This window comes from Megascapheus bottae, chromosome 8, assembly GCF_031878675.1.
Source record: "Megascapheus bottae isolate mThoBot1 chromosome 8, mThoBot2.hap1, whole genome shotgun sequence".
NCBI lineage: Eukaryota > Metazoa > Chordata > Mammalia > Rodentia > Geomyidae > Megascapheus > Megascapheus bottae.
In genome coordinates this window covers 31,566,386-31,638,474 of record NC_143516.1, presented here as the reverse complement: position 1 = coordinate 31,638,474, position 72,089 = coordinate 31,566,386, and positions in this window count along the sequence as shown.

Genomic DNA, 72,089 nt, shown 5'->3' with positions numbered 1-72,089 from the left:
TAATATTTTTAAAATATATTTTTATTGTAATTAATCGAAGGATTACATTATAATCACCAAATAGAAGGTGCATTACTTCACATGCATTGATACCCTTTCTCATGTTTTTGTCCCCATTTCCCTCCTCCCACCCCCACCCCTCATCTTGTTTTCCCCCTTCCCTATCATATTTCAAATAAACAAATAAACATATACACAATATATCAGATAACAAGGTAAGATACTGTCCTTGTTATTATTTTCAAGATGATCTTTCAGATGCCATTAAATACTTTTACTAAGGCAAATAAAATGCACTATTAAAAATAGATGATGGCTTCCTAGTTTCTTCAATGTTTTTATCATGAAGGGTGTTGGATTTTGTCAAATGCTTTTTCTGCAATTATTTAGATGATCATGTGATTTTTTTTTGCTTCTGTTGATATGTTCAGTTACATTAATTAACTTGCCTATATTGAACCAGCTTTGCATTGCAACCCTGGAATGAATCCTGTTTGATCATAATGTATGGTTTTTGGTTAGTTGTTGAATTCTGTTGGTCAGAATTTTGCATCAACAGTCATCAAAGAGATGGATATATAGTTCCTTTTCTTTGATGGTTCCCTATCCAGTTTGGTGATGAGTGTTATAATGGCTTCATAGAATCAGTTTGGTAGTGATCTTTCCTTTTAAGCATTTGAAAAGGATGAGAGTGAATTCTGCTTTGAAGAATTTATAGAACTCAGCTGTGAATCCATCTTGTCCTGGGCTTTTCTTGGATAGGCAGTCCTTTTTTGCCATTTCAATTTCATCAATAAATTGGCTAAAGACCTAAAGAGAGAAAGAATTGTTTAAAACAGATACAGCAGGTTCATTTGGAAGTGAAAGTACAGCACCAAAACAGACTCATTGTGCAGGATGAGGTCCCAGAACTGGGCGACCTGCAGTTTCCTCTCTCAGGAGAGCTAATTTTCCCTAGATATAGCTCCTCCTGTTCCCCTTCCCCTAGTTGAGCTCATGGTCAGATTGGCCAGAGGGCAGTCATGCATTATGGGAGTCCTGGGATTTGTTGTTCTGCCCTGGAGCTTGAACAGTAAGTTTCCAGGGATTATATCCTTGGTCTTTGGCAATGGGCAATACTGAAAGGATTTTCTTAATTGGGTGGAGGCCAGGGACACACGCCCACAAAATGTGCATGCATTTGTAACCTGAATCCTATGGGGCTGAGGGAAACAAGAAGAATATATTTGCTTTGACATCTCCCAACACCATCCTGTCATATTAGAGCTGGTTTTGGCTGCCATTTTCTGTCCCTAACTACCGAGTTGAGGATGCCTAACTCCCCTTTCTCTCTTCCTGCCCTCCAACCCCAGTAACACAAGGAAACTGTGATTTCAAGGACATTCCCTGAGAGTAGTTGAATAGAAGAAATGGCTGCTATAGCAATTCCTTTTCTGCTACTTTCTTTAAAGACAGCCCTTGAGATTTCATTTCAGTTATAGTCTTGGGCTGTTTGAAAGACTCTCTCAGGACAGTAAACTACTTAAAACAGTAAGTACTTATTAAGTGCCCTGGGTGTTCAGACAACCATGCAAAGTGCTGTGTGCTGTGTGGGTTAAGAGAAAGCTCAACAAAGAATCTGCCTTAGGCAAAAGTAATATGTCCTTTGTGTGTATGTGTGTGAGACTTCAACTGAGCTAAAATAATATGTTTTAAGCTTGGCCTGGCAAGAAGTCTACGCTGTGAAAAAAACTGTATATGATATTGGGGAAAAATTCAACAAAAACTAGAAAATCAATTAAGGTTTAGAAGTTTGAGTAAGTGAGGTGATTTTTTTCCCTCTTGTGCTTTACACATTTTTCTTTTACCCATCAAGATACTAGTTTTTACCATATTATAAATAGTATCAAACTCATTTGGGAAACTAGTCTTTCAATCCATTCAGTGAAATAAGCATTTTCAAATGCCTTCCGCATATTCCATGTTGTGCCAAATTTTATAAGGAGGATAAAAGAGACTTGGCATCATCTTGCTTTCCAGAGTTTATTGGAGAGGAACAAATAAAAGAGTATGAAAAAATAATAAGGGTTACAGCAGAGATCTTGTTGCATTTAGCAAAATGCCTTAAGAGCACTGACATATATAACTACCTCTTGCTTTCTCAGGCTTTAGCAGTCATGGAGATAGTCAAGGGCTTACATGACAGTGCAATAGCTTTTGATTCTATGCCTCTTGTGGCTTTGTTCCTGTTCTTAAGATTCTTTTATTTCTCTAGGTTTCCTGGGAACTCTTGGGTAAATGGATATCATTGCCATGGCTTTCATGCTGGTGCTTTGATTGTGACAGAGTTGGGGACTCTGGGCACTGTTAGAGCTGGGCTTCCTGTCCTTCAAGTCATAAGAAGACAGGAAGAGATCAATGCATAAGCACTGACAGCATTCAGAACAACTAAAATGCCACAGGAAAGAAGCAAAGGAACAACACTTTTTCTACTGACTTTCCTTTGGGGATAAGAGAAGGCATTTTTATTTCTAACCTAATAATAGCTTGGTGGCTTCTTGCTAGATGATTTTAGGTGAGCCCAACCATAGGCTTTCTGTTTCACAATAAAAGCTATCAAATATATTAGAATACTTTCTTCAGGGATAGTATACTGAACCTTTGACTCCATGGAACAAACTTTAGCTCAGTAAAAGCATATATAATATAATAAATATGGAAACAAGCTGAGCCTTGTCAGAATGAAGTTGGGAGCTGGAAATCTGATAAGAATGGTGAGAGCAACATTTGATATCGTCTACTCTATTCTTCTGTTTCTCTGCAACTTAGCTTTCTCTTAAACTAATGCTTACAATAATCAGAATTGTTTATTATTGGTTCACCCCTGACTGGCCTCTAGTGGGAACTTGTGTTATCTGACTTTAGCTCCGTAAATCTCAGGAAGGATGCTGCCCTGGAGGCTGGTGCCCAGTGCCCATGTATAATGTATAGTGTCATGAGGTTGTAGCCATATGTATACACACTTTCATCAAGTCCACAGAAAGTGATATGCAATATCAGGTGAGATGACATCAGTGTACAGGGATCCTCAAAGCCACCTAAAGAAATGCTATGAGCGACAGCCCAGCCGTGAAGTGATCTTCTTGCCAGTGTCAAATCATTTTCCTGTCTTTCTGAAACAGGATGACTCATTGTGTTTCCAGAGTACAGAGTTAGAGCTTTCTCTTTGCTCAAGGACCTTGGGGTTCTGACTGCAAAATTCTGAAGTCCCATTTTAAATTTGCTTGAAGAAGTTTTATGGAAGTGAATCCTCATGTAATAGGAATCCTGGTGGCTGGCCTGGTTGGCCCAGGATTCTGGAATGTATGCATGCCAATATTATCACCATTGTCACTATGGTCACACATGTGTGGATGAATAAGTTGCATGTTCTTACAAAGAAAGAGAAGAGAATAATGTGACAAAGTTGATGATACGAGTTGATATCATTCTTTGATCTACATTTTCACTCCCCTCTGCTCTGGAAAACAATGCCTTAAAGAAAGTCAACTAGTTTGAGCAGACAAAAATCTGTCTTGGAAATTAAGAAATATGCTTCTTTTATTCACTCAAGAATATGTTTTTGTTTGTGTATCTATGGATAGTCCTGTGACAATGGAAGTGATGTCCTGTAATTTGTAACTGCTTTCATGGTATGCAAGACTGAGTACAGGCAGGGGCCAGTATAAGATAAAGATATAAGGCCCAGTGGGATGTAGATTAGTTTATGTCCATTAGTTTTTCCTTTTTAAATTTAAATTTTATTTTGTTGTAAGGTGATGTATGAGGGGTTGCAATTATGTAAGTGAGGTAACAAGTACGTTTCTCCATTATTTCATGAGGAAGATCAGAGATCCCTGGGTTTTCTTCCTAGGTATCAGAAACACCATGGATACTGAGGATTTTGTTCTTTTACATTGTATTGTGCCATGAGTAAGACATCTCGTAAACTGTAATAGTTTAAAGAATAAGACTCAGTACTTTTAGTCATGTCACAACTTAGTTACAACATTGGGTAGTCTGCAGTAATTAAGTCACTAATATGTAAAACGAATCTCTATAACAGTTTCCACATTAAATCTTTCCATTTCTTGTGTTTTCTCATCACAATTTCAAACCTTTATAGCCTCCTATGTAATAGATTTTTCATTCAGTTAATTTTGGTTGAATTTGCATCCTGGGCTAATTTTCTTAAAGTATGGAGAATGATAGTCTACAAAATAACAACTTAATACATTTTTAACTGATGAAGACAATTGACTCACAGGGCTTCAAAGAGATATAGTGATTTATAATGGCTGAATTTGCAAATTGTATGTGGTTTATCTGGAGGGAAAAATGGCAGTTTTCTACAAGCTGCATAATGTACCTTAAAATAATTTAAATAATAAGTTTCATCTCAGGATTTTCATTAACTCAAACTGCATGTATTATAAAATTCATTAGGCTAACACAAAAATTCTGGATTTTTTTTGCCAGTCCTGGGCTTAAACTCAGGGCCAGAGGACTGTCCTTGGGTTTTTCTCAAGGCTAGAACTCTACCACTTGAGCCTCAGCACCACTTCTGGTTTTTTCTAAGTATGTGCCAAGGAATCAAACCCGGGTCTTGGTGCATGCTAGGCAAGCACTCTACCACTAGGCCAAACTCCAGGCCCTTGGATTTTTTTTTTCAAGAAGAAAGGAATTCCAGTAAATATTTATATAAGAGAGTTTCTAGCTGGGAGCTGGGAGCCCATGCCTATAATCCTAGTTACTCTGGAGGCTGACAGCTAAGGATCACAGTTCAAAGCCAGCTGTGGAAGCAAAGTTTCTCATCTCTAACCACCAGACAACCTGAAGAGATGGAAGAGACACTGTGGCTTAAAGTGATAGAGTTCTAGCTTTGAATGAAAAGGCTCAGAGACAGTGCCCAAGCTCTGAATTCAAGCCACATTCCTAACGAGAAAAAAAAAATTTCTAAAGACAGGAAAGATTTCTGGGAATTTGTCATAATGATGATATATTCTCCTCTTTTAGCATCAGTATTTGGACTGAAACTTAGTATGTGATTATACAGTAAGGTCATTTTCCTTCTTAAGGCTGCGCTTTTGACCTGGTTTATTTTATGTGCTCTTTTTCCCACTGTGTTGTTACTATGGGTCTGAACTGTGCTGTCTTGGGACTGTCTCACATTCTCCCCTTTGCAAGTGACACTATATTAGCAACAGGAAGGGCTCTGTGCTAGGTGCAGGCAGGAACTACAGCTCTGGGTATTCAGGCATGCCATCCACAGGCTTGATGAACCTGGTTTCAAGAACTGGTAGAAATATGATTGGCAGTATCCTGAAGGTCCCTTTCCTGTCAGTGGAAACCATCTGTAAACAGTCTGCTGCTGTCCACTCATTGTTTGGTATATGATAGCAATCCAGTGTCTGAGGAAGTGAAGGTCTACCTCTTCACACCATGCTAAGTGTGGCTAGTCTGCTGTACAAAGCTCCTACAGAAGGGAGTTCTGACATCTAGCATTATATGGGAATTTGATAGTCGGATACAGAGAAGCCACACTTTGAGAGGTTGAAGTGGGAATGTTTATTAGACAGTTGGCAACTGTGAGGAGACACATGACCCCCAAAATGTACATCCCTGAATGTACTTAATGCTCTAAGGAAACTGAATCATGGGGGTAGTAAACAAAGACCAGAACCACAATCTCAATGAACCAGATCAACTTTAATGGAGAGTTAAAGAGGGACGCCATTGTGTCCCTAAGCAAGTCAGGAGGCATGATACAATGGCATCTGAGCTCATTTGGGCCTAAATAGTCCGTGGTCAGAGAGCAGGGTCACAGGAGAATTCTGCCTTGTCAGTTTGTGGTAAAGGTCTGGCAGGTCCAATAACCTATGGTCCAAGTCCCTGCCCCTGACTCTAGGGATTCAGGCACACCTGACACCTGGGTGGCAGGGTTCATCTCTAAGAGGTTTTGGAAGGACCCCAGCCACCAAGATGCCAACATGGAGCCAGTTAGATCCACTATCTATATTTCACTAGTTCCCACCCTAGTTTTTTTCTTGAGAGTAGATCCTAGGTCATGGAGTAGGCTGAGACTAAATGTTATATCTAAATTCCTGCCAAGATTTTTCTCTGTCAGAGAGACTTGAATACCAAGCCTAATCTAAGTTTGCCTTCTCCTTGACTGGACAGCTCTTCCTTGACTGAACATTTTTTTAAAAATTGTAATTTTATTATCAGGATGATGAGGGGGTTACAGTTATATTTGTCAGGCAGTGAGTACATTATTTTTTGAATGTCTGGACATTCTTATGTGTACTCACTTTACCCTCCCTCTTAGAATGAGATCTTCACAATATTGCAATATTTCCAGACATTTAAGTTCATTGTGATTCAAGGGAGATTACAAGCTTCTCTCTATAGTGGCGGCCCAACCTTATTTTTTTTTTATGTCATGGAAACCCTGTTGTGTGCTTGCCTGAAGGCCACAGAATATCAACAGGACTTGGCCAGCTATGAGATATAGGAAATTGATTGAGATCAATGGTTAGTTTCAGTGCTTTGGTTGTGATCTAAGATGAGTGATTGTAACTGAGTTGGTGTCCTCTATTGACAAAAGGTGAAACATATTTTATCAATTGGAGGAAAAAAATCCTACGAATTTATGAAAAATGAAAAGTAATATTATATGAGCATTAGTCACCTTGCCTCTTACACTCTATGGGGCTAAAACGAAAATGTGGTTGTTTTTCTCCTAATCACAGTAAGGCTGACCCAAGAGGCTTTGTAGTTTAGTGGCTTCTAGGAGCACAGAAGTCTTGGAGCTGGCAGCAGGGTGGCTGTTCTTTCTGTGTTTGGAGTGGACTGCAGACATTGCCGCAGCACAGTAACCTGTGACTTTCAGGTTTTGCTTAACAATCACATGACTACTAAGGACTTCCTCTTCCTCATCACTTGCTTTGCCACTTGAAACTGCCCAGACCCAGGGTTCTGATAAAATTGACTAGACTATTTTTTTTTTAAATATGAAAAGAGGGCCTGGACCAGGAACATAGCCTTAATGGTAGAATGCTTTCCTAGCATACAAGAAGCCCTGGATTTGATTCCTTGGTATCATATACATAGAAAAAGCTGGAAGTGGTTTTGAGCTGTGGCTCAAATGGTAGAGCACTAGCCTTGACAAAGCCCAAGGATAGTGCCCAGACCCTGAGTTCAAGACCCAGGACTGGTGAAAAAAAAAAAAAAAGAAAACAGAGGGGTGCTTTCAACATCCACCACATTACCACTGGGTACTGACTCTTGTTCCCAGCTGCCCCAGCCTTTTCCTCCACAACAAAACCCATTCACATATTTCCACTTAACAAACATATACACATGCATCAAATATTTCATTTGCTGTTTTTATTTTATCTTTGCCAATTCTAGAGCTTGAACTCAGAGCCTGGGCATGGTCCTTGGGCTTTCTCAAGGCTAGCACGCTATCACTTGAGCCACAGTACACTTCTGGCTTTTTCTGTGTATGTGGTATTGAGGAATAGAACCCAGGGCTTTGTGCATGGTAGGCAAGCACTGTACCACTAGGCCGCACTCCTGACCCCTCATTTGCTGTTTAGATGCATTGTAGTTAAAAATTAAAAAAATATACTTTTGACATTAGATGCTTAAGCAAAACAGTTATTAGAGTTAGACTGAAATAAATTGACCTACATTATGAAATGACAAAATCTGAAGATGCCAAGAAAAATTTGACCAAAACAGGTTAAGAACATTAGGAAGGAGGGATGTGGGAGGGAAACTGGGAGAAAAACATGAGAAGAGGTATCAGTGTTCAAAAAGTAATATACCTACTACCTGATGAATATAACTGTAATCCCTATACATTACCCTGACAATACTATACAATTGAAAAAAAATTAGGCATGGAATTAATTTTCTCCTTGAACTTTCTGGCATCCAGAAAATGATATGCTCAGGTTCAGAGATCTTCTTTTGTCTTTATCAAAGGAATTGCACAATTTTACCAGAGGGGTAAGATAATATATATATAATATACATATAATATCTATAGTCTGAGAACTTTTTTCAAAAAATCTTGTTTTATAGGATATAATGAATACATATATAGGTAGATATTACATTTTATGTGTTTCTGTTTGTGGAATGTATTTACAAAATCTTTCTCAGATGAAGCTATGGGAACTTGTGTGTGTGTGTGTGAGAGAGAGAGAGAGAGAGAGAGAGAGAGAGAGAGAGAGAGAGAGAGAGAGAGAGAGAGAGAGAGAGAGAGAGAGAGAGGGAGGGAGGGAGGGAGGGAGGAGAGAGAGAGAGAGAGAGAGAGAGAGAGAGAGAGAGAGAGAGAGAGAGAGAGAGAGAGAGAGAGAGAGAGAGAGATTGGTACCTTTGGGGTCATCTTCCATCTTCATTTAGTTTAGTGTCTTGTGGTTGGACCAAATTGGTAGACATATTGGCTGGTGCCCTGAAGTTGGAAGGATATAGTTTCACAAAGTCTACAAACAAAGGACTCCCCAGTAGGGTATTTACATCTTGTAAGAAAGCAAGCAGAAAGAAATTTCAAAGTTGCTGAGATTAACTTGTCATCCAAAGTTGCTTTGTGAACCCAGCGAAAGTCTAGTTGGTTAGTTCACTAACCCTGATTACAAAATAAATCCTTATAGCTTCATGGCACCAAGCAATATGCGTGCCAGTCTGGTCCAACCACACACACACACACACACACACACACACACACACACACACACACACACACACACACAAACTGTGCCACAGAATGGCACTGTGGGGATGTGCTTCTGGCTTATGAAGAAGAAAGATGGAAAGAGCAAATAAGTCAGGGAAAAATATATGCAGTAGAAAAATGTATCCTGAAGTACAAATAGCTGATAATCTGGTCATGTGATTGACAATGACAATTAGTGGAAGTGGAAGGAGAGACAAAGACAGAGAGAGAGAGAGAGAGAGAGAGAGAGAGAGAGAGAGAGAGAGAGAGAGAGAGAGAGAGAGAGAGAGACAGAGAGAGACAGAGAGAGACACAGAGAGAGAGAGAGATTTTTTTTTCCCTGTCCTGGGCACTGTCCTTGGACTTTCTCAAGGCTAGAACACTACCATTTGAGCCTCAGTACCACTTCTGGGTCTTCATGCATGTTAGGCAAGCACTCTACCACTAGGCAAAACTCCAGGCCCTGAGGGAGAACTTTTTTTCCACATATATTTTTTATTGCAATTAATAGAAGGGTTACATTATTTTCACCAGATAGAAGATGCATTACTTAATAAAAATTGATACCCTTTCTCATGTCTTGGTCCCCATTTCCCTCCCCCCACCCCCACCCCTCATCTTGTTTTCCTCCCTTCCAAACAAATATGCATATATCCAATATATCAGATAACAAGGTGAAATACTGTAACAATATGAGATAACCAAGGGACAGCAAAAGAGATGAGAGCTAACATAGTACATTAAGGACAACAATCACTCATTATAGGGCTTTTGTTTCTATATCCTGGAGATCCTTTCATTTAGTGTCATTCTATATGGCCTTACGTATCTAGGTTTTGTTCTATTGTAAATCTCGGCTAGGAGAGCAGAAAAGTTAAAAGAAAGTTGAGAATAATATGGAGAAGGAAATTTGGGATGAAGTTGGGAATAGGCAAAACTGGAAACTGGGAAACTTTTTAAGTTTTACCTACCTCAAAGTAGTTACTGGAATCAGGTCTGTGTAATTACTTCCCTTCCTTGTCTGACATTATTGTACAAGCTGATTGTACATGCAAATTCTGGAGGAAAACACAGAGGATAAAGTATATAATAGCTAATCCAATAATTACTCTGCAGTATAGTGTAGACACTCACTGACTCTTGATTCCCTTTTGAATTTCAGCCATGACCTGCTTTCCCCTAGTTTTCCTTATAACAATATACAGTGTCTTTATTTATTCTAAGTATCATGACAAATACTTGTGATCTATGGTTCTTCTATTTTTCTCACATCCTAGGGCCAATGCAAAATGTAACAATGTTTCTGTAATTTATAGGATCTTTGGGATCAGACACCCAGATAATTTCTGACTCTTCCCACTCTTTCCTTTCTCTCCACAAACAGACACCCACATAATTTCTGACTCTTCTCACTCTTTCCTTTCTCTCCACAAACAGAATCTATTACCTCTTACTTTCTTAGAATAAATGTACATATTTCACCTCAGGGCATCATCACATGCATGTATTTTACCTAGAATTCTCTTTTCCTGTGTATAAGTATGGTTTATCTCATTCTTGTATTGATACAATGTAAGTAAATTAGAAAAAGAGGGCCTTTTCTGGCCACTGTCTAAAATAGCCCTTCACATCACCCTGTTTATCTTGATGTTTATTGTAGCATCTGACATGAGGCAATGACGTGTACTATTGCATTACATTTTGTATCAGCATTTGTCTATGAAAGGGCATTATGTTCATTTATTTCCATCTGCTACTTATTCTTCTTTTGTAATCTCCATATTTAGTGAATGAAACTAAGACTATAAACAAGAGGATGAGTTGCTTAGAAAATAGCCATGACCCAGAAGTTCACACATTCAAACAGCCTTGCTTATTTAGACAAATATAAATAGTAAACAGTTGCACCATTTGGGGGTACAAGGTATAGAATAAACTTCCTCTTGGAAACTTAAAAGAGTTATTGCCATCTGGGTCAGAGGCTGTTAATTAGCCTGGTGGCTCCAGAGAAAAACCAACACTAGTGGCAGGAAAGGGCCATTAATACAGGGAAGATATCTGAAACTTCTTGAACCACATTTTTGTTGTTATTGTTGCCACGAAAGTTTTGCTTTGATTGTAGAAAGTGCTGATTTAGATGACATGATTCTGTATTTAAAGAACCCTATACACTCCACTCCCAAACTGCTTGAGCTGATTCAAAACTTTGGCAAGGTAGCAGAGTATAAAATTAACCCTCAAAAATCAACCACCTTCCTATATGCCAACAATGAGAGGAATGAGGCAACAATCAGGAATGCAACTACTTTTGCAATAGCCTCAAAGAAAATAAAGTACCTAGGAATTAACTTAACTAAGAATGTAAAAGACCTTTTTGATGAAAACTTTAAAACCCTGAAAAAAGAAATTAAAGCAGAACTGAGGAAATGGAAAAACCTCCCATGCTCCTGGATTGGAAGAATTAACATTGTGAAAATGGCGATCTAGCCAAGGGCTATCTACAAATTCAATGCAATACACATCAATATCACCATGTCATTCTTTAAAGGAATATAAGAGGCAATCCAAAATTTCATATGAAAAAATAAAAGACCCTGTATAGCAAAAACAATTCATAGCAGAAAGAACAGCACTGGAGGAATTTTAATACCAAACTTTAGACTATTACAGAGCTATAGTGACCCAAACAGCTTGGTATTGGCACAATAACAGGCCTGAAGACCAATAAAAAGGAACTGAGATATTAACCCACAGACCTAGGGCCACCTAGGAGCCAAAAAATATAATGGAAGAAATACAGCCTCCTCAACAAGTGGTGCTGGCAGAACTGGTTAAGCACCTGCAGAAAACTAAAGTTGGATCCTTCTTTGTCACCCTGCACCAGTATTAACTCCAAATGTTTCAAAGACCTCAAGGTAAATCAAATACACTGAAAACTTTACAAGAAGGAATAAGAGATACACTAGGTCTCCTTGGCACTTTCTTAATAAGGACCAAGAAACACAACAAATCAGAGAAAGTCTGGATAAATGGGACTGCATTAAACTTCAGAGCTTCTGTGATGGTAAAGGACTAAGCCAGCAAATTAACTAGAAAGCCTACAGAGTGGAAGAAGATCTTCACTAACCATAGAGTGGACAAAGGCCTCATATCTAAAATATATCAACGGTTCAAAAATTGAATCATTTCAAAACTAATCTCCAAAGAAACAACCATCCCATTAAAAGATGGGCCAAAGACTTAAAGAGACTCTTTTCTGAAGAAGAAATAGGATAGCCTATAGACACATGAAGCAATGCTCGACATCTCTGGCCATAAAAGAAATGCAAATCAAAACAACTCTCAGATTCCACCTCACTCCAGTCAGAATGGCCATGATCAAGAAATCTATTAACAACAGATTCTGGAGGGGAGGCAGCTAGGAAGGATCACTACTACACTGTTGGTGGGAGTGTAAACTCATTCAACCACTATGGAAAGCAGTATGGCAGTTCCTCTAAAGGCTAAACATAGAGCTCCCCTATGACCCAGCAATTTCACTACTTGGCATTTACCCAATTGTCCAGAAACAAGGACATCCTAAAGCCACTAGCACAACGATGTTCATTGCAGCACTATTTACCATAGCAAAGATATGGATCCAACCTAGATGTCCCTCAGTTGATGAGTGGATCATCAAGATGTGCTATTTATACACAATGGAATTCTATGCTGCTGTCAGAAAGAATGACATTGCCCCATTTGTAAGGAAATGGAAAGACTTAGAAAAAAATCATATTAAGTGAAGTAAGCCAGACAAGGAGGAACATAGGCTCAATGGTTTCCCTCATTTGTCATAATCAGTAGAAACCTTGGGCTCTACTAGCAGAGATTTACAATAGAACCAAACCTAGATACATAAGGCCATACAGTATGAGGCTAAATGTAAGGACCTCCAGGATATAGATACAAAAGCCATATAATGAGTGATTGTTGTCTTTAATGCACTATGTTATCTCTTATCTCTTTTTCTGTCCCTTGGTTATCTCATATTTCACCTTGTTATCTGATATATTGGATATATGTGTATTTGTTTATTTGAAATTGGATTGGGAAGGGGGGAAATCAAGATGAGGGGTGGGGGTGGAGGGAGGGAAATGGGGACCAAGACATGAAAAAGAGTATCAATGTATGTGAAGTAATGCACCTTCTATCTGGTGAATATAATGTAACCCTTCTATTAATTACAATAGAAAATATATGGGAAAAAGTGCTGTTTTATAGAATGACAGTTTCACACATGTATAAATCTATTTTGATTTTATTCACTTCTCATTTTTCCCTTTCCTTTCTCTTCTCCTGTAAATAGTCTTACACTTAAGTTCATCACTTCTTTTATTTTTTACTTGTATTTGTGTATCTAGATTATGCACATGAGGGAAAGCATGCCATATTTTTTTCTAAGTTTCGGTTATCTTGCATATATAATGATCTCCATTTCCATCCATTGTCCTGCAAATGATGTAATTTCAATTTACTTTATAACTTAGTAGTATTCTATTGTATATACATGCCATCTTTTCTTTATCCAATCAATTGATGAGTCCTTATGCTGATTCTTGACTATTGTGTCACAATTAAACATGAGTATGCAGATATCTCTTATATATTGACTACTATTTCTTCAGGCATATAGGTGTTAAAGCCAGATTTACAGTATAAGTTTAGCTATTTTTTTCGCCAGTTCTGGGGCTCAGACTCAGTGCCTGGTTACTGTCCTTGAGTTTTCTCAAGGCTAGAGTTCTACCACTTGAGCCACAGCACCACTTCTAGCATTTTTGTGTTCATGTAGTACTGAGGGATTGAACCCAGGGCCTTATGCAGGCTAGGCAAGCACTATACCAGTAGACTACACACTTGGTCCCAAGTAAGTATGTTTTTTATTTTATGAGGAACATCCACATTGAGCTTTATAATGGTTTCATTCATTACATTATCAGTAACAGTGTACTTAGGGGCTCTTCCCCACTCCATCTTTGCTAATGTTTTTTCTGTGGTGATGATGGCCATTCTGACTGGAAAGAAGTGAAATCCCAGGGTTGTGTTTTGATTTGTGTTTCCTTTATGGCTGAGAAAGATGAAAATTTCTTTGTGTTTTTATGGGAGTTTTGTATTTTTTTTTAGAGATCTGTTCATTCAATTCATGTCAACAGTGGTTAGATTATTTATCCTTTAGGTATTAACTTTTGAGATCTCGATATATTTTATACATTAATCCATTTTCAGATGAATATTTAGCTCAAAATTTCATCCATTCTGTAGGCTGTCTCTTTATTCTGGTAACTATTTCTTTTGCTGTGAATAAGCAGAACTTTAATGAATTAAATGACAAGGTAGGTTCTTTCCTGAGGACGCACTCATCACTAACAATTAAAAGAACAAAGATAAACTTCCCCCAGTGACAATTCAATCCATTTCTTAGGTACTGGGAGAGGAGACAGATCTCAAACCGGAAGCTTGTAACTAAGTACCATATATTTTCATCTGATGGCACTAATTAAGTATGTTAGTGCCCTATGGCGGATAATTTAAAGTCTAGGGCAATTGGAACAGTAACATTCTTATATTACTGGTAGAAAATAGCTACTTGTGTAAGGTAAAACCGTGATACTTGCAAACAGTATAGTTTTGTCCTTTCCAAGAAGACAGAATTGAAGTGCCTCAATAGATGTTCTGTAAAATGAACTCAATAAGCTGGATGTGATGGCTCACACCTATAATCCTAGCTACTCAGGAGGCTGAGATCTGAGGATCGCAGTTCAAAGCCAGCCCTGGCATTAAAAAGTCCATGAGACTCTTATAGCAAACTAACCAATAGAAAACTGGAAGTGATATTGTGGTTCAAGAGGTAGGGCAGTAGCTTTGAGCCAAGAGCTTAAGGACAATGCTTAGACCTAAAATTCAACTCCCACAACCAACAAAAATAAATAAATAAATAAATAAATAAATACATAAATATTTAAAATGAACCCAATACATATATGAGTAAAATTTGGGTGCCATAATTGGGTAGGCCCTTAGAGAAGCATGAAAAGTTTAAATTTCAAACACAATTTAAGAGACATTGAGAAGGTTAGCCACAACCAAGTTTTAAAAAACCCCACAAATTGAAAATACAGTTCTGGAAGAAGAAGATTGAAAGTTGAATCAGTTGCTGTTTCAAATGCAGAGTCAGGAACTCTTTTCACTCTCATCTTTGAAATGCTCATCACTGTCCACCACTCTGAAACTCATAATTTAAAAAAGTGCCTTTACTGTTCAAGGCTGTCAACTCTCCTACCTAGAATGCACCCATTTCTCTTTGTTACTTGGTGAAACTTATTTCTGCTAAAGATAAGCATGTTCTGACTCTTAAGGGAGAGCAAGTACTCTGTGTTCTCTTCCATGGTTCTGTGATTCCTTTCTACCATCATTACTCCATACTGGCCATATCTTAACATTTTCCAGACTTGGAGGGTTTTTATAAAGGCAGTCATTGCCTTATTCAGTCTTGTCTTAGTTTGGCACAGAATCGATTTTTTTAAAGCAAATTTCACCTTCTGTACAAGGTTTATCCACTGCCCCAATTTTAAAGTAATTAGTGTCTCTGCTAACATTTTGTTTGTGCTTCTGTTCATTTATCTCAATCCATTTTTTCTTTGGATTACCTAGATTTGTGTAGGAGCCCCATAAGAGAGAGGCTGTCTTATGTACCTTAATGTACCTCGCACAGTGACTAGTCCTTGGTGGATCCTAAAGGTGCCCGCAAATTTTACATGGGCCTGAAACAGGTACTGACAGGTTTCAAAGCTTCATTGCCAGTGAAGGTCTGTCTGGCATAGGTTTTTTTTTGTTTGTTTGTTTGTTTTTGTTTTGTTTTTTGTTTGTGTTTTTTTTTTTGCTAGTCCTGGGCTTGAGCTCAGGGCCTGAGCACTGTCCTTGGACTTTCTCAAGGCTAGAACTCTACCACTTGAGCCTCAGTACCACTTCCGGAAAGGAAGAAAGAGAGAAAGGACTGAAGAGAGAAAGGAAGAAAGGAAGAAAGAAAAAAAAGAAAGGAAAAAAGAAAGAAGGAAAGAAAAAAGAAAGAGAAGAAGGAAGAATGGAAGGAAGAAAAAGAAAAGGAAGAAGAAAATATGCAAACAGTTAATTGATACACATGCAATAAATAAAATGCATTTGGTATCATACCAATCATCTAGTAGATGGAAATAAAAGCTATAGTATCATCAGAATGGCTACAATCAAAATGATGTAAGATTAAAAATGCTGAGGTGAATACAGAGAAAAGAGAACTCTTTTTTTTTCTGAGAGTCTGAAATAGTACAGATAGAGGACAACATGGAAATTCTTCAGTGAATTGACAATAGAACCACCATGCAATCAGCTATCTCACTGAGTATATATACAAATGAAATGAAATGTCTATCCAAGAGATATCTCTAATTCCCATATTCATTGTAGACTATTCATAAAAGCCAACAAATTAATACAATCAACTATGGGATGTGTATCTGATCAAAGAACATAATAAGTATATATGTAAATTTATAATGATGTCACATTTCATATAATTAATATATCCTAATCAAAAATAAAATACTTCCATCTTGACAGTGAGAATACAGATTAAGTGAATGTAACTGTAACCCCACTATACATCACTCTGACAATAAAATAAGATTTTTAAAAAATTTAGGAAGTTGATTGTACATAAATTGTGGGTAAAATGGTACTTAAGCAGAAAGTGAAGAAAGTGAGGGGGAATGATGAAAGAATAGGAAAAGGCTGATCAACGCATGCTAAATTATAGTTGGAGAAGAACAAGATATTCTGATGTACCATCATCACACAGCAGAGTGCTTATAACTGAAAGTAATGTATCATGTCTTTCTAACAGCTAGAAAAAATAAGTGAGCTTTCACTTTAAAATGATGCATGTTTGAGAAAATAATATTTAACCATTATGTAATGTGTTTGTGTATTGAAACAGTACATGGTGATTCATAAATATGTTCCACTTTTATATTTTTATGAATGTTAAAAATTGAAATTCAGAAAGTCACATCATGAAAACACTGTCTCATTACATATTGGAATGAAAGGGGATAAACCTACTGTGTTTTCTTTTCCTTTCATGAAGTTAAAGTCCTTTCTTGAGAAGGACTTCACATTTACTATGGAAATGTAAAACAACCAGTGTGATCTTTTCTGTGTCTGTGCTTGCTGTATTTTTCATCAACACCCAGTCAACCTTACTAGATGGCTGAATGATGGAGTCCAGTCCTTTAGATGAATTTATTTTTCATTTTTATACTATATCCTTCATTCTAAATTTAGACACAATATGGTGGCAGACTGGCCTTTTCTATCTCTGAAGCTCCTAGGAGGGAAATTCCTACCTATTCCTGATATCTCACTTGAAGTACATGAGAATTCATGGAAAATCTCTTTTTGGTTATTTGTTGTGGAAGTCTTATTGAATCGATGTGGCTAATGGTTTTCAGTTTATTTTGTGGATCACAACTTTTATCTTCCTCATCTCCTCCAAGCCCCACTTGGCACATACCTTCTATTGCCAACTGATTGAAATCAATATCCAGGATTCTCCAGGGGAGAAGCAGTATTGACTTCCCTTTGTGGCCAGGGTATGTAAATAGACACTTAAGAAATTTTAGTATCAGGAAAGTTTATCAATGGTAAACAAGAGACCCCTTAAGCTCTTTTAAGAATACTATGTGATTTTTTTTTTCTTGCCAGTCCTGGGGCTTGAACTCAGGGCCTGATCACTGTCCTTGGACTTTATCAAAGCTAGAACTCTACCACTTGAACCACAAAACCACTTCTGTCTTTTTCTATGTATGTGGTACTGAGGAATTGAACCTGGATCTTTGCACATGCTAGGCAAGCGCTCTTACCACTAGGCCAAACTCCTGGATCCACGAATAGGTTTTTTTTTCATATATTTTTTATTGTAATTAATAGAAGGATTACATATTTGTCAGATAGATGGTGCATTAATTCCCATACATTGATACCCTTTCACATGTCTTGGTCCCCATTTCCCTCCCCCCCGACTCCTACCCATCATCTTGTTTTCCCCCGTTCCCTATCCAATTTCAAATAACCAAATACAAATATATCCTATATATCAGGTAACAAAGTGAGATACTGTCACAATATGAGATAACCAAGGGACAGCAAAAGAGATGAGAGATAACATAGTACCTTAAGAACAGCAATCATTCATTAAAAAGGGGATCCAAATAGGGAAAGAGGAAGTAAAACTTTCCCTGTTTGCAGATGACATGATCCTGTATTTAAAGAATCCTATAGACTCTACTCCCAAGCTCCTTGAGCTGATTCAAAACTTTGGAAGGGTCACAGGGTATAAAATTAACCCTCAAAAATCAACTGCCTTCCTCTACGCCAACAGTGAGAGGAAAGCAACTCCTTTTGCAATAGCCTCAAAGAAAATAAAGTACCTAGGAATTACCTTAACTAAGAATGTAAAGGACCTTTTTGATGAAAACTTTTTTTAAGATAGTATATTTGAAATTATTTCATTGAAAAAGAAAAAAAATATGTACACATAAATTAATTTGGGGTTGCACTTTTATCTTTTCATTTTTTATGTGGCCTTGTTTGTCAATAAACCCAAGTTCTATCTTTTCATTTAAAAATATAACTGAGTTTCCTCAGTACTGTACTGAATTGTAACTCAGCTGATACTCCTTGATACAGCTCACAGTAAACAGAGCTTCTCTAACAAAAGCATGGTGATGCTGGTCCTTAGTTATTCTGTACCTTACAGAGAGATTCAAAGAAGTATGTGTTTCTTAACATGTGGCAGTATATGTATCTTTTCCCGCCTGGTTGTATTTTGTAGGTAGGTGAATTTCAAGTTGATGTGCTTGCCTTTACCACAAATTGCTGGATTTTGTCAAGAAGAATGAGAAGGAAAATTAGACTGCAAGCATTGTGAGGACCCAGAGCCACTGGCTGGTGTTTTTTTTTTCATTTTTTAATATACTTTTTATTGTAATTAGTAGAAGGGTTACATTATATTTACCAGATAGAATGTGCATTACTTCACAAACACTGATTTTGTTTTTGTTTTGAATCGGTATCCATTAGCTGTACAAGGAAGCTTTGCATGTAGCATATAATTACTTTCATCAGAATTGTCTTCTCTACCACTCTCCCTCATTTGCCTCCATTCTGCCTTCCAATATCCTCATGTCTCATTGTTCTGTTTTCACATGTACACAGTATTGTGTGGATACTTCCCCTCCCTCACACTTTGTATTTCCCCAACCCCATCTACTAGTACCTGTCTCCCAGAAAGGATCTCTTTGCCTTCCCCACAATCCATTTCCTTAAACACTCATGGTGATTGTTGAGATTTTTTTTTCAGAATCTCACACTTGGCATATGTAATACTTTAATCCAATTGAACCACGTATTTACTCTTGCATTCCTCAGCCTTTTTCTAGGTGTCTAGCACAGTGTAAGGCACAAGCAGGAATTTTGATTGACTGAAGAATGGAGACTTTTTCATTTAGTCTCATTTTCAGGTAGAAGATGACTTTTGTTGCTTTAGATTTCCAGTGAGAAAGAGCAGTAATGTTGGCATGAGACTGGCCTGGATTAACTATTAACTTTGGTTGACTACTGACCGGCACTCTGCCGAACTTTCACCCAGAAAGGTGATATTTAAGGTACTGGATATAATCTCCTTTGAAGTGTTTAGCACATAAAAGTTCAGGACAGGGGCTGGGAGTTTGGCCTAGTGGTAGAGTGCTTGCCTAGCATGCATGAAGACCTGGGTTTGATTCCTTGGTACCACATACGTAGAAAAAAAAAAAGCCAGTAGAAAAAAATCATATTAAGTGAAGTAAGCCAGACCCAAAGAAACATAGACTTAATGGTTTCCCTCATTTGTCATAATCAGTAGAAACTTTGGGCTCTCCTAGCAGAGATTTACAATAGAACAAAACATAGATACAAACAGCCATATAGTATGACCCTAAATGAAAAGACCTCCAGGATATAGAAACAAAAGCCATATAATGAGTGATTGTTGTCCTTAATGTACTGTGTTATCTCTCATCTCTTTTGCTGTCTCTTGGTTATCTCATTTTGTTACAGTATTTCACCTTGTTATCTGAGCTATGTGTTTGAAATCGGATAGGGAAGGGGGACAAACAAGATGAGGGCAGGAGTTGGGGGAGGGAATTGGGACCAAGACATGAGAAAGGGTATCAGTGTATGTGAAGTAATACACCCTCTATCTGGTGAATATAATGTAATCCTTTTATTAATTACAATAAAAATATATGGAAAATAAAACAAAACAAAAAAGCCAGAAGTGGTGCTGAGGCTCAAGTGATAGAATGCTAGCCTTGAGAAAGTCCAAGGACAGTGCTCAGGGCCTGAGCCCAAGCCCAGGACTGGCAAAAAAAAAGTTCAGAACAGATGGGCCTTAATTATAAGTAATGGACTTTGCAGGACATTTATTTGTCTTGATGCATTAAAAAGTCTACTTCAACTAAATACAAAGAAGTTAAGGTATTCAAAGTCATCTTTGCCTGAGCCAAAATTTATTCTTTTTTTTTCTTTCCAAATTTTATTCTTGAAATAAGATCTCTGTGTGTTCATTTGAAGAAGTAATTGTCTTGTCAAGGGATTATGTACATATATACTTACATATACACATAAATACACATGTATACATGTACATATATATATGTTGATACATATTAATACATATATATACACACATCAATTCTGTTGATTAAATTGAACAGATAAATCAGTATTTTGGGTCAAAAAGAAAACCAGTAAATCTTAGTCTTATATGAATAAACTGATCATAGTTCTTTATCTGCTTTAATTTATTATAAACCTAGCAATCATAAATCTGAATACATATATATATATTTGATTAGCATAATTCCAGATGTCTCTCTCTCTATATAAGTACAGATGGAATGATACAAATAATGAGATAGACTTTGTTATGAATATGATATAGAAATTAAAAGTGGTTAAGTACGATTTTGAAAATTAAAGATTTAATGGTTTGAATGCAAACTACAGATATTGGTTATGGTTAATAAGCATAATTTTTATTTTTTTAAGGCTTAAGTCACAGAATTGATAGATTTTGACATTTCCCCAATTATCCTCAAAGTAAAAGATTATGCTCTGTTACTTAATATTGAAAGCATAAGCATATATTCATAGTAGTTTGTTTATAAGTCAGGTGGATGATGTTCATGATCTGGGATCATAATTTGCAATGTTAATGATCTACACATGGCTTTCCTGATTATGGCTAACGCAACTCATGCAACTGTTGACCTGATGTGAGCTGGTACATCTAATGTATTTGGTGTCTGTGCTTCAACAGAGGAATCACTAGGCCATAAGTTTCTTTTGTGGGCAAACTGAAGCTTGTTCTGACTGAGTGGAAGAGAGGCCTACTTTCAAGTTGAGGATATCAGCACTTCTGCCACCATCTGTTGCCCAGATCAAGTGAAAAAAGAATGAACAGGTAAGATCAACCTATACTGAAAGAAGCTCAAAGTAAAGTTGACATAGTTGTAACTGAAGTCAATTGGGTGGTGCAGAAAGGGAAATAGGCCATTTAATTAATTTTAATCAACTGATTCCTGGATTATCAACAGCATCCATCAATTATGATATCAGGCCTGAGCACCAGAATCAGATTCACATAAGGCTCTTTATGCATTAGTTCTTTAAATCTGGAGATACATGAACTAAATGGAAAAATTAGCTGCTTTCAACCAACTTTGTGAATAGGAACAAGCAACACTCCATCCAAGAGTGGAAGGATGCAAAGCAGATCACTGGCTGCTTGTTTGGAGCAATTTAGAATCTGAGTGGGATTGCGTGGTGGTTTGTCCCATTCTGGGTATTGGGATTGCTTCTTGATGAGAACCACATTCTTCTCCCTGGGAAGTTTTCTTACTCATGTCTCCTCTACTAAGAAGTGGCCCTTTGGTGCCACCCTGGAATATCTTCTGTGGCCCACCAGTCCTTAAACTATTAGGTCTCTTCTACTTTCATCCTTTCTAAGATTTTAACCCTTTGTCTAGTCCTCGATCCCAGGCTGGGAGCACCATCGATGAGGAACAGCTGCTTCTTCCGAACTCATCAATATATGTTCTGGGACATCTTCACATCCTGCATTCAACTCCTTAGGTGATTCCTTATCTCCTCCGCCCCTGTCATATCACACACAGCTAGAACATGTTTTAGCATTTTGTCTGCATATTTATCATTCAAATTTAAAAGTTCATGAGATCCTTTTTTGACCTTCTAAGAGAGGCAGACAACTGTTTTGTCACCTGTTCCATTACACCATAATGTAGATTCCCAGATTTTCATCCTCCAGCATCATCTCATCATCTTTTTACCTTTTATGAACAGCTTGTTTTATATTTTTGTCTGAACTTCTTATCCCATCCCCAAGCTGATGGTTTGTCTTATGTTTTGTTAAAAGTAGCATCCCCCCTTTGGTTTTAATTCCTATGTTCTTCAGATATTTTTGTATAGAAAACCATCCCCAAAGGCAGTACCAAAGAAGCTTTGGCCTTTGTTATTTCTTGTGAATCTATGGATTGGCCTGGTAAGTTTGATTTGTGTGTGATGTGCACACATGTGTGAATCACTTAGTGGAACACCTGGGGGCTACCTGATATCTGTGGTAGATTGCTTTTGGTTGGTGAGTGTGACTTATTATCTTGCAAATAAATCTGGGGTCTTTCTCACAGTTCCAGACAGAATGAAAGTAGGAATATGCAAATCAGTGGATGTCTGAATACTCACCACTCTAAAGCATGTGACCAGCATAGATCAAAAACAGGAAAACAGACTTCACTTACTGCCTACAAAATAAACTCCAAGGTCACCTGGCTAAGGCATATAGAAAGGAACAAATGACATCACTCTCCCACAATTCCAAACACTGAAGTTAGTTTTCTAAGGTTGCGTATTCTTTTATTTCTTTTTGTTTGTGAATGGAATCAGTTCTGTGAGTTATGAGTTGAGTCCTGACTTGAGCAACAACCTCTTTTTTCCATATATTTTTTATTGTAATTAATAGAAGGGTTACATTATAGTCACCAGATAGAAGGTGCATTACTTCACAAACATTGATACCCTTTCTCATGTTAAAGTCCCAAATTCCCTCCCCCCTCCACCCTCCCCCCGCTCATCTTGATTTCCCCCCTTCCCTATCCTATTTCAAATAACCAATTAAGCAAATATACAATATATCGGATAACAAGGTGAAATATTGTAACCATATGAGATAACCAAGGGATAGCAAAAGAGATGAGAGATAACATAGTACATTAAGGACAACAATCACTCATTATATGGCTTTTGTTTCTATATCCTGGAGGTCCTTACATTCAGTGTCATACTATATGGCCTTATGTATCTAGATTTTGTTCTATTGTGAATCTCTGCTAGGAGAGCCCAAGGTTTCTACCGATTATGACACATGAGGGAAACCATTGAGCCTATGTTTCTTTGGGTCTGTCTTACTTCACTTAATAGATTTTTTCTAAGTTTTCCATTTCCTTACAAATAGGGCAATATTGTTCTTTCTGACAGCAGCATAGAATTCCATTGTGTATAAATAGCACATCTTGTTGATCCACTCATCAACTGAGGGACATTTGGGTTGGTTCCATATCTTTGCTATGGTAAATAGTGCTGCAATGAACATCGTTGTGCTAGTGGATTTAGTATATCCTTATTTCTGGACAATTGGGTAAATGCCAAGTAGTGAAATTGCTGGGTTATAGGGGAGCTCTATGTTTAGTCTTTAGAGGAACTGCCATACTGCTTTCCATAGTGGTTGAATGAGTTTACACTCCCACCAACAGTGTAGTAGTGATCCCTCTTGGTCACATCCCCTCCAGCACTGTTGTTAATAGATTTCTTGATCATGGCCCTTCTAACTGGAGTGAGGTGGAAACTTAGAGTTGTTTTGATTTGCATTTCTTTTATGACCAGAGATGTAGAGCATTTCTTCATGTGTCTATAGGCCATTCTTATTTCTTCTTCAGAAAAGAGTCTCTTTAAGTCTTTGGCCCATCTTTTAATGGGATGGTTGTTTCTTTGGAGATTTGTTTTGGAATGATTCAATTTTTTGAGCTGAACAAGCACTTTTTTGCTTTTGTCAAACTTTACATCTTATTAAAATTTATTTTCTTCATCCATCTAATGCAAGACATGGTTAGGCATCACACTTCAGATGCTTTGGAGGCGAGAGGCATCAGGCATTGAAAAATCACTGTTTTAGTGGTGCTGATGGTTAATCAAGACATTTAACTTTATGTACTTTTTAACACCCTTAGACTTGTTTCCTTGGCTTTCCAGTGAATGGCCATGCAAGAAAAGAGACAAGTTTGTAATAGTTGACTTTCTAATGAGACATTTGAATTATATTAAAAAGTGTTATTCTAGGCTGGGAGCCTGGCCCAGTGTTAGGGTGCAGGTCTAGCATGTATGAAGCTGATAGTAGTGCTGTGGCTCAAGTGGCAGAGCTCTAGCCTTGGGCAAAAAGTGTCCAAGGACAGTGCCCAGATCCTGAGTTCAAGCCTCAGGACTGGCAAAAAAATGTGTAATCCTGACAAACAGTATAGGCTGATCTGAATATTTGCAAGATTGTTCTGCCTTTGAGAATAAAAATGAACTTAGTTGACTGAGGGAAGGATTGAAGTTCAGTAGAGAGGAGAATGAGCTTCAGTGGCTGAAGTCCTTTGTATAACAGTGAAAACCTGGAGGTTGGAATCTATAGTTTCCTCCATAGATATGGTCAGTAGAAATCCTCCACAGAGATGATCAATAGAACTTATAAACCTTCCTGAGAATCTGTGAGTATAACATGGAACAAAGCAGGGCTGTAGAAGGGACATGCTTAACCTGTGGGACCTCTAGCTCATCATAAGGACAGAAAAGTAGAGTACACTGAGGACTCCAGTGATGGGGTACTGTGAGGCATTATTTTCAGGTAATCTTACTGTGTGGCCCAAGCTGGTCTTGAACTTGTGATCCCTCTGCTTGAGAATCAAAATCAATATGTGGTCATCTTCGGCATTCTTGGTCATTTTATATTCAGAATGCATAGACAAAAATAAAACTTTAGAGAGGCGAGCATCTCTGCCTAGATTCTGTCAATTTACTCAACAGGCTAGAACATTTCTCTTTGTGAAACTGAAAAAACAAAAAGCAATCTTCCTTTGCCTTTCTGAAGTACTTCCAGGATAATTCTAAATTGATTGTTTTCTTAAATGGGACAGTAAATTTCAGAATAGACAGAGTTTATCTTGAACTGGTATGATCAATGTTTATGTTATCAGTAAAAATGGGTTTGGGGAGTTAAGTACACTTATAGAAATATTTTAGTTCATTGATCCAAAGCTATATATTTCTCTCTATGATTTAATGCGTCTAAAATTGAGATGAAGCTTACAATCCAGAGCGTATCATAGATTAGTTGGCAGTGATTTTTCTTTCTTAATGGTATGTAAAATAGCAGTTCATCTTATAAATGATGGTGCCTTAAATTCAGTGAAATGCACTACAATAAAAGTTATATCTTTGCCAACTTAGGTTTTGTAAATCTCCCTTATTAACTATTGAATATGCTAGTGATTCAAGACCTTTGTGGCTTTCTAATTCTTCTTGGGTTCACATTATCACCTTTATGTATGATCCCTCAAGCCTGGGAAGTGTTGCAGCTTAAATGTAATCAGCCAACTGACATGGGGGCAACAGCTCCTCCGAGCTCAGTTGATGTCTTTGGGGGTGGTGAGGCAATACCACCGGGCCTAGATCTTGTTTCTAGTTTCCTTAACATGTCTATGTATTTTTCATACTTTATTGAGGGATTCTCAAAAGCTTTTCTCCCTTCACATGAACTGTCTGTATGGAGCCTTCCATCACCACCAGGAAGGAGCCCAGAGTCCTCAGAACTCTTGAACAACCTCACAGAAATTTGCTTTGAAGACAGAATTCCTTAGAGGATGGGGTGAGGAATAAAGCCTCCATAAAATTTCTCCACATACAACTTTTGGAGAAGAGATCTCCAATTCTCAAAACCCAAATGGCCTTTCACACTCTAGAATGAATGGAATATTCTTTATCAAACTCCACACATGTAACTCTACCACAATGAGTTAAACACATGGTTTGAATATATTTCTGGTATTTGTCCTACATGCTAATTTCTAAAGTTTAGCACCCAATATTACAGGTTTAGAATGAGAAATACCAGATCAATGGTAGCTTGCATTCTTAGTTTTATTCTTATACTCTCACAGTATGTCCTCTCATGTTTTACAGAAAGAATCCATCTTTTCTTCCACATTCTCTATCTGAGGATATAGAGGTCTAGGTAATTGCTATATGTTTCCCTTTTTAGGCTCCTTGTATAAAATTTCCTTTGGACAGGAATCTCACAAACGAATCGAGTAGTAGAAATCTCAGACTTCTGATTCTGAACTTTACTGCCTCAGAGTGACAGAGAAGCTTTGTTCATTTTTCTTCTACTTCATTACTCTCCCATTGAAGAGGCTTTTTTAAATTTTTAATCACTATGACTACCTGAACTGAATCCAGCTCCTATCCTTGGTGACACCTCCTAACAGTGTAACTCCCACAAGGGAATGTTCCTAGATCTGTTATATACTGTGACTTTATTTGTAGGCCCAGTCAGAATTTAACTCCTGCACAATAATCCCAGTTGTTGAATATTCCCGTCTCAAAAAATATGTGGGTATATACATCACCAGAAAAATAAGATTATACTCTAGGAAGTCCTGAATTTATAAGAATTTAGGATGATTTGGGGGATTTATTTTCCTAGGGAATCCTCTCTACATTCAGAGATGCGACTTCAGGAAGATTTCCAAGATCCCTTTCTTCATAGGAACATGGTACCAGGCTCTTAAAGTTCCAGAGGTTTCTGCTGTGGAAAAGTCAATATTGGAGCCTTGCCATAAAGATCTCATAAAAACTTAGATTCTTAAGAATATCCAAAGTGAAGATTATGAAACCACGCACACCTTTTGAGATATCTGTGTGTTCACATAATTCAATTGGTTCTTAGGCTAGAGGCTCTATATCATTATTATTACTATTACTTTAATCAAGTATCCAAAGAGTGTGTGTGGAAGAGCATGATGAGCGAAGAGACTCATTCTAATAATATTATTCATTTTTAATGATACACAATTATATCATTGTTTTATATCCTTTTCTTCAGAAAATATACTCTAAACGTCATAAAAATCTTCCTTATTGATATCTTTAAAACAAATGCACTTGTTTAGATAGTTGTGGTTATGTTATAAATTATCTAGTCTTTAGAAAATTAGCTGTAGCATTTTCTGTTATAAGAGTGCCAAAAAATAACAGATTTTATACTTAGTGCTGCTTCTCCACTTGGTTGAATTTTACATGAAAGTATTTTGTCATAGGTGTCATAAAAGAGACTTAGTTACTGAGAAATCCAAGTACCTTGTTCTTATGAAACTGTTTCACCTATAAAGTATGGTTTTCTTGCGCAGATCCCAAGGACTATATTATAGTAAAATTTAGAGCTACATAAACTGAAACTAAAGAAGGTTTGTCTTAAGTAAGCTAGAAAGGGAAAAAAATGTCTGCATTATTGACGGGAGAGAAGAATTGGCCTAATATTCCTATCAACTTTGGAAATATACAGAAAAATCTGAAACATCATTCATAACATTTGACACATTAATTGTTATAGGGATTTAATCCCAAGATACATAACTTTTATAATTTATATTATTAACATTTTATCAGCATGCATGTTCCTTGCTGCATAATTTTTGCCAGAAAACCTCGACAAATCAAAGATGTTTTGAAAGAGGCATAGTTGATTTCACATGATCATAGTATCCTTGCAGCATCTCCTGTACAGAAATGGAATCATATTTCTAGCCTAATCTCAATTTGCCATTTGACTTGATCTATAGACAAGGTAAGAGTGACGTAGGCTTCAAGGAAACATTCAGCGCTGAGCTCTTTCTGGGGATGCCTACTGCTCCCCAGACCATGTGGATCTGAGCTGAACTACTAGGGGTGCTTCAGGGAAGGTCAATTGAGACCCAGACCTCAGAGCTGACCCAGCAGAGACTAGCAGAGACTAGCCCAGGTGACACAGCTTGGACCACCATTGAATGAGTCGGCTGAGCACAGAATTGTGACAAATAAAAAAAAATTACTTTTTTTTGGTCAGTTGTGGGCCTTGAACTCTGGGCCTGAGCATTGTCCTTGAACTCTTCAGCTCAAGGCTAGTGCTCTACCACTTGAATACAGTGCCACTTCCAAAAAATTTATCTTTTAAGCCAATACGTTTGGGTGTAGGTTGCTTTGTCGGTTGCAAAGTTGGAAGAGTAGTTTAATTCAATGTTCTCCAGAGATGTTGCATAGTTCATTATATTGAAATCAATGAAATAACATCTTGCTAACTTTGCCAGGGATAGCCTTGAATTGTATAAGTATCTGGGATTACACATATATGTCACCATACATAGCTCATTAATAGTCTCCTTTCTTGTGTATCATTGCAGCCAGCACTTTTCTAAGGAGAACAGAATGGCAGATGTTAATTAGTCAACCAAACATTACGGGAGGGAAATTCTAAGAAATTGAGGAACATATCTTTAGAGAATGTATTCATCATCCAATATTTTTTGCATTTTTTATAATACTAAGTAGCAGCAATCTAAGTCAACTAAGCATATTACCTCTGGAGTGGATTTACTTTCTTTGAACTCTGCTAATTACTTTGTTTTATAGTTTGTTTAATCCCTGATCAATAAATTATAAAACTCTATTGTAAAGTATTGACTGATCTTGCTTGTAAAAATATCACTGTAGGGACAGCACATACCTTCAAATTTCTGTTTCACCCTGTTCTTGCTTTTATTATTATCCTCTCACGTGCTATATATCCAAAAGCTACCACTGAACAAAGAATAATGTCTAAACTAATACTCTCCACTATAAAATGGTATTATACATTGGGCCATAATGCTAGAATGTTATGTTCTTTAAAATTGTTTTAGGAAATGATTTGGGGTGCATGCTCTAGGCCTTTTACCTTGAGTGAATTTCATTTTGAAAGCAATTTAGATGCCACTTATTTTCTTAAAATCAAACACCATGAATCACAATAGAGTACTGATCACCTACATTTACTGTTTGCAGCATCTGTTATCTTTGTTGTGACAAAAGTGGTTGACACCTCATGTTTTGGTAGCTTACCATGATTCATAGGAAGATGTTAACAGAAGCCTCATGCCCCACACAAGATGACACCTAAGCCCCGGGGGTCTTGGACACATTTCTGAGCTGCATCTCTAGGTCAAGTTAAGTACAGTTGATTTAATTGTCAAGATTTTGGTCTGTTACTAAATGTAAAAACCCTAGGGAAAGGAAAATAAAAATGCAACCATTCGGTTGATTATAATTGAGAAGATAGATCCTCGCAGGTCTGGAAGGATATAATTTAACCAAATAGTAGAGTTATATGTATCTCTGTGTCAGAAAGCAGGCCTAGAATGCCTAAGGTTCTGAGTATGTGTTCTACTCTCAGAATGCAGAAAGAACAACAAATCAACTTAAAATGGCTTTAATGTAAGATTTTGAAATTGTTAGGAAAAAATATAAGGGAACTTCTTCAAGATGCTTGCATAAATAATGAACTGGACATCAAAAACAACACAAGAAAGGGCAGCAGCCACCAAGAGGGCGACCATAAAGCACTAGAGCTTCTGCATGATCCAGATGTCCTACTTCGGGGTTGTTTATCATATTAAAGAAATCTTCATAAAAGGAGGCTCTTAAAAAGTTATTACCATTTCCACATCCATGACACCATTGTTCACCACAAGAAAGATGTGGAAGCAACCTGTATGTTCACAGGCAGATTAAAAACTAAAGATGGTGTGGCACTTATACATTGTTTTCTTTGCTTAGACTCCTTAGCTATGGATACACTCACTGCTTGGGATTTTTGAGGTCTCATCTCATCATGTACTGTTTGGAGTCAACCAAATATTTGAGAGGCATTTTTATATTAACTTTGTTAGTCCAAATTGTAAAACTTCTCAATTTTCAGTAGCGCTGGCTGTCCCTAAATATCACTTATTGGGACAATCAGAGTGCAGGTTTCTCTTTGATCTTCATTTCTTTCCTGGGCTAGGGATGACCTCATTGATTTTGGTTTTATTCTCTCAAACGTGGAATATTTTCCATTTTTATCTGTTGCTATTTTATTGCCTGTGCCTTTTCCAGGTTCCTTCACATAGTTTCTAACACGCATTCACTTTGTAATTGTGTCATCAGGAACATCACTCTTACAACAGCTTATTCCATGCTCAGACTAAGTTAAAATACTTCATTGGTAATATTAACTAGCATGTTGACCCAGTTTTGTGTGATTAATGTTCTAAAAGTTGCTTACAACTTTATTCCAATTACTTCATCATTATTACCTTTGTATTTTGTTTTCATGCTTACTTGGTTGCAAAACTTATGTAGATAGACTGTAGATTGTTTATTCATTCGTTTGTATTTCTGCTTTACTTCAAGTTAAAACATTTGTTAGGCAAAAGACAAACCAAACAACTAAACATAAAGGAAAGCACCAAAATAAAAGTCCCTGAAACCTGAAAGCATCAGGTTTGGTAATTGTCAAGCAGTTAATGCTCACATAATGTCTTTCCCACTGTGGTCAACAGCTCTTGAACATGTAAACATGACAGATGAGATGGAGTGTTCATTTGGTTTGCTTTTTTCTTTTCTTTTCTTTTTCTTTCTTTTTTTTTTTTTGCCAGTCCTGGACTTGAGCTCAGGGCCTGAGCACTGTCCTTAGACTTTCTCAAGGCTAGAGCTCTACCACTTGAGCCTCAGCACCACTTCCGGCCTTTTTCTATGTATGTCGTACTGAGGAATTGAACCCATGTCTTCGTGCATGTTAGGCAAGCACTATACCACTAGGCCAAACTCCCAGCCCCTGGTTTGCTTTTTTCTTTGGCTTCATAATCTCATCACTACTCCTGATTAGAAGACTTTTGTCTTCCAGCTTCATTGAGCTGTGTTCATAGAGAAGAGGAACAATAGAGAAGACTGAGGGGTAAGTGAAGAGGCTAGGGAGGAGGAGGGAATCCATTCTTAAACAATTATAAATTGTTCATGGGGAATCATTGAATATATATTAGTGCTCTTGACTTTTGCTAACACATTTACCGAGGAAATAGCTCCTATTACTCTACAGTGAGAGTGTTCAACAAGCTAACAGCTCAGGACTCCACTTCATTTTCCTTTGGAATTAATCTCCCAAAGTCTTTCTTCAAGAATCCATTAGTAGGTCACAAGGCCTAGCATCAGTTACATTCCCTGCTATTCTTTTTCCTTTCATGGCTTCTTTCCCCACCTTTCTACTTAGACTGTTTTCTCCTTTTCTTTTAGAGTCCATAACATATGCAAGGGATAATTTTTTTCCCTTCATGTCAGAGCCCAGGGTATTAGTAATTATGGTACTTAGTAATGGCATGCTTATTATTTATCAGAAAGGTTTTTTATAAGGTAAAAAGAATTGTTAATAACTAACATACAGCTTTTCTAAGTAGTCCAAGACATTTGCTACTGTAAGTGTGAATGTAAATATTTTAGACTTAGGAAAATATCTGCAGGAAATGAAAATTTTTAAACAACCACTCTTCTGCCAGGGTTGCTATAATTTTCATTAGGCTTGTTAGGAAGTTAATGGATAGACGACTGTACACTGAAACTTATTCAGTTCACAACTCATGGATAGTGTTTTATCCACTTGAAATGCTGGAAAGGATTTAAATAAGCAGAAACACTACATTTAACTGTTTGTAAAAGTTGCAAAGATCTTTTAAAGTCTTATTAAGTTTTCAACTTATTATTTTTCATCTTTTTAGTAAATGTAAGTAAGACTTGGAAAATGTTGATATAAAATGTTGTATTTTTTTGTATTTCCCACACAGACCTGGATGACAACTTTTAAGCAATAAGTTTTTGGCTTAAAGAGGAAGTGAAGGTAGTTGATAAAACCATACAAGAAACTAAAATTGTAGACCCAATATATATAATGGGTGTAAATATTTATATATCAAAATAAAAAGACCACTTCTAAAGAGATTAGCTAAATCCCTCAGTTGCTTCCTTTTGACTTATCCTTTAGCTCCCAATAGAATATACTTGTATTAGATGTGAACTAAAAGAGAAGAAGCTTCCATGGATAATTTGATTATGATATTCTATGCATTATAGTTGCTATACTCTCATTTTTGTTGCCTATAAGCATTCTTTTTTGTTTTAAGATGTAGCTCCAAAAATGCAAAACATTTTGATTTTCAACTTGGTGGGTTAGCCTGGATGGCTTCCTTCTTCTCTCACTGGTCCTTGTGAGTTGCTTTCAAAAATGGAAAATCAAGTGAAAAAGATGACCCAACACCTCTCCCATGATTATGTTTCATGAATAGTATGTGGGTAATGGCATTCTATTGAGAGTCTCAAGAGACAACACAAAAATATTTCATTTTCTAGTTACTGAATTTGAAGTGATATTCTATTTTCACAGCATAAGATGACTTTTTTTTACTTTTATGTAACCGTTACAATTTGAAATTGTAATGAGGTGAAAAATTTACCACGAAAACCTCACAAGAATGTCTCGTGGGAAAGGGGTGAGGCACAGGGGTGGTGAGGGTGAGATGGCAGCTGAGATGAATAATGGGAAGGGTCTCTCTGGCCTCTGCCAGGCCACAGCAGCTGGCAGATGAAACGTGGGTGGAAATGAGGGCCTCCTGGTCTCTTCCTGTACTGAAAACTATGGATAGGTACATAGGGAATTAAGAAAGTGAAAGGGAGAGATAAAGCTCACAAGGCAGAATGCTCCAGAATTTGGTGATAGCACTCACAGGTCTTCCTGGATTGGGGAAGAGAAATGTAAAATAATTGTAGTGCAGGAGATGGAAGAGGAGGTTAAAAAGAAAAGAAAGATTTTTTACAGTATTGCTGTGGGTTACAAGTTAAGCCATTTAAATTTTATTTGATATACGAGTAAAGACTGCAGTTCTCTTTGAATTGCTTTTAGTTGCTGGGCTGAACTGCTTTGAATGTGACTTTGGGTTGAGTCTGAGCCACCTGGGGTCCTGGATTTATTTTGTTCACAAAAATTCATGGTTTCTAAGTGTAAAAGATATATCTACAAGAGGCACAAAACTGGGAATAGAACTGAGAACAAGGGCCTCCTTGAGTTCTTACTCTGGGTTTTCTATCAATTACCAGTCAGACTTGGGCACCTTGAAGTTTCCTGGGACCACATTTTAATAATTTAGAAATTAAAGATTAATTAAAAGGTTACCTCTGCCCTAAAAATGTGTTTTCTTTGATCTAACAAAGCTCAAAATGAGTTTTCATTGAGCTAAAAAGTCAGCATGAACAAATGCATGCTCACAAATACTAATGCCAATGATAATACTAGTTATCACTCAGGAAATTCCCTTTTGTAGTAAGAAATTACATATGCATTACTTTACTATGTCTTATTTAACATTAACAACAGCTCTTCAGGGTGGACATATTATCTACATTTTATAGGTATAGAAATGGAGGCTCAGGAAATTTGTATTAGTGGAAGACCAGGTTTCACATCATCAATGACAGAAATGTTTGACCCGGTCTTCCTGACCCTAAGGTCAGCTAAGGTGACATCCTTGGCTTGACTATCTCAGCATGAATACTGGAAATAGCACTCTCCAAAGCATATTATAGCAATTTCCCAACACCCTTTAGAACATGTTATCATTCCATATCTGAAGCCCCAGGTGCCATTCAGCTGAGTCTACTCTAGTTCAGTAGCATTCACATACCAGGAGTTGCTGCAGTTTTTCTCTCTTCTTGAAAATACTACTATCCATATGTAAGATAGGTCACCTACAATTTACAATGTTCTGTATACAACTGAAATAACTTCTGTGTTCTGGGTATCAATTTGATATATTCCAGGCTACTTCTTTTTTTTAAATGCCTGCTTGTGCCCATGACTATTCTTGAAGGTATCTATTGTATTTTCATTTACTGTTCTTTTCCTACTTACTGATGAAGTTTTGCAAATCTGATTCTCTTTTTTTTACTGAATAAAATTTAAAATTAGTTCAGAGATCACACAGGCTGAAAATAAATTACTTATACATTTTCCTCTCCTTTCCCCCTTTCTCTAAGGGAAACACATTCCTCCTCTTGTCTACTCAAGGCTCATGAAAATATAAGACTTCACCAGAAGGGGAAGGATAATGACGTAGGAAGTTGTATGAATCTGTTTTAGCCACCCAACATGTCACCTTGCACCCAAACCAAGTTTATGAAGGAAACATCTCACTTAAGTTCTCGATTTGGAGCTTATTGTTTTGACATCTAAATTAAGTCATGAAATTTTAGGGAATGCATCATAGTCTTCTACATAATTTTTTTGCATAATTATGATCTTTCCAAGTAGAATTAATCACTTTCCTTTCTATAGTCTTATATATTTATGTACATCTATATTACAATGTGGATCCTAACTTCTTGCATATCATGATTTAAGAATGTTCCTTGAAAGGGTATCAATATATGTGAAGTAATGCACCTTCCATCTGGCGAATGTAATGTAACCCTTCTATTAATTACAATAAAATTATATGAAAAAAAGAATGTGCCTTATCTCTCTTCTTAAACTATAAACTTCTTAAGGCTGGGTGCTATATTTATTAGACTTGAATTGAATATTTAAATACTTAAGAAAGTAGCTTAAATCTCTATGACATTCTCTTGCCATATATCTATGAAACATCTAAAGTTAAGTTCAGAGTGGTGACTTCTATTCAGAATTCAAGGTTGGCTAAAATATTTAGTTTTTTTAAAAAAAACAGTATTGAAAACATTAGTAAAGAGGATTATTAAGGAATATAGCACACTGTCCTTTCAGCCAACACACATCCTAACAGAGATTTTATTGTATTAATAATCACTCTTTACAAAGCCAGTTTAGTTTCCCAACACAGAACAAGGAACCTAAATTCATACTAGGTCATTGACAAATGCAGCCATTTTATCTGTTCCGAATTCTGTCAAGAAGGTAAAGGTAGCTGGATGCAGTGGCTCACGCTATATTCCTAGCTACTCAGGAGGCTGAGATCTGAGGATTGCTGTTCAAAGCCAGCACACGCACCAAGGTCCATGAGAATCTTATCTCCCATTAGCCACCAGAAAACCAGAAGTGGTGCTGTGGCTCAAGGGGTAGGGTGGTAGCCTTGAGCTGAAGAGCTCAGGGACAGTGACCAGGTCTAGAGTTCAAGTCCCACGATCGACCAAAAAAAAAAAAAAAAAGAAATTAAAGGTAACTAGTCATGTCAGCAAATTTATGTGTTGTTAAAGCTTTTAAAGTTTACTTAGACATGTGAAAGGGTATCAGTGTATGTGAATTAATGCACCTTCTATCTGGCAAATATCATGTAACCCTTTTATTAATTATAATAAAAAATATCAAAAAAATAAAGTTTACTTAGATTCAAACTAAGATAACCTAATTGCTACTCCGTAACTTTTTTGGAGCTATATTTTTTGCTTTTGCTTTTCTTGAAACCTGTCCTTTTATCTCTCTCTACCATAAAGAGTAATGTATGAGTTTTAGAGGTTTTTCACTACTCAAGTCTGAAAGGTTGACAAATTGATAGCCCCAAGATTCTAATTATCAGGTCGTGTATGTACGTATGTATGTATGTATCCATTCACCTACCTAATCTGTCAGTCATTTATCCATCTACCTTTTCAGTTCATAAAGCTACCTTTTAACATCAAATTACTAATTTTTAAGGATATTTCTCCTCCTTGACTAATTTTCTCTACCTTCATTTATCTTTCCTTCTATCTTTTCTTCTTTGAACTCCTTTAGGTCAGGCACTGTACCCATAAGGAATACATTTACTCTTCTATTACTCTACTATTAATACTCTACTTACTCTAATATGACTTACTCTAATATTAATATTTGGAAGATGTTTACATCCTGGGTGTGATATAGATCAGAAAAACAGGTATTTTGCAAGTCAGTAAGATAAATAGCTGTCATGGACACAGTCAGTGTAAAATAAGCAGATAAGAGATAACATTGGGGTTGACCTTTGAAGCATGACTGAGTAGGAGTTTTCATACAGGCATGGCAGCCAGACTATACATGACAATAGAAGAGAGGTACAAATCAACAGGGCATGCTCAGTAGATTTGAAACACCAGGCGTTCCTAAAGTTGGAGATGGAATGCTGGAGGTGATGACTTTACCGTAATGCTATTCGGTCTACCCTTTATCCCAAAGACTGTCAGAAACCACTGGCAAGTTTTAAGCTGGGATTGATAGCTCAAGCTTTACATGTTAGATGGGTAAGACAAAACTGGAGAAAAGATACAGGAATGTAATCTTGGCCTTTTTCCACCTATCCTCACATATAATTATGTCACACTCCAGGTGAGACATATTTGAGGAGTCATAAAAGGCAAATGGCTATGTCAATAGAGAAAAGAGGAAGTGCAATAAAGAGGAGTTAAATTATGTCATTTGTAGGAAAATGGACAGACGTGGAAAACATCATGTGGAGTGACAAATGAAATACAGAAAGACAAGCATCACATTCTTTTTTTTTTTTAACTTATGGTGACACCACCATACCCTCCCCCCCTCCTCCTTTTCCTCCTCCCCTTCCTCCTCCTTTTCCTTCTCCTCCTCCTCTTCTTCCTCTTCCTCTTTTTCTTCTTCCTCTTCCTCCTCCTCCTAGAATGTAAAAGAGCAGCTGTAAATGTGGACCACTGAAATGGAGAAAGGACTGGGAATGGTAGACTGGTGGAGGTGAATATGACCAACTTACATTTTGTAATTATATGAAAATGGTATATTGAACTCCATTAGAAGCTGTTAAAAAGGAGGGGGAAAGGAGGGAAAGAGCAATATAGATGGAATGGATTTGATCCAAGAACATTATGCATGTATATAAACAGTACAGTGACACTCACATACAATTAATTTATGCCAGTAACAATTTAAAAATGAAAGTGCAGTGTTAGAAGAAAAAACAAGGAACAAGAAAGTCTAACTTAATAAAGGGAAAGTGTGAGTCTCTAGTTAGTTAGTTAGTTTTTTGTTCTAGTCTTTAGTCCACTAAATGCTTCTCATTCGAATTGAGGTACTTATGAGATACTGAACTTTTTAAGTTCACACATTTGTTAGAATAGCCTATTAACATTCGTTGAATTTTTTTCCTTTCAGGGATCTATTATCAATCATAGTATTGAACTTCCATTATAGGACCTGAAGTCTTGAGAGTTAAAGACTCAGAATGAGAGATTTTCCTCAGAGAATCTTTCGGATACATTCTCTGTATGTTGCTCTGAGATGATTTACTTTGCTATCATGCGAATTGTGAACAATCTTTAAATGTTGGTACTCATACTAGTTTGAGACATTCTGATTCATGAATGTGCAAACACTTACGAATCACTACTGTGAATCCTGAGTTTGTGTGGTCTTTCAACTTAATATAGAGGCAGTTGTTGCCCTCATGAGACTAGAAAACATATTGGCTAATCTTTAAATATTCTGATGTGAGATAATTAGGTCCCCAAATTTCCCATAATTAGCAACGCATAAAACTTTTTCAGTATGAAAAGAAATGCTGTAGTTGGCGTGTCTCCTGTTTTAAACCTGTGTTTAACACTTTTTTTTTCTATTGTGAAGAGCTGGAGGAGTGCATGATTGAGCCTGTCAATTTGAAATATGGTTTTTCAGATTTTAAGATATGGTAGAGATATTTTTTCCTCTTTTTTTCACACGACTGCAGGAACTAAGTAGCTATTTTGGAAGATATTTTTGTTTCCATTTTGTGAAGCATTCCGTTTAGAAATGTATTCCGTGTCAATACTTTCAGTAGTTAAACATAATAATAGTTCTAAGTAAAGTTTAATGAAATATAGGTATGTGTTGTACTATGTCACATATTTTTGTATGAATATGTAAATACAATAGGATAGAGAATAAATGTGATATGCATTTTATAGACTGGGAAGTTGAGGCAAAGAAACTATAATTTCTTTAATGTTAAAAATACAAAAATAGCTGGGATTTGAAACTAGCCAGTCTGATTCTAAGGTCTTCATCACTTTACAGCATCAGACATTATGTATTCTTTCTAAAATTTGTGAAACACATTCTTTCTCTTCCCCTCTCTCTCTCTCTTTCTCTCTTTCTCTCTCTCTCTTTCTCTCTCTCTCTCTCTCACACGCACACACACACACATAATTTCAATAGGAATATTTTCAAATGGTAGTCTAAATACTTGGACTTCTTATGTTTTACAGAAGATATGTTTTTTTTAAGGAATAATGGAAAATCTTATTTAAAAAACTGATCTGTCAAAATAGTAAATTTAAGTAAATATATATTTGAGTCTTTCTTAAAGAAATAGATTCAAATTTTAATGTTTATAGGGTTTGTCTTAAAGAAATAAATTCAAGTTTTAACCTTCATAAGGCTTGGGTAGATGAGCTCTAAACTGCATCCAGTTTAGCAAGAAACTTTTAACAGTGATACATCTGAAAATTTCAACTCCCAATCACAGATCTAATGAAAACCTCAGGCACTTTTCTCATTTCAATTGGTATTGTATCAATTCTCTTTAAAAGGAGGCATCTTCCTCCAACTGAGTAAACTGCAAATATCAATTCTTATTCAACAATCTTCTATTACAGTTTGTATTTTTATGCAATGGATAAGCATACCTTAAGAAATTTCCTGAAGGAAATAATATCGCCAAAACACCACAATATTAGGGATTGAAACTAGCTGCATGGGTCTAGGAGCGTGGCCTAATGGTAGAGTGCTTCCCTAGAATGCATGAAGCTCTGTGTTTGAATCCTCAGTACCACGTACACAGAAAAATCTGAAAGTGGTGCTGTGGCTCAAGTGGTAGAGTGCTAGCCTTGAGAAATATCAAGGACAATGCTTAGGCCCTGAGTTCAAGTCCCGGTACTGGCAAAAACAACAACAAAAGGCAAAAAACAAAAAAAGAAACTAGCTGCAAGCAAAACTGTGTAGTTTGAGATACGTCAGTGTATGTATATATATGCATATATGTATATGTATGTGTATATTATATATATGTGTGTGCATATATGCATATGTAATATATATGCACAGTCCATATATTACATACATATATCAGACATTTAGCCAGAAACTAGGAAATACAGATAATTATTTACATTTATTAGGGTCTTCTGGTCTTTTATCTATCTGCAATGCGGTCCTCTTTATCTTTTCTCAGATTGAGCTTGGTTTGATATTTTCTTCACTAGTCTAATTAGTCAGCACCATTCAAATATTCCAGTATTTGCAAAGGAGACTAAAAAACTGATTCTTGCCATCTCATTTCAAGTTGATGTTAGGGGAACTACAGCTATCATGTGTTTTCTGTTACAGTTTGTAAAACTTTAATATGCATTGTCTGATCTAATCTTCAGTGCTTTTCTGAAATGTGGGCATTTTCTTATTTCTGCTTTGTAGCTTTAGAGGGGATTTGGGATAGTCTCAAGTCACTTGGCTGTTAGGCTACAAACCAAGGGCTTGAACTCTGTCACTGCTTTCCACAATTCTTGGGACATGGTAACAAAATCGATACTGCCTTTCTTTCTTATTTCTTCAGTTGCTTTCTGCTTTTGTGCCCCCATCTATGGTTACTTTCCTTTCTTTCTTAAACCTGTTAGTTCACTATCTCTCTCTCCTGGTGATCATATATAGGTGAAATATCAATATCACATAAATGAGTTTTGATAATTACCTAAAACGTTAAAAACCTATTAAAATAATGGTTGTTAAGGGAATAGTTGTTAAGACAGCTGTGGGAAACATGTATTAGATGTATGGTGAGTGAATGAGTAAATACACAAATTAGAGCAGTAGAGAAATCTAAGCAAATTGGGGATTTGTCATTACAAGAGTCAGTCATGATGATATGGCATCTGGAAGGCTTCCTGGCCCCTTCTCCTCTCCTAATGTATGCACAGTCACTGTCTAGTGAAGATCTCATTTACTTTGTTCCTTAATGAGCCATTTACACAATGGCAGCATTCCCAAATAAAGCTTCCTATTTAGATCTGAATTCTTGATGTGTATGGGTTGTGAAGAAGAGTCATGAAAATCTGAGCAGCCTCTGTATCATCAGAAACTTGGCATGATTTAGCTTCTTTCCTCAGAAGAGTGTTTCATTGTGGGGCTGGGAAAGAAGAGGCTGTTACTAGAAATGTGAAGAGAAATCCAGTGTCATAGCTCCAGTGATACTATAAAAGTGACCTGGAAGCTTGGTTTCTCTGGTGTTGTCATAGTTTTCTCCTTATGGAACAGAGAAAGGAGAGAGTGAGGAGAATATGACGGGAGGGAAGACTGGCAGGTCAAGTTTATTGTTGGTCATTGGGCAAGAACTAGGTGAGAGTTTGTATAGATGTGAGAAGCGGTACAAAGTCAGGCAGGCAGTACAATCAGATATGACACAGGTAGGGCACAGATTCACCATAACACAGAAAGCAGAAAGAGTGGAAAGAGTCAAACCATCTGGGCTCAGACACAGCGCCACTGCGCTTTTCCCATGTGGCCTTAGTCAATCCCTTGTTTGTATGAACCTCAACTTCCTTGGGAAGAAATTAGTACTTTGTGTTACAGTCATGACAATAGTTCCAGATCTAATACAATTTCACAATCTGCAATTGTTCATTGAGACTATTCAAAAACAAGCAAAGATGGTTCCCAAAGGATAGTCAAAGTCTCTTAGGGGAAAAAATGTAAAAAAAAGATAAAAATGATAAAAAGAAAATGTGCCCTTTAGGGGATCTAATGGTATCTCTTTGGTGTATTTTCCTTCTTTATGAAACACAGAAGATATGAAAGTGGTGTGTTGAGAAATGTTCTGTAACTCATTCTTCTCCTATTGTCGGGGGTTTTATTTCACCTTTTAAAGGCACAGAGCACAGAATTTACAAGTAATATTACAAAATCCAATATTCTTTATCAGAAATTTCATGTATCCAGTTGGTTCTCATAAAATACTTTTATTGAATTTTTTTCAGATCTTTAAGTCCATACCTATCTATAATTGTGATTGATGAATAAGTATTGTTCCAACAGCTATATTGGTTCCATTTTATTTCTGTTAGAGATTATGATAAAAGGAAAACAATGAAGATATAGTTGTAACCTCCTCTTGTTTTCAAATGACACCTTTGTTTATTTCCAGAATATTCCCTAAAATGGGATGACTTCACACATGACATAAGTTGAATTTGCTCTAACAACATTTTCATTTTCACTGCTATAGGTCACATTGTGCACTCTTAAAATTTGCCTTGACACCCAAGGGAATTATATTTGTAGATAATACTTGTAAGGAGGAAATTAAAGTTAAATGAGGTCTTACAAGGTGCATCTCTGACACGATAGGTGTAGTGCTTACGTGAAGAGAACTTTTAAGTGGTCTGTCTGTCTATGTCTCTCTCTTCTCTTTCTTTCTGTTATGTGAAGACATAGTGAGAAGATGGCCATACTGGCAAACCAGTCTGAGAACACACATCAGATATCAAATTCTACTGGACTTGAGTTTCAGTCTTTCTAACCCCAAGAAATGTCAGCAAATAAATTTCCATGGTTTAAGTTACCAAATGTAGGGTATTTCCATATGGAAAGCACAGATATTAGTAAATTTTCTTAAATGAAGTTTAGGTTTAGGCAAATTCCAAACCTCAATACAAATCTACTCTCCTGTGGGTAAAATCTATGTATATCCATTCATTTAGATGTGCTTTATCTTTAGCTTTGTATCAATGGTGTAACTGAGGTATATAGTTAGGTAATAGTTGTGATAGAATTTCCTCGGCTTAACCCCCCTAAAATATTGGTTACATGGCCCTTTACAGAAATGTAAGCACTATTTACCATAGCACTGTTTACCATAGCAAAGATATGGAACCAACCCAGATGTCCCTCAGTTGATGAGTGGATCAACAAGATGTGGTATTTATACACAATGGAATTCTGTCAGAATTCTGCTGTCAGAAAGAAAGGCATTGCCCCATTTGTAAGGAAATGGAAAGACTTAGAAAAAATTATATTAAATGAAGTAAGACGGACCCAAAGAAACATAGGCTCAATGGTTTCCCTCATGTGTCATAATCGGTAGAAACCTTGGGCTCTCCTAGCAGAGATTTACAATAGAACAAAATCTAGAGACGTAAGGCTGAATAGTATGACACTAAATGTAAGGACCTCCAGGATGTAAAAACAAAAGCCATATAATGAGTGACTGTTGTCCTTAATGTACTATGTTATCTCTCATCTCTTTTGCTATCCCTTGGTTATCTCATATTGTTACAATATTTCACCTTGTTATCTGATATATTTTATATATGCTTAATTGGTTATTTGAAATTGGATAGGGAAGGGGGGAATCAAGATGAGTGTGGGGGAGAAATGGGGACCATGTCATGAGAAAGGGTATGAATGTTTGTGGAGCAATGCACCTTCTATCTGGTGAATATAATGTAACCCTTCTATTAATTACAATAGAAAATAAAATAAAATTATAGCTGAATAGGAAAAAAAGAATGGAGATGATACTTCCATATGCATACTGAATTCAATTAACTTGTATGCATTATATAAATAGGCTCAAGAAATATGAGAGTCTAAGATTTTTAAAAATAAGAGTTTGAATGTTTTTACTTGAAGTTTTGTCTATAATTTGGTAGTACGTTAAAGTTTATATTTCAAATTGAACATATATTCAGAATGTCATCTAGTTAATTACTTAAAGCAACTTTAGGTCAAGAATCAGTTTGAATATCAAGAATCATGTTGAGGGGGAGGGAAAGTGGGAGAAAAATATGAGAAGGGGTATCAATGCTTAAGAAGTAATGTACCCATTAACTGACAAATGTAACTGTAAGCCTTCTAAACATTACCCCCACAATAAAACACAATATAAAAAAGGAAAGAAAAGAAATGTGTGTCAACTCTTCTGTATAAAATTAATAAACAATAAAACCAAAGCTTATAGTATTTGCTGATTTCATGGCATGGCTGATAAACAAGAGCAGTGTTTCTGCCTAGTCACAATAGATATCAATAACTTCAAGAACTTGGAAGAGTGACATGCTGTACTTTCAGTATTTGTCTTTAAAATATAACTTATTAACTTGTGAATTTATAATATGTGTGTTAGGTTACGTTTGAAGGTACTGGGTCTTGAACTGAGAGCCTTTTTCTTTCATTCTACCTTCTCACTTATGTTGTTGTTCTACCATTTGAGATATGACTCCACAGCTTTAGATAGAATCTTCAGAGACAGACTTTTCAGCCTCAGTTGGTTTGCAACCTTGATCCTCAAATATTAGCCTCTTAAACCAATAGGACTGCAGATGTGAGTCACTGGTTCCCATCTCTGTAATATATAATATATATACCTATGTTTAACAATAAGTTCATAAATTTCATAAATAATTAACAATTGACTCATGATCTGGTGTGGAGTCAACTCCTACTCATCACAGTTCACCTTAAATCCTAGGCAGTTCTCTTCCTTCCTTCCTTCTTTCGTTTCCTTCCCTTCCTTCCTTCCTTCCTTCCTTCCTTCCTTCCTTCCTTCCTTCCTTCCTTCCTTCTTCCTTCCTTCCTTCCTTCCTTCCTGTCTTTCTTTCTTTCTTTCTTTCTTTCTTTCTTTCTTTCTTTCTTTCTTTCTTTCTTTCTTTCCTTCCTTCCTTCCTTCCTTCCTTCCTTCCTTCCTTTCTTTCTTTTTTTTTCTTTCTTTCTTTCTTTCTTTCTTTCTTTCTTTCTTTCTTTCTTTCTTTCTTTCTTCCTTTCTTCCTTTCTTCCTTTCTTTCTTTCCTTCTTTCCTGGGGCTTGAACTCTGGGCCTAGGCACTATCCCCGAGCTCTTCAGCTCAAGTTTCTCACTCTACCACTTGAGGCACAGTGTAGACACAGTGTCATTTCCTCTAGGCAGTTCTTAACATTTCTTTAAATGCTACATTGCAGTAATTACACATCTTTATGTTTAGGATAGTCTATCACATGAGTTTTCTGAAATAAGAAAAATGGTATTTTTTTGAAATGTACTTCTAATTGAGTAGTCTTTTGTAGGCATAGAAAACTTGTATATCTTTTTTCTAAATATTTTCTAATTTTCCTAATCCACTGTGGCACTCAAGAGTGCTCATTAAAAGATATGTATGTATATATGTATGTATGCATGTATGCATGTATCTGTATCTGCCTGTGTGTCTTTTGGTTTATTTTTCTATCTGTATCAAGTCTTTTATTCTGGAGATTCTAATTTTTCAAGTCTAAATCCTTAGAGCCCTGTTTCTCAGATTAACCATTGGATATCTTCAGTGCTTAGAAGATAAATATCTTAAATTTTATTATATAAACAAAAATAAATTTTAATTAGTTTATGTTATAAACAATAAAATTCCTATGAAGATATTTTACATGCTTTTTTATGTTATGGCAGGAGAATCCAAAGATACTTTGAAATCATTGGTTAGAGAACTTTGGGCTCTTTCTCAGCTGCCAGTTCTCTCATCCACCTCTGTATAAGGGCAGTTTCATATTTTCAGTCTTCTTTTCCTGGGGGGGGCATTCATAGAAGCTTTAGAAAAGTGCTGAACTGGTGACTCTATTTCTGCTTTCTGGCCTGTTCGAATGCAATCTAGTTTGCAGCAGGATTCTCTTCCCTATACTTGTCTAAACCTTTTTCTTGATTCACTGGCACATGCAGACCTCAGACATTTTCCACAGATTTATAGCATCTGTAAATGTCACTGTTTGGTCCTCTCCGTGACAGTGTTGAAAGCCCACCTGAAGTTTGTTGCTATGCTTATTTGTTGGATGTCTTAAAGGCCCCTGTATTAGTCAGTTTTTCATTTTGTGACACAATCCCCAAAGAAACTGTATAAAAGAGGAAGGATTTACTTTGGCTCACAGTTTCTCTGTTTCAGTCCATTGTTACTAGGACCTGCTGCTTCTGAGTCAATGTGTGATAGCACGAAACATTGTGGTAGAAGGGTAGAATGCAGAGGAATCTACTCATTTCAAGATGGTATGAAAGTAGAGACACTGGAAGGATTCAGCCATGAGACATGTACTTCATACATTTGCCATTCACCTCAGTGATCTGCTTCTTCTAACTAGTCGTGACCCCTTCCCATCATTTAGATAGACTTCATCAATGGATTAATCTACTAATAAACTCTTGTAACTCTAGTACTTCTCAAACACCCATCAGCTGACAACTATGACTGACTTTAACACAGGATCCCTTTTTTGGGTGGGGTGGGCAGGCAACTTCATATTGAAACCATAACAGACCCCGGCTCATCATTTCATGGATGTTAACAAGCAACTCTGTGAGTTAGGGGGTCACATGGTCAGAAAATGCAACAGTGGAAGCTGACAGCATTCTTCACATGGTCTCTCTAAAGAATGCTAGGTTTAGAAAAGACCTTTAAAGACTAGTGTTCTTCCATGATTACAGATGCCGGTGAGAGACTTAACCTGCCCATCTGTGACACCAGCACAGGCGGCAACCATATCTTCACTCTCATCACACCAGCAACAGTTTTTTCTTTATTGATTTTTTTTTATGGTCCAGAAAAAGGAGTTTAACTATTGGACTTATCACTGTTCTCATGTTGCTAGGCTATTTGGATTGGAAGTCAGAGGAGCAGAAAAATCTTAGAAATGTTGAAAAAAAAAAGTTTGGTTAGCTTTCAAATATTTCTCTCAGTGGGAGAATCAAGAAATCATTTTGAATCTGAAGGTTACTCATGTAATAATTAAGATGACACATTTTGAACTCACCCTTCCTGACGAATGTTTCTTTAAAGAGACACTGATGCCTCATAGAAAACTTGCAAGATGTGACACATCAGCAGAAATTGTTTCTGCACAGAATGTTTTTTCAAAGATTTTTCCCTGAGTAATCACTGGCATTTCCCCTCCTCTTTTTTTTTCTGTAGTCTTTGCAGAACCTTTTGTTAGTGCATGCTTGGGGTGTGTGTGTGTGTGTGTGTGTGTGTGTGTGTGTGTGTGTGTGTGTGTGTGTTTGTGTGTGTGTGTGTTCTGTTAGTAAAGGTTTCATTTTTGGACAACTTCTAAAACCACAGTATATAATAAAATTGGTTTAAACTAAGGCAAACACTGATTTGAATACTGATTAGGATGAAGCTCACTCATCAATAAACATGGAGCTGAAATGACCTCAGGAGGACAAGGAGCTTGTGATGTGTATCAGTTGTGTTTGGGAAATAGCTTCCACCTAGGACTCCAAAGTCTGTTTAAATCCTGGTTCCCAAAGGCAAAGGACAGGAAGCTTCTACCCCACCTGTCAGCACTCACTGCATTAGGCATGGATTCTATTTTTGTCAGGAAGTCAAGCAGCATAATAACAACGTAGTCATTTCTCCAGCCGGCTTTTCTCTTTTTCCTACCCCAAATTGCTTTTTAGGAGATTGGGGAGTGGCTTTTACATCCTGGAGATGCTCTTAGGTAGGTAATGAATTGTTATTCCTAGACTTTGTTCTGATTCTACTGCACAGATTTAAAAACAGAAAGGCAAAAAAAAATGTACTAATTTCCTGTCAGAGGAATAAGGTAGTTTCATGCAGTATGAGTAGATATTGATCTTGTAATAGGCTGGTCAGGGGCAGCAGCTGGGAATTCAATACCATTCATGCGATCGTTGTAGGAAATGTCTCTCTGAGAGTCTTGCACAAGGGGCAGGAAGCATGCCATGGCACCCAGCGTATTAGCCTCTAGAGAGCTCATGGGCAGAATGCAGGAGACATTGAAGAATACTGTGTAGCTCGGGGCTTTAAGGCCAGATATAAAGTGCCTGGATGCTTTTCCTATCCAGGAAGCTCCAAGCCCACAATCTAGTAATGTGTGCCCTGGTCCCAGCCTGATGCCAGACTCAAGAAGAAAAGAGGGTGGAGCAATAGAGAAGGACATAGTGGCACCTCTGTTCTGTCCCTGCTAACACTGCACAGTGACTGGACGTTCAGGGGTAATATCTGAGTGGTAGTGATGTTAGCAAGGGCTAGGCTCATATTTTTCCCACCAATTAAAGAACAGGAAAATGTTTGAGGCAGACAGAGCAGGTTTCTTTGAAAGAGAAAGAAAGAGGGAGCAGAGAGGCTCCGTAGGTCAGTGTGTGGAAGTTCAGGTTCCTGCAACTACATAGAGGGTCCTTTTGTCTCCACCCCTTTAGACATGCTCCTGGTCCGATTGGTTGGAAGGCGGACTTGTGCTTCAGGCAGTCTCTTGATTGGTTCCCTCTGAATCCTCAGGTGTCCTGTGAAATCATTCCCCACCACCAGGACAAATGGCCCTTGGATTCATTCCAAGGGCCCATGCTTCTAGTGGAGTCATTTCTCCTTGCCTGGGTGGATACCAGCTGCCATCTTCTTCTAAGCCTGGGAGGCCTCACGTCCCCTCAGCAAGTCATACTAACTTTAAGGCAGAGGGAAATTTTGCCTGGGTATTTGTGCTTGCGAATGATGCTGTTCCTTTCTCGCCAGCACTCTAGGCCTACACAGTTGTTTTTTTAAATTTTTTATTGTAATTAATAAAAGGGTTACATGATATTTGCCAGATAGAAGGTGCATTAATTCACATACATTGATACCCTTTCACATGTCTTGGTACCCATTACCCTCCCCCCCCCCCCCCCCCCCCGCCACCCGTCTTGGTTTTCCCCCCTTCCCTATCAAATTTCAAATAACCAAATACAAATAAATTCAATATATCAGATAACAAAGTGAGGTGCTGTAACAATATGAGATACCAAAGGGACAGCAAAGGAGATGAGGGATAACATAGTACATTAAGGACAACAATCATTCATTATATGGCTTTTGTTTTTGATCCCCTGCTCTTCTTTAGTTGTTCAGGCAGACTTCCCAAAGGCACATCAGGTAAGCCCTGGAAGAAAGACTTGATTGTAAAGAAACCTTTCTACCTTGTAGAGGTCGCAGTGCTACCTCGAGAGTGAAGGAGAACTGGAATGCTGTTGTCAAAGACGATGGAAAATGAGAAAGAAGAAAGAGAGAGAGAGAGAGAGAGAAGAGCTGCACACCAAGTGCAGAGACATTCCTGAACACAGCAACCCTGTGAGGAGAGGGATTTATGCCTTTACTGATGCCTATTTAGCCCCGCATCTGAAAAGATCCTGGGCAGGTTAATCAGCTTTGACAACTGGCAGCTCCATCTCATTTCCCCCCACAACTTTATGAAATACTCTACAGACCTCCGCTTATTGATATTAATGTTGGAACAGCTGCACCAGCTCACCTGGTATGTTCTCACTGGCTGGGTGCTTGCCCCCGGCACGTGCTGCCCTTGGCTGGCTTCCTGTTCTCTGCGCAGGCTCTACCCTCTGTAAGTGTCTGGGGCAAAGCTTTCAGCACAAGTACCCTCCTATCTCTTCCACATTTGGATCCTGGTGATACATTCAAAATCAACACAATCCAGTAGTATATAATGTGTGCAATATCCTGGAGCGGGTACTGGGGGAGAGGTGGGGAGGAAAGAGGTGCTTTCTTTAGTCCCAGAGAGGATTTTTTTTTTTAACTTCATTCTTGCAGTGGAAATAGCTCATGAGAACATCGTCAGCCGGGTCTGCCTGACTCTGAAAGAGAAAGGTGAAAATATCTTTTAATTAATTTATTTTAACAAGTTCAATAAGAGGAGATGTTTCACAGTATAAACACAGACCCGAGAAGTGTATCGGCTTGCTTTCAAATTTTGAAGGCAGAGTCTTAAAAAAATAGCAAAATTGTATTGGATTTACTAAGAATGATCATCATGTATATTTTTTTCTTTGTTTCCTAATAGAAAATAGCTACAATGAAATGTGATAACTATTGATGGAAATGAAAAATGAATATTAGAAAGGTCATTATAGCTAAAAGGTGCTATAGTAATAATTAAATGATTTTCCCATGATGCCAGTAGCTGATATAAGACAATTAGCTGAAGAACAGTTGTCAGAAGATTTCAACTAATACTAGATAAGGATTATCTTGAATCACCTTGATCATTTCCATTGTATCTTTGCTCTCTGGCTTTTGTATGTAAGTGCGAAGTTTGGATGCAGAATTAGTGGTGAGTCAGTTTATGCAGTCTTCAGGATCCTGTACTATAAGCACAGTGAATAGGGAGAATTCTGAGGTGCTTTTATAATAAACATGAAAAGCATTTCACCTCCCCTCACTCTTGCACTGGAGAGTACTCTCACATGGTGGAATGTGAAGCAGTTCATTTGACCATTTCTGTGAATCTCCCCATCTGTCCAATGGAAATTATTACACATGCCTTGATCAGGGTCCACATGCAGTTCAAGTAAGGTAATGTGAAAAGAATGTTTATGAAAAGTGATAAGCCTTTGGAAATAATAGATACAACCTTTTTCCATTCAGGCAGCCATAACAAAGTGCTGTAGAGTCAGTAATCTGGGAATGATAAAAACCTATTGCTTATGGATTTGAAAACTAGTAAGTAGAAGATCAAGGCTCCATCTGATTCAATGTCTAGTTCTATCCTTTGTGTTCTCATATAGTAAAAAAAAAAAAAAAAAAAAAGCAAGGCAGCTCCTAACAGCCTCATACCAATCCAATTTATTCCAGTGGAGCCCATTTATTCCAGATATAATCATTTCCCAAAGGTTCCTCCTCATACCATCACCTTAGTGATGAAGGTTTACATATAAATATTCAGGGGTCACAAATATGTAGCATGTAGGGCCTTCTATAAAGACTTTCTATGTGTACATTACACTGGATATGTCCGTCTCAAAAGAGTGAGAACAGATGTGTGTTTCATAGTCCCATGGCAAAGAAAATTAGTCGCAGCCATTAAAATGTATTGAACCCTTCACTAATGAAGGAAAAATATGCAAATGGTTTCCTGAAATCTGGAAAGATGTATCCTGATAGAGCAAACTAAGCTTTATTACCTACTGAAAGAAGATAGGAAAGGACAAGTCAAAGATCACTTTTTCCAAGATGTGAGGGGCCTCTGATTTGAGATCTTTCCCAAGGCTTTAGTAAAATAGACCACTTCTATTGTTCTAGCTATGTTTACCTTGTGCACGATTTTATAATAGTCCTTCTACTGTGTTTCAGAATTTGCCATATTTTCCAGAATAATTGCTATCCACATTTTAGTACAATTCCTAGCAACCTTTTAACACCTTCTTCAAGGTGTTAAATCATTGTTTGGGCATCATCCTTTATAATCACTTCTCTAATTTTATAGGAAAAAATAAGTAATTTTCTTTTTCCATTGGGGCCCTTTGAATAGAAAAATTCAAGGAATAAAGACCCTTATTCTCATCAATGAATCATGATTTCAAACTATATCACAGTATTTCAACAGTATATATATATATATATATATATATATATATAGTCTATTTAGTCAGTTCCTTAATAGTAATATTTTATTATTATTTCTGTTTTGACAATTATTGGAAGTTTAATAAGTACTCTCTTGTTTCACAGAAATGTGTTTGCATTCTGATTATCTCCCCTGGGCATTTGCACAGAGGAGTAATTACTTGGTAAAAAGGAAATGAGCAATTATATGATTCTTGATACATATCGACATTTATTACTTTCTGGGATGGTTGTACCAATTTGTCCTCCAACAATCAATGCATTAGGGAATCTGTCTTATTCAAATGAAACACTGGATACTTTCATTAAAGAAAAATACACCTTGGTTAATTTGACAAGAAAACACATTGTCTTAGTATTTCTTTAACCTTCCAATACTTTCATCAATAAGGAGTCTATTTTTCCATTTCTTACTTAGACATTAGCATTTTCTCTTAAAAATAATTTGTTCTCATAGTTTGCCTATTTATGCATTATATTTTTAAACAATTTTCCTATAAATTAATTTGAATTTTAGTTTGAACTCAAATTTAAAATACTTACACTTTGCAATAAATTGTTTTCCACACACAATTTCTTTGGTTTGCTGGTCTAGAAGTTTGACTTTAGGGATTGGCTAGGCTAGCACAATACTACTACTCAACCCAATCCCCTTTTTCATTAGTATTTTTGATATTGAGTCTCTTGAAATTTTCTGCTTGAGCTAGCCTTGAACTATAGTACTTCTGTTTTCAACCTCTGGAGCAGAGTAGCTAGGACTACAGGTGTGGGATTCTGGGGCTTAAACCCAGGGTATGTACAGATAGGTGCGAATTGCCCCAGCTTTTTCTTCTTTTTCTTTCTTCTTTTCCATGTTTTCTGTCTGAAATGTAGAAAGTCTTGTAGTTAACTTCTCTGTCTGGCTGTGTGTGGAACTTGTGGATGAAGCCAACTCATTTATTGTGCATGTATTATTTATAATTGGGGAATTAATGAAGAAAAGATTATCATTATCATAAGTGCAAGTCCACCTAACTGTATTGGCAGAGAGAATTGGAAACCATTGGGGGTTTTCCCCCTGACACTTGGGAAGTCAAAAGTGAGAAACATTATGGACTTAATTCCTAAAAAACCTTTTGTGGTGGTTTGAATATGCCCCTACCCCCAGTCTATGCAGGCATTTAATTCCTCTTCTTTTTGCAATATTTGGTGGTACCTAGATTTGAACTCAAGACCTCATGTTGCTAGACAGGACCTCCTTCATCCATGCCTCAAATCCTTCTTGTGTTAGTAATTTCTCAGATTCGTACTTTGTATTTCTGACTGAGCCTAGCCTCAGTCTATGTAGCTAGAACCATGAGTGTGCTTCACTAACATTTTGCCCAGGCTGGCTTGCCTTGAGCTATAAACTTCCTTATCTCGACTTCCTGAGTATCTGAGATTACACATGTGAGCCACTTCCATAAACCTCTCAAAGTCTTATTTTAATGCCATTAGGAAGATAGAATTTACTCTAAAGGTAAGGTGTTTTGGAGAGTGATTCAATTCACCAAGGAGATTAGGGTGAAGCCACATGATCAAATCCTGTTGGGTTCATAGAGAGAAAGAGTCTTGCAGATACAAAGATGCATGTGTGACTGCCATGGTGTGATATAGCCTAGGGAAACCTGCAACAGAGCAAATAAAATGAAAGCTAAAGAAGAAACTTGCCTTGACTAGTTTATTATAGTTATGAGACAGTATTCGATTTTGTGAGAGCAGTCAGTAATTCTGCTTCCATGCAGTATGAGTGGGTAGAGAATCATTGCTTTCTTCATGCAGAAACTTGACACGCCATGACGCTTCCAAGTGTGAGGCTTGAAGAAAGCTGGAGTATGTGCTAGGCAGCAGCACTTGTTGACCTAGAGCTGTATCAAAAGTGGAAATTCAGAAGCACTTAAGCGTAATGCCATGAGCAAACCCCCTGCCTTCGTGCAGGAGAGAACCAACATGGAAGTTTGCTTGTGAGGGACAAGCCTTCCCTTTCTTTGGCCAATTGACTCATATATAGAAGTTGTAAAGAAAAATAAGTTTGGTGTCTTATATAAATGACTGTAGCATTGTGCTTTTACTTTGGTGAATCCTACAGCCTAAGGTAATATTCAGAAAAAACTGAGAGGTAAGAAAAATGTGAGTTTTTGAACTCAATGTATTTGTTTCTACTGTGGCACATGGCAAACCCTTGATGAAATTTTTGTTGTGGTCTCATGACAGGCATTACAAAGAGAAGTAGAAAGCTTTTGGAAACACAGGGAGTTGAGTTTAGGAGAGAGAGATCCAGAGGTACTCAGGAATTCATGGACTCTAGGTAAAAGTTAAAGCAGGAAAATAAGGATAAGATCAAAGAGGGAAGCTATGTGTTCATGCCTTCATCTTGTTTTCTACTCCAGGATTCATTTTTTGGGTTTTTCAGAAAGCAATTAAACCTCTGAAATTCAGAGCCTTTAGGAGTCTTAGTTCCATTGTGTGAGATGCTCAGAAGATGCCAGATTGTAGTTAGTTGAGTGCAAATAGCAGGAGGGGATACAGAATTCAGGATTTGGAAAGTTACAATAAAGGAAGGTAAAGGAATGTCATAGTCAAACAATAGGAAGTAGAGACTTAGGAGTGATTTGAATTGGATGAAGAAAATGATGTATATTTATCAAATGACAGTACTTATTAGACATTGGGCTGAGGTTTTACCTATACTATATCTCATTCAATGGCATGTTATTTTCATTTTTAGTATGGTGAAACTGAGATACAGCAGCTTGATCATGGTTGCCCATCTAGAAAATCATGTTGGAGCTAGATAAATCTCTTGGCTTCAGAGTATTACTATGCCAACAGAGAATTAAAGTACAAGTGGCTAGTTGATGGAGAAAAATTCTGGAAAAGGTTGAGAGGGTGTGTGTGTGTGTGTGTGTGTGTGAATCCATATTTGAATTGGAAAGGTATATGACATTTTTTCTCTGTAAAAAAGAGAAAATGATGAAGATAGATAATAATATAGCAAACTAGTAAAGAAGAAAGACATGGAAGAAATTTACATTGATGATCTCAGTTTTTAGGAGGACATTATGGAATCCTTCCATCGATTTTGAAGTGATTTTAGAGATCATAGGAGGAAATTAGATAAGAAAATTAAAGAGTTGCAAAGGGCATGGAGCTAGGCCAGGGAGTAGGAAAAGTGAGATAACTTCTGGGCATCATCAAAGGCCCATTGAGGTTGGAAATTATGTTTAGACTGACTGGCTTTAATTACTAAGTGTAATTATTCATCATGTAGGTCAACTATATTGAGAGCTAGAAGAGTTATTTACTTCCTTCATGTTGGGGCTCCACAGAAAAACAGTTTTAGTTCATTCTTCAGGTATTTATTGAATATCAGAACATGTGTTACATGCTTGGGATATGTTCACAAATGCAGCCCAGGATCCACCTTCTGTGAGTTTGCTACCTAAGGAAGAAAATAAGACATTTTGTTACTTTATCAGGCTGTCTGGACTGTGATGAACAGCATCACAGAGGAAGAAGCTGCCTGGAAAGTGGGGAAAGCCCTCAGAGAGGCACTTATTAAAGGTCGATCATGAAACCTTGCTTCACAAGTGCATTATTTGTGGCCTACTGTCACTCTAGTGTCCAGAATGACTTTTCCCTTTACTCTGTAGTCATGTGAGAGTTGCAAGTGTACTATTCATGACTGCCTCTTCCTAAACCAGCCTGAAGAACCCTTGGTGTTAACTAAAGACTCCTTCTGGGTCCTCATAGCCTGAGACCTACATGTTCATTAGAAGGAACAGGTCAACCCTATCTTAGGATGTCAAAGGTTCAAAATCAGAGTAGCCCCTGTCTGAAAAACAGGGTGAATGCTGGGTAACCCAAGGGTTACCTAGAAAACTGAATTCAATTACCCTTCACTCTCCTGCTAGTATTTTGTTCTTTAACAGGAGGAGCAAACCTGCTGCCTAAAAAGTAAATGCATTGTGATGGCTATTTAAAAGTAAGCTGGATCTGGAAATGTGAGCTTGCCAGAATGCTGGACAGTGAATCTCCTCCAGTACTCTTTATAGCCTTCATTCTAGGCAGAAGCTATGTGACTATGGACTAACATACTTCTCCAAGTCAGACAAGCAGAAAACATTGAAAACATTCATTTTGCCTCATAATAACAAAACGTTCTTAAAAGGTGGCCTTGGAATGATGGAGGGAGGCATTGAGCTGAATAGCTATTTCTTGCTTTCCTTAAATACAGGACTAATATCCTTCTTAAACCTTTCTATATAAAGGAGGGAGCATATTTCTCCTCCTCCTCCTCCTCCTCCTCCTTCTTTTTCTTTTCTTTTTTTTGAGAATGACTATTTTCTAGGATAAGCTTCAACTGTGGAAACTGACTTCATGCTTCTTGTTTGCATTGTTGTGTTAGGTGCTTTAATAGTTTCATGAACAATAACCTCCCACCTCTCCACAAGCTGATGGGATAATTTGTTCTGCTGAAGAGATGAAAACCAAAATGTAAAGGTTTTTAAAAGAGTGTTGTTCAACGGAAAAGTTTCCAGCAGTGCAGGCAGGGAAGTTTTAGGTCTTCTAGATTATAGTCTTGGAATAAAAGTTCTTTTGGTAAGGAAGATACATACAGTCCATGTGATCAATACTTTGGACTTAAAATAAAAACCTTTAACAATATAACTGCTTCTCCTGTGGTTTCCTAGCAGTGATGCTAAGAGAAACTTACCTACCAGCTTTCATTTCACTGTCTGCTATTGGGAGTCATGAGGACTAGTTTAGCAACTTTCAACTCCCACTTATGATTTGCTGTTTTAAAACTTTCCTTTATGGTTCACAGACCTGCTGGTGTGGGAAAGGCAGATGGTGAAACATTGTCCTTGAGAGAGACATTCAGCTCTGAAGATCTTGTGTTCTAGTTTCAGAGTGTGAACTCTCACCTAAGGATCCTCTTGTTGGTAGTGGTTGAGAGGTACAGCATGTTCTTCTGCCTACTTAAGGAAGCCTACATTCCAGAGGAATACAAGGAGAAAAAGCTCTTGGATTTTGCTAATACCTTTCATAGAGAGATTACATAATTATGCTAACACATAAATGCAATTATATGACAATTCTCATCTCTGAAATGAGTTAAAAACAGGTATGGGAGACCATGAGCTTATTCCTATACTTTCCTTACTGACTGGTAGTCCACTTAAAAGAAAAAAAAAAAAACAAGGGAGATGAGGGCTTGCTTTGTGTTTCCTAACCCTGGCATTTTAACTTCTTGGAGAAAAAAGAGTTATGATTCCCATTGGGATATTTTTTTATGAGTGCTCACAAGAGAGTCTAGAAAACCCTGGGAAAGCATAATACCAAGAACCAGTAATAAGGGATTATGCTTTAGATTAACTTTGAGTATTCAAGCATTGCTCTGCTTCTGAGTGACTGAATCATGAGCTATTCTAATGGGAGCACTCTGTAATCATTACTGTTGTGTTTCTGAAGGAAATGCCATAATCTTAACAGATGCTATTCATATTCATGGAAATGTCCAATGCTTTTTTTCAAGTTTCACTAAGCCTTCTACTGTGTAACCATGAAGTTTGTAGATGAGCACATAGCGTAGCTGGTTTGTACAGCTACCTCTTCATACCCAGGGCACCCAGTTCTGCTTAGCTATAAAAAGCATAGTAGTCAATTTAAACATAAAAGTACCACCTTGGGATAGCAGAAGAGTACAAGAACTGTAATCAAGCCTTATGTGATATATATATATATATATATATATATATATATATATATGGAGAAAAGCTTCTTTAACACTTGATACTTCATTTTATATATAATTAAGCAAGACTTCTAAGTGAATTATATTTGTTTTCCAGTTGTGTTTTTAGGGTAAGCTGGACTGCAGTAACAAATAATCCCTATTTCTGTTTCATCCTTCTTGACACATTTGTTTTCAGGTTTTGAGGCAGAATTATGAGGTAGATGAATCTTGTCTTTCTGATCAATTGAAATTTTTAGATGAAATGACTCACTTTATGGCAATATGGGATTCTTTAAAAAGCCTGTTTTATGATTCTATTTCTAGTTTATATAGTCAAAACATCTATTTAGTGCTGGCTTGCTGCATCATTTTCCCTTGTCTTTTAAGTGCTTATGTTTTAGATGTGTTCTTCATTCAGTTTAAGTTCTTAAATCTTGGTGTGGTGAGTAATTTTATCAATCAAATTCTATATATCTGAGGTTTTATTTGTGATCCTGAACATTATTAAAGCTTTGGTTTTGATAGATCTTATCTGACAGTTCTCTAAAGAAGAAGTTGGGGGGAAGATGGGCTAGTTTTATTACCACAAAGTATTGGCTTTTGATTGACACCCAGAAATCCATGCTGCTTGTTACTGCTGTGTTGGGGTGAAAATATATCATCTGCTAGGCCTGTATTGACACCTTCCTGTCTGGAAGATGGTAAGAGGGCTTTATTTTTATTCCTATCTACCAGTGGGCAGTGACGAAAGCTTGGGCTGTCCACTAGGTCTCTTCTAAGCCCAGCCAACAGGACAGGGTCAGATGTATTCCTGCAAAGTACACATGGACATGGGGGCTTTCCATGTGGACTCTGACAGCAATGAGCCAGCTCTTATTTGGTTTGTTGGCACCGATACCATCCCTGTAGGATGGAGTTGTCCACATAGCTCACTACTGTTAAGGGTAAAGATGTGGGCTCCTCACGTAGCCTCTCCTGACATGGTAGGGTGGAAGGCTTTCTTTTTCCCCAGTTTTTAAGATGTTGAGCTACAGTTGAACATTACTATCTATCATTACTGTATCTGATCTTGCTCAGTTCTCTGCACTTTTTCATATATTTTTATTGTAATTAATAGAAGAGTTACATTATATTCACCAGATAGAAGGTACATTATTTAACATACATTGATACCTTTTCTCATGTCTTAGTCCCCATTTCCCTTCCCCCCAACCCCATCCCTCATCTTGATTCCCCCCTTTCCTATCCAATTTCAAATAACCAAATACACATTTATCCAATACATCAGATAACAAAGTGAAATACTGTAACAATATGAGATAACCAAGGGACAGCAAAAGAGATGAGAAATAACATAGTACATTAAGGACAACAATCACTCATTATATGGCTTTTGTTTCTATATCCTAGAGGTCCTTTCATTTAGCATCATACTGTATGGCCTTATGTATCTAGGTTTTGCTCTATTGCAAATCTCTTCTAGGAGAGCACAAGGTTTCTACTGATTATGACAAATGAGGGAAACCATTGAGCCTATGTTCCTTTGAGTCTGGCTTACTTCACTCTGCACTTTTTTTGATCCTTTAGCTAGAGAGAACAGTTTTCTTACTCAGGTATGTTAGTGGGAGAGATAGGGAGAAATTAAGTCTACTCCATTTATTGGCAAGACACATTCTCCCACTTTTCCCTTTGTGAACATAATTTAACTTTTGCTTCTTTTCAAAATCCATTCTGGTGGTGTGGTTTTTAGGCTGAGTCGTTAACCCGTTTGCATTTAATTCAGTAACTGCAGCAATTGCATATCCCTCCATCTTCTTTGTTCTTGGGTTTTGAATCTTTAGATTCAATCAACAATAGATGAAAAGTATTTGAAAAAATTATTTTCAGAAAATTTTAAAAGGTAAAACTTGAATGTTCCAGGCACCGAATGCCATTCTGAAAAAAAAAAATATATATACATATAAATTATTTCATATATGGAGATTGTATTAGAAAACATATGTAACCTAGAGATGATTTACAGTATGTACCAGAATCAAGTATGGTTAAGTCCCTTATACAAAATATCATAACATTTGCAAATCTTTAATAATTCTCTTTTATAATTCATCTCTAGATAACTAATTTTTAATATAACTATTTTTTAATATAATTAGTAGTTATACTATATTGTAAAGAAAGTAACACACATTACACATGTTCAGTAAGATACAACCATTAGATATCTATCTATATTTTAAAAAATTCATGATTTAAGTAGCTTTACAGAGGATTTGTCCTTCAACCAAGCAGTTCATAAATACAACGCATCTTATCAATGTCATCCCTTCAACATCCTCACCAACCTCCCTCAATTTTCTCAATTCTATAGGATATACATTGATTGTCTTTACCAACCGTCGTTCTTATCTTTATTTTTGTTACCCCTCTTTTCTTGACCCCACCTTATCCATTTCAATGGTTAAATATTCCATGAATATAGAAACCCCAATATGGCAGCGGGCCACCTGAACATACTCCATTTCTATTACTTGTAAAGATAATACATGTGTTCAGCTTGTCAAAACACAAATTTAATGCCTTTTTCATTCTCTGACGATGCAGATATTAAACAGACTAACTTAATTAATCTTTCTCTCTGTTAATTACATTTTTTGTCCTTCTATTTTTCCTTAATTACACCACCAGAGGTTGTTTTTAAAGTCTGAAATAGTTACTGTTTATTTGATTGTGTCGTTCTTTTCTTCTTCAAGCTCAGGTACTCCCTTCAAGATCAGTGACCATCTTCCTGAAATACATGCTTCCAAAGTTTTGTCAATGAGGAACAGCTGAGCATAAATATATTTGGATTCTATTTTTATGAAAAAATGTCATGTTTTGTCCCCATTTTTCAATAGATACTTTTGGTGAACATGCTTCTGTGCATTTTTATCAGATATTAAATACATCATTTTAATTTTAAGGCCTTCATGGTTGTTGAAAACAAGTCAATTGTCAATCCGTACTGTTCCTTTGAGAGCAAGTCTTCTCTCTCTGTTTATAATATCCCTGCCTTGCCTTATAATTCCCCAAGTACTGTATATTCATGTTATCTTGTTTAAGAATAAATGGATTTGAGTGTTTAAATGGTTCTGAAAAATTTTTGGATAGTATTCCTTTACTTTTGTCCTCATTTATGTGTTGTGCTGTAACTCCAAGTAGAAGTATGTAATGCTTTTTCATTTGTCTATTTCTCTTGGTCATTCTTTCATTGTGCAACCCTTTATCATTCAATATCAACTATAATCTGGACACATTTTTTTCAAAACAAACTCCCAGTTCACAAATTAAACATTATTCATTTGTCATTGACTCTGTGCATTGTGCTTTATATTTGGTTGGTTTTAAATATGATTTGTCCACCAGGCATTTATTTCCTGGCATGAAAATTTGCATATATTTCCTGGCATGAAGACTTTGTTTAAATACATTCAGCATAATTATTTCATAGTCTCTGTCTCGCAATATCCTTATTGCAATGAAGTACTGTGGAGCCCCTGTTTAGCCTGCTGGTTCTCCATCAGGATGTCTCTTTTCTTATGGCTTTTGGCTTATGTTTGTCAGTGGAGGAATGTCTTACACGAAGGGAGTTTCTTTTGAGATGTTCCTTTGCTGTCTGACTGAGAGCCAGGACAAATTATGATTGACTGTTATATGAGGGTTTATCTCCTTGAGATGGTTACATGTAAAATCCTGTGAATCCATAAATTTTGAAACTTGAATTTAACTTGTAAGACACATGGCTTCCAGTAAAAGATGACTTTAGTGTTCTGCTTAATTCTTTGAGTTCTAATTCTCAGATTTTTTTTAACCTGACAGTTTCTCAATTCTTAGCAGTTCACTGTTGGTTTAATAACATTTTAAAGTGTTTATTATGCCTGTGTTGCTAACTTCTTTCAGTAAGATGTTGTTACAAGTACTTTTTTCAGCATATTATGGAATAGAATTAAAACTATCTTTGAATATGAACTATATAGGAATTATATTGGTCCTGTTTGGAGACTATTTGTATTTTTATTCATGCTTTTAATTTTTCTTTATTGCTTCATTTTAGTTTTGGCTGATCTTTTCTATTATTTTTCTTTAAATTATACACATCATCTATTTAAAACTTTCCAATGCGAATTCACAAATGTTCTATGCATATGTTTCTTATTGCTGGGGCTATATTGTAGTACTTGAAGAAATGAGATAGTTATTCTTTTCTTTTAATTATTTGTGTATGTGTTCATGGCTAATAAAATGTTCTAAGTAAATTTTTGTGTGTTGTGGTACTGGGGTTTGAATTTAAGGCCTTGTGTTTTCTTGATAAGTGTTTCTGTTCTTGAGACATGTAGTGCTTCTGGTTCATAAAGAAGCTTGGATATTTTAATCAATTAGTGTCTGGTTTATAGTAGTATTTTTTAACAGAAATCTGAGGTGATGATTTCTCTTATTAGAAACTGTTGGTAATTTTGAAAAACTTTTTTTTTTTTTTTTGCCAGTCCTGGGCCTGAGCACTGTCCTTGGACTTTCTCAAGGCTAGAGCTCTACCACTTGAGCCTCAGCACCACTTCCAGCTTTTTTCTATGTATGTGGTACCGAGGAATCGAACCGGGTCTTCATGCATGCTAGGCAAGCACTTTAACCACTAGGCCAAACTCCCGGTCCCATTGAAAAACTTTTTTTAAAGAAACTGCTATTTAGTGTTTTATGTTTGCTGAGTTACCCGTTGAGTCATTCCTCAGCCCTGATTTTTTGGCTGGATGTTTGGAAGTTAGAGTCTGGTGAACTTTTTGCCCTGGCTGTCTTTGAACTGTGATCCTTTAACACTCAGCTTTCTAATGAGCTAGGATTACATATGTGAGATACTTTTTCAGCTGTAATTTAGTTACTTTTAAAAACCAAAATCAACTTGATTTGGTTTTCTCTCTGAAAAAAAAAGAAGGAAAAGAAAAAACCTCCAAAAGAATTGATTAAAATCTAATTTATAAGTCTTTAAAATGTGTTTACATGCAAACATTGGCAATGGATAAATTTTAGTTCCTTCTCAGATTTTTGTAGAGACATTATATTTGTTAAATGACCTGAGGTATGAGTCACATATACAGAGCCATGATGCTTATGTTACTAGAAACTTGATATAACTTCTGAAAAGATTTTTTTTAAATCACATTTATCACTTAATGCTCCAAGTTCATTCATCATGAGTACTTTATGTCATTCTTAACAGAAAATAAAACTTTATCAGAGATTCAAATTTCTGCAAGGCACATTGTGATATGTCCATATGGTACATTTTGCTACTAACAAAAGAAGGAAATAACATCCTAATCTGTTTCGTTCATTCATCTGCTCTCTTTATTTCACTCAGGAGGATTTTCATCAGAAAGAGCACCAGTGTTGGTAGGAACTGAAGAAATAATGTTAGGAATGCATTATTGGATGCAAATTCTTGAGAGGGAGAGTAGCTCAAGTAATTCTTCCTGTTTTGCTTTGCATAAGTAGGCCTATGTTGCAAATGGAAAGAAGCAGAAGTTTTCCTAAAATATTTTTTTATGGAGAAAAAAAAGGGATTTTTATTTTTATTTGTCTAGTTTGTCAAGGAAGATTCAAGTTCAAATATTAATTTAAAGTGATTTTTTTTACAAATTCAATGTTTTTTATTTGACATGTATCAATAAAAACAGTGAAGGGGAGATACAAAAATATTCTATATTTCTAATATTCTATAGCATAACAGAATGACTCCATTTCACTGTAACTTACTGATTTTGTGGGTTTTTTTATTTTATTTATTTATTTTTTTGAGACAGGGTCTCAAAACTAGCCCAGGCTAGTTTATCTTAAACTTGTGATCCTTCTGCCTTAGCCTCCCAAATGTTATTGTTTTATGGTTCTCTGTCTGTCTCTGTCTCTGTCTTTCTCTTCCTCTTTCCCTCTCTTTCTCATGAGTGTGTGTGTGTGTGTGTGTGTGTGTGTGTGTGTGTGTGAATCATAGGACTTAGGGTGCTTGAGCTCAGGATCTGAGTCCTATTACCAAGCTTTTGTGCTCAAGGCTAGTGCTTAAGTCAGAGCTCTACTTCAGGCTTTTTGGTGGTTAATTGAAGATAGAGATATTATGGACTTTCCTGCCTCGACTGGTTTTGAACCATTATCCTCAGATCTCAGACTCTAGAATCCAGGATTGCAGGTGTGAGTCACCAGGATCAGCTGTTATCCTGTGTTTTATAAAGAACTAGAGGAGAGAAATTTAAGGTATCCCAACATGAAGAAATATTCCATATTGAAGGACATTAAGTAAACATATCTATGTATCAAATCAAACTGTAGCCCACAAATATATACTCATTATAGATTGAAACAATGTTTCTAAGGAAAAGACAAGAATTTAAAGTGGTTCACAGTTACCTTGCTCATTTCTTCTCAGACTGATTAGCAAGAATGGTCATTTGTTTTAGCTCTGGTTTATCCCTTTGAAAGGTCATCATGAAAGTCTGACTATACTAAATGAACAACAGTCTTAACTTCTTTCTTGATAATTGTGCGACCTAAATTCAATATTTACTGCTGACTACAGGATATTAATTTTAATCTTAATGCTGAAGATTTCTTTTTATAAAAGACTGCACATATTTGTAATCTTTAAAGATACAACTCTGGGGTGAAAATGAACTGGCCATGAAACAGTTACATTATGATTTTCTTCCCAGAGTTCCTCTGATGACACTAAAGTCTTTGTGACATAAAAAAAGAACTTTCTGATGAATTGCACAATCCCAGCAGCTGGGGCAGAAGGGGTGTCTTTCTCAGAATCAGCTGAGATCAATTGCCATCTTCCAATTCTACAAAAATTTCTTTCCATGTGTCTTTGGATGTATTTATCTGTTCTCTACTTGATTAATTCTACAGATCCAAAACTTTGGATATTTTGTTGTAAGGGTTTTATTTTCAACCAGCTCCTCTTGTTTTACATTTCTTCCTTATGGATATCAAAAAATTGTCTATATCTGCTCAGTGACCTGCAAAAGTAGTGATAAACATTTTTATACTGATTGTGAACAGTTCTGAGAGACTTTTCAAAATTATGGATCTTGTCTTAGAAAATGCATTCCCTCAGTTTGCTTGTGGAGCTCAGGGGACATAGCCACCTGCTAGAGAGAAGACAACCTTTCTGTACCATGATTCCTCAGACATTTTCCAGTAGCATCATGGTTTTCTTTGAACTTTCCCAGTTTCTCCAGTGTTCTCTTCTTGTTCTTTCTTTCTCTTTTTAGAAGCAAACATGTACTAAGCAACTACTCTGATCCAGACATGGGATGCAGGGATGAGTAAGATAGCATTCCTGCCCTTGAGGAGTTTGTGATAGGCAGAGACAGATCTGGTAACAGATTTGTTAGATTAGTTAAGTGACATTTGAGTTGAACATGAATCTCAAGATCAGATTCAGTCCAGGTTCTTTTACCAGCATTGTTATTTTTTTAAAGTGTTTTGGGGCAAACTCTTACAGAAAATGTTGCCACTGTTAATGTAGCATAAAGCAATTTGATTTTCCTGTGTCTAAACCAGTATTGTCCAGCAGAAGTGTAAGTCAAGCCTGGACAATTTGAAATTGTCCAACAGTCACATTAAAAACAAAAAGAAATAAGTGAAACTGTTTATTTTTGTTGGTGGTGGGGCTTGAACTCTGGGCCTGAGCACTGTCCTTGAGCTCTTCTTCTCAAGGCTAATTCTCTACCACTTGAGCCACAGAGCCACTTCCTTATATTTTATTTTTCTCAACATTATTTTTCAAAACACAATTGACCTAAAAGCACTGCTGAGATGTTTTTATATTTATTTGCAAAATCCAGTGTATATTTTGTATTTTGAGCATACCTTTGCTACTGAATGTATCCACATTTCAGTTTTCAAAGCATGTAACAGAAAAAGTAGATTTACATACTTAAGTTCTTGCAAAATGCTAAAAGTATTTTCCATACTTGCAATGCATATCAAGTTTTACAGTTAAAATCTCAAATAAAAGTCTATACAATCAAAATAACACTAACCAAATTTCCAATGTTCAACTGTCCCCTGTTCGCTAGAAGCTACTTTTTTTTTGGACAGTTCAGCCCTAAGCCAGTGTAAGATTTAGGAAATGAAATCTTATTTAGGACGTGTAAATGAACTAATATACTTTATATGAAATTCCATATGTTATATAAATTATGAAGGATTTGTATTGTGATTTTTTTTAATAGTGATCTTGTCCTCAACTAAAAATTCAGTGGCTAATTTTGGCAGGCTCGTAGAGATAGTTGCTTGTTCTAGATTTGCTATTTCCAGGCTAATCAGAGTCAGAGCTCATAGTCAGCAAGAAGAAAGTAAAATCTAGGTTACATGCTGGGCCTGGATCAGAGTCCTAGAGGTCAGGGTCCATGGTGAGGTGAAGCAGTGGCAGCAAAGTAACAGAGGCAAGTGACTGCCCTTCAACTCGAGGTGGCTTGGCTCAGTCTTGTTAACCTCTGCTGTCCAGTCAGCTTGCAGCAATGTACTGTTGGGTCTGGAGTGTCTGCTGCTTGTAGGCGAGCTGCTTTATTTAGCACTAATCACAACTTTTTCAAGTGACCGATTATTAAGTAAAGAATTAGCACTATGCCATGTAGGGTTCATTTGATAGGTGATTTCTCCAAGAACACTGGATGAGACAGTTTGCACAGAGATCAATTGGTTTAGCCAGGACTATAGATCATAGCAGAAGTCAGGTTCTTATTAGTGGCAAATGCAGAAACAAACATCTTTGCATAGCTTTCCCTTTCTCTATGTGGGGCATGCTGCAGCTTGTGACAGTTTCTTTTCAGCTCCAGCCTTGCCAGAGTGAAAATTAAGGTGGGTTTTGTCTGGCTCGGTGCTTTTACAAGTAACAAATAACTATACTCTCATTGATACTTTGTTGTGTCTACAAACATCAGTCTTTTCTTGTTCTCAATCCAACCAAAGTCCTTGTTCTTCTTAGGGACAAGGAACTCTGGATACACAGTGCCCTCTCAGTGACATGGAAAGTCCCTCTCCCTACTGGCATTCTGTATTGCCCAATTTATTTGGTGTTTTTTTCTTTGAGTGACTTGTTCTTACACGTTGACTAATAAAAAAAAAAGTATGAGACTCTGGTAGAGAGAAAGTGGGAACCTTAGTTGAAAAAACATCATATCTCTCTCACTTTGAAGAATGGGGATTCAAAATTCAAATTAATTCATGCGCTCAAGGTTGGATCTGAAACATCTCTCAATAGTCCATGTATTAAAAGTGGTCTTCAGCTTGGGGCTATGGGAGCTGGTGGAAACTTAAGGAAGGAGTCAATGTGAGGTTTTAGGTCATGTCCTCACATAAGTCTTTGGAACTTCCATCTGTCTTCTGAATCTTTTGCTTGTCTACCTTTTGTTTTTTTCTGTTTTCAGGTTTCATTTGTCATATGATACCACCATGATGGGTCCAGCCTTGGACTCTAATTTCCAATATTGAGATGAAATAAATTTTTTTCACAAGTTTATTTTCCTTGGTAATGGAAAACATTTCAAAAATAATGATTTAAGATGGTTTACTTTTGTTACAGGAGACAGTCTTCTAGATAGAAGAAGTCCATCTAGAAGACTGTCTAGAATCTCTGATTCCTCATTATCATTCATCTCTGAACACTAGATACTGTGTGGGGTAAAAATATAATGGCATAGAGGTAATGTGCATTGCATTGTACAGGAGTTAGTGTATTGAGGCAAAGACTGTCAGATACTGCTACAGGTTTCCATGGAAAATTTGCCATGAAACAAATATATAGTGTCCTAAATTTCCCTTTCAAAGGAAACCTTAGAATCAACTAACTGAAAGGAATATGAAGAGGTGACCTGTTTTTGGAGATGGTGTCTAGTGAAGTTTAAACTCATTTAAACACTCTACTGTTTTGAGACATGCCCCCAGTCATTTTTTCATTATTTTTTTCTTAAATAAGGCTTTGCTTATTTAAGCTTTCCAGATAGATGGAAAGGCAAGCATATACCATCATACCCAGATATTATTGGTTGCGTTGGTATCTTAAAAAAACTTTTTGTCCTACCTGGCCTGGAGCCTACAATTTTCCCAAGGTGGAGGTATAATTCTGTATGTGAGCCACAACTCCCAGCCTTCTCTCTGGTGAAATCTACTTTACTTGAGAAGAGACTCTTCCATGTATGGGAAGAATAGGAAAATGGTTGATACTTCTACCAGAAATGCACATTGCTGGGAAGATACATGGCTTTGGGGCCTGATAGTGCCTATATAAAACCCCTAGGCTTGGTTCAGCATCTGCTCTTGGCAGACATATCTTTTGTATCCCTGCCTGACTTGCTCATGAATCACTGGTACAGTTTTCTGTGGGATAGAGCAGGACTAGTCATAATTCAGAAAGGTGAGCACTCTCATTTCCAGATTCTAGAATTGTCTCAATCTTGTATCTCCTGGAATTTTTACAGTTCTTGAATTATTTTGTGAAATACAGTTTTCTTAACACATTATTTCCCATTTGTTTTAGTTAGCTTTGTTTCATTGCCTTGGCAAACACCTGGGAAAGAAAATAAAAGAGGAAAGGCTGAATACTGATGGCTTACTTCTGTAATCCTTGCTACTGAGGAGGATGAGATATAAAAGACTGTAGCTTGAAGTCAGCCATGGCAGAAAAGCAAATGAAACATTTATCTACAATTAATCAGCAAAAGGTAGAAGTGGAGGTATAGCTTAAGTGGTAAAGTACCAGACTTGAATAAAAAAAAAACCCAAAATATAAAAAACCAAATAAACAAGTAAAGCATTAGGTCTTAAGTTTTTTTCTTCTTTTTTTCATAATTTTTTATTATAATTAATAGAAGGGTTACATTCTAATCACCAGATATAAGGTGCATTAATTCATATACATTGATACCCTTTCTCATGTCTTGGTCCCCATTTCCCTCGCCCCCACGCCCACTCCTCATCTTGTTTTCCTCCCCTTCCCTATGCAATTTCAAATAACCAAATACAAATATATCTTAATATATCAGATAACAAAGTGAGATACTGTAACAATATAAGATAACCAAGGGACAGCAAAAGAGATGAGAGATAACATAGTACATTTAGGACAACAATCACTCATTATATGTAGGCCTTAAGTTTAAGCCCCAGTATTAACCTATACATAAAAATGAAAGATACAGTCTTACTCATAGTTTCAAATTTTAGCCCATAGTCAGTTTGCTCTATTGCTTTGAGCCTGTTATATGGCAGAATGTCATTGTGGCCTAATGGAGCAAGGCTGCTCATTCTCTGGTGGCCAAAGAGCAGAGAGCTGCATAGAAGCTAGTGAAAAGATATACTCTACCCACATAGATGGGGTATATCCAGTGACCTGCTCCTGACATCCAGGTAGCACCCTGCCAATAGACCATTCAGTATGAACTCATCAGTAGAATAACCATTCATGATGTTAGTGCATCCATAATCCAGTCACCTCCCAATGTTGTTCCCAGTGGGTACCAAGCTTTCAATATATGAACCTTTTAGGGAGACACTTCCAAGCCAGACCAAAACACTGGTCTTGGAGTCTTTTTTGCTTTTCAAGTAAGCTTGATTTAGTAAGGACTGATAGCATTTCTCATTCTTTTCCCATTGTAGTAACTTTCTGTTTAGGAATGTTTGAATTCTACATATGAACAACCTATGTGAAGGGATAACTTATTAAACCCTTAGATTTATTATCAGAATTGAGCATTATTAAAAGAAACATAGTGGACAACTATAATCCTGGCTATTCAGAAAGCTGAGATGTGAGGATCTTGGTTTGAAGCCAGCCCCAGCAAAAAAGTCCATGAAACTCTTTATCATGAATTAACTTCCCAAAAGCCAGAAGTGGAGGTATGGTTCAAGCCACAGAGCATTAGCCTTGAGTAAAAAGACTGAGTCTGAGTTCAAGTCCCAGGACCAGCACACACATACATACAAAGAGGACTGACTTTCGAGAACTGTATGAAAAACAGAAGCCACATCATTTTCTGATATATGAAAAAGAAAAAGTTTATCTTTCTTTACGAATTTTATCTGAATGCAAGAGATCTTGGGCCCATCAGCTCACTGATGCATTAAAAGCCTTAAGGTTCATCAAGTGTGGCTCCTGAAGCTCATGAAAACATAATTTTCAGTAAAGAAAATGGCATTTTATGATGATTGCTAAGACAAAACAGGTACTCCTTTGGTTTTTCTCCAATCATCTTTGTGCCTTTGGATATTAGGAAAGAGTAACTTGAAGAGACGTCATGGTTTTTACACAAAACAGAGCTCATTGTCTTCTATTTATGTACAAATTTAGAGAATGATATAGTTAGAATGAAGAAAACTGATGCTGAAAATAAGGATCATAATTTTTATGTCTTTCCTATGTCATGTGTCTTCAATTGCATACAACAGAATTTTTAGCTCTGGAAGCAAAAGGATTATGTTTCTTTTATGCAATTTGTATAATAATGAAGTGAGATCTTCTACTTCTACTTGGATTAAAATATAACTAAGTGATGACATCCTGCTTGGATGCATTAATGATATTTAATAGTGCATTGTGTAATGATAGGTATTTACCTGTCAGATGCACAGAACTTTTCCTTTTTTGATCATCATTTCTATACACGTGAATAATTAGATGATTTCTTTATTTTTTTCCTGAAATTGCCTCCAAGAATTAGTTAAACTTTTAGCCGTATCTTGCATACTGTGACATAGTGAATGGCACTGGAGTCTGACAATTATGGTATTTGCCAAGCAGGCACAAAGGTTAATTGAAAATCTGTAATAGCTACAGTACTATACAGACAAAATCCTCATAGCTATTTTCTTCATTTATAAAGGCTTGAGCCTGTATTACCATTAATGTCAGAAGCACACATTATTCCTTTGAAAGGGGTTTTAGAGTACACAATCTGCAGAGGAAAGAGTCGATACATGTGGATTGCTTTCCAGGAGGTATGTAATTCCTTTCATACACTTAGTCTAAAATGCTTTCATTATATCTGTTTAAAACATGAACACAGTGGTGCCTCTTCAGGGAATATTTTCAAGATCCCCAGTAAATGCTTTAAACCTGGAATGAATAATGTACTCTATCTATCTATCTATCTATCTATCTATCTATCTATCTATCTATCTATCTATCTATCTATCTGTTTATCTGTCTATCTGTCTGTCCGTCCGTCCATCCATCCGTCCATCCATTCATCCATCCGTCCATCCGTCCGTCTGTCTGTCTGTCTGTCTATCTATCTTTGATTAAGTTTATCTTATAAATTAGGGACATTAGGAAATGGACAACAATGACTAGCAATAAAATAGAAATGATAATAATGTACTATAATGAAAGTAATAAGAATGTGCTCTTTCTCACCAAATTACCTTTTTGCTTTCACCACATTTAAAGGAAGTACTTGAAGGTTTCTCTGTGACATATTTGGATCAACAGTATCACCACACTTACACACAAATGCTGTAATACCATACTGGACCTAATAATTCAGAGTACTTGGTAACTGACTACAAGGCACATGTACAGTACAGACATGGAGCATGAAAAGAATGAGATGCATCCTGGGCCGGTTTAGGCAGTACTGGATGAGAGTTCATTCAAATAAATAAGCTTGTGATTATTCATTTGGGAATTTTTCATTCAATGTTACCTGAATGTGATTGACTGGGAGTGACTGAAAACATGAAAAGCAGAGTCAGGAATGAGAGGCCTAACATATAAACTTGACAGCAGAGCTAAGTCACTTCAGAGACTAACATAAGGCATAAACTGAGTCATGCAGTTTATGTTTCGGTGATGTTACCTGACAAGCCCTCTAATTTGGTATATGAGAATAAATAGCTCTGTGACAAAGAATTTAACTAAATTCCTGCATATCTGGAGCCTTAATGTTGCCATGTTATTTTCTCACATAATTCCCAGAGAATTGACCTTCTGCACTTGTACTGTGAATTGATATTTCAAAGACTCTGATTTGGAGATTGTTTGCTTCTGACATTTGATCTTGACTAAATCACAGAACCAGCTCTGCTCCTTTTTCATCAGTAAAAGAAAGATGATCCTTAACATCTTCTCATCTCCTAAAATGTTATTAGGGTACCTTTGGTGAACATTGTATTCAAAAGTGTTTTCAGGATCTTAAAAACAGATTTTGTTTAAGTCAAAGTTTCTGATAGGGTTTGTCATCAATAATTACTTTCTTTACATATAGGAAGAATTACATTAAGCTACAGTGGTCTCTTTAGTTTTGGGGAAAACACATCAATAATAATATTTTGCTTTATGAAGAATAACTGGTATACAATAAACTTGTGAAGGATTTTCTGCCTCACTTAGTCTACTAATTAATTCTTATCTTATTGCTGAAATTTAAAATTGCCACATTTCAAAGATCTCGCTGGTCCCTGTCACCCATTTAAATTAGTCTTTAACTTCACAGCACTGAATTTGCCATGTAAATATTTTAAGTCATGAGTTCCTATCTTAAGTTAACAGGTGATTATCCTTTATAATAGAGCTACAAATGGCATTTTAATTAATGGCATCTTAAATATCTTTCCCTGTTGCTATGACACAAAAGTATCAGGCCTAAGTAGAAGAGACAATCGTTCACAAAATCAAAGAAGGGAGGGAAGTGAGAAAATACAACACATATGAGAACTAATCTCAAGAGTTCTCAGGACAGTCTTTCCATCATCCAATTCACCTTGCCATTCGAAGCATTGTAATGTCTTTGTGCCATTACTGCCCATTTTGAGTGTTTCCTAAGATTTCAGGCTCTTCGTTACTGCTTTGCTGCTGAGAATTGCTTTCTTCTATGATACTAAGATTATTTTTCATTGTGCTTTTCCTTACAACCTCATAACTGCAGAATTTGTTCCCCTCAGCAGAAACTAGTTCCTTGTTATTTTCCCATCTTCACTTATTTCCAATATACTAGTCAGCCAGGCAACCAGTAAAATGAAAGGCCTGTTGACATCATTATGTGTGAGATTTTCTATGGAAAAAGATTTTCTTTCACTTACTTCTTTTTTTATAGTATCTGAGATGAGGACAAGCTCAAATTGGACTTTTAAAAATAAAAAACATAGGAAAAGGCACCAGCTCACAAACAGGAGACTAAAAGTCATCATCCTTCCAAAAACTGCGAATACTCTCAGACGGAATTCAAAGGGTTCTTGTTTTGGGGGTCAGCTCAGCTTAGAGAACAGAAGGCACCATATGGAACAGGCTCCACAGCAATTATATCCATAAGAGTTTGTAATGGGATGGTTTAGAAATAATAAAATCGAGATTAACTAGGACCCAGTTAACTGGAACTTTCAATTGTTTATATTTTCCTCTGTTTTCTTTTTAAGGAAGTAGCTTGGGGATACCCAACATGGGGAGCTGAAAAAAAATCCCTTCTTTTGTCATTTTAGTAGAAAATAAAGTCTATGATTAACGATTATTAGCTGTATTTTTGCCTAAAATAAGATTTCTGCCAACTATATCTTAGGAGAGACAAATTGAGAACAGATCAACATCCTAGATTGCAGACATCAAAGACACTATAAGGTCAGCCTAAAAGTAGCTCACTGATAGTGTACTTAATTGACATTCTTGAAATCCTATGTTCAATCCCCAGCACTGGAAGAAAAATCCAGTAGTAAAGTCAATCTATTTTTCTGTAGATACCAGACATGTGACTCTGTTGTACCAAATGAACTGAAGCTCTGCTACCACCTGAGTATGTTTCACATATTGAATCTCAGTGTTCTCGTCTGCAGAATGAAGAGAGTGGGCCTGTTCCTTTAAAAAACTACAACACATCCAAGTCTGGTGATTCTTGTTCTTCAGGATGATCACTTC